The sequence below is a fragment of the Xiphophorus hellerii genome, chromosome 20, assembly GCF_003331165.1.
Source record: "Xiphophorus hellerii strain 12219 chromosome 20, Xiphophorus_hellerii-4.1, whole genome shotgun sequence".
Classification (NCBI taxonomy): domain Eukaryota; kingdom Metazoa; phylum Chordata; class Actinopteri; order Cyprinodontiformes; family Poeciliidae; genus Xiphophorus; species Xiphophorus hellerii.
Genome location: NC_045691.1, coordinates 31,857,536 through 31,929,527, shown reverse-complemented (window position 1 = coordinate 31,929,527; position 71,992 = coordinate 31,857,536). Strand labels below are relative to the sequence as shown.

At 40.9% G+C, this 71,992-nt stretch overlaps 2 protein-coding genes and 1 pseudogene across 4 annotated transcripts; 1 reads left to right on the top strand and 2 right to left on the bottom strand.

Moving 5' to 3' along the window:
- Positions 1-13,186: 13,186 nt before the first annotated feature.
- sox13 (SRY-box transcription factor 13) lies at positions 13,187-45,299 on the top strand. Of its 3 annotated transcripts, none has more exons than XM_032548836.1 (14): positions 13,187-13,430; positions 24,297-24,507; positions 24,638-24,740; positions 27,218-27,304; positions 28,563-28,735; positions 29,559-29,627; positions 29,805-29,919; positions 32,390-32,463; positions 32,976-33,132; positions 34,904-35,022; positions 38,179-38,272; positions 39,200-39,370; positions 40,353-40,569; positions 41,821-45,299. In XM_032548836.1, exons 1-14 carry the CDS (start codon positions 13,357-13,359, stop codon positions 42,098-42,100), a joined length of 1,944 nt encoding a protein of 647 aa, XP_032404727.1. In that variant the 5' UTR covers positions 13,187-13,356; the 3' UTR covers positions 42,101-45,299. The 3 variants fall into 3 exon arrangements, with proteins under 3 accessions (XP_032404727.1, XP_032404725.1, XP_032404726.1); XM_032548834.1 differs by having other exon boundaries at positions 13,190-13,430; positions 32,387-32,463; XM_032548835.1 differs by having other exon boundaries at positions 13,191-13,430; positions 29,808-29,919; positions 32,387-32,463.
- A 769-nt stretch (positions 45,300-46,068) lies between these two features.
- On the bottom strand, positions 46,069-60,549 carry etnk2 (ethanolamine kinase 2). Its single transcript, XM_032548837.1, has 9 exons — positions 60,130-60,549; positions 54,927-55,064; positions 54,717-54,838; positions 54,494-54,634; positions 50,135-50,277; positions 49,823-49,906; positions 49,574-49,734; positions 49,415-49,488; positions 46,069-48,892 (listed from the first exon to the last, which is right to left on the bottom strand). The coding sequence occupies exons 1-9, from the start codon at positions 60,274-60,276 to the stop codon at positions 48,820-48,822; spliced, it is 1,083 nt and encodes a 360-aa protein (XP_032404728.1). The 5' UTR covers positions 60,277-60,549; the 3' UTR covers positions 46,069-48,819.
- Positions 60,550-65,234: 4,685 nt separating this feature from the next.
- On the bottom strand, positions 65,235-71,664 carry LOC116710735 (transmembrane protein 147-like; annotated as a pseudogene).
- Between the last annotated feature and the right edge of the window lie 328 nt (positions 71,665-71,992).

Sequence of the window (71,992 nt, the reverse complement as noted above, 5' to 3'; positions counted from 1 at the left end):
CCAGCAGGGTGTGAAAATATGTATTTATCCTTAAAAAACATGGACTTCAAAGGTTTGTTGCCACATCTTTACATTGCTCCTCTTTGTAGTCTAACTATTTAATGATACTTTCAACCTGTTGCCTTGTGAAAGGAAGAAAAAACGAGAAATGTGCACACTTAGGAGGAAACACACACACACACACAGAGAAAGGTCACGCAGTGGGTTGTGCTGGTTGGATGATGAGGTGCAAGTCTTCTGCTGTAATGGTCCACTTTCAGAGAGGCGCTGAGACAAAAAGCAGCCGTGCACGCTCACAACTCTGTGAGCATTCACACCTTCAAGGTAAGAGCTTTCACTGAACAAGCTGGGGTTTTTTTTTTTCCAACACGTTTGTCTTCCTGTTCCTTCTTAGCTTTTTGTGCGTTTTGTTTCTGCTGCAGGTGTACAGTCGCATCTTGCAAACTGTCTGTCAAGGCAATAATGCGCTATTATTATTTTTTTCTTTAGTTTTCTCCTGAGTACAAGGATGAGACTAAACACGCAGTTTAAATAAACAGGCTCATTGTGTACAGCACACATGCCATTCATTTACATTCTTCCAGCTGTGCTGTGAATGCACAGTCACTCATCCGTGTGAAGCACATAATAAGTGCGCAAATAAGGCAGGAGTACAGCCTGCACTCCCGGGCCACTGCGGGCGATTTATCAACAGCTGTAAATCAGTTGTAAAGAATAAAGAACGGAAGCATTTTTTGAAGGCAGCGCTCCATTTCTCATGCTACTTTTCAGCACTTACTAATCCCTTAAAAAAAAGAAAAAATCTTCTTAAACTTTTCTGAACTTTTCTAATTTGTAACACCGGCATCGTGTGTGTGTGTGTGTGTGGGGGGGTGTGCGTGTGCGTGCGTGCGCACCTTCCAGCGCGCCCTGTCAGACACAAGCTCCTACAGGACCAAGGTGTGTTTCGCTAAATGCACAGACGGCTGAGAGAGAAGCTTTTGTTGGGAAGTACGCGGTGAGTTTCCAGCACCGTGACTGCAAGTTTCTTTTGTCTCATTGTTCCCGTAACGCACATCACATAACGGCCTCGCATTGTTCGCCTGACAGGACATGATTGAGCAGGTTCAGTTTTTTTTTTGGTTTGTTTGTTTTCTTGTTATTTGTTTTTCCTGTGTGGTCTACCTTTCTAGTCTCTCATAATAATAATTATTATTATAATAATTAATAATGAGTAAACTTAGGTGTGTTAACTGTAGCTCCAGCTTGAACCGGTCATTTGACGATCCGCCGGTGAGGCCGGAACAAAAAGCTCTTTTGACATGTTTCAACAGCTTTTACTACTTTCGGTGTTAACCAACAGATTTGCATCACCATCACCGTCCTGCACATGAACAGATGTTTTTTTGTCCCCCACATCGGAAGATAAAGGTATAATCGGCTTGTTGCCACCCTTTTTTTCCAGCCGATTTGTTTATTCCTGCGAACATCAAGAGAATTCACAAACACTCTATTGATGGCTGAACTCGGGACGTACAAAATAAAAACAAACCAGTTTCCTGGGTCATTTACATGAGGTTCCGTTTCGCTCACACAGCGCTGTTCTGTTGTAGTCACACCGTAATTGGACTTTTTTTTTTTTAATATTACTCTATACCTGTTTGTTGTGTGTGTTTGCATACTGTTATTTGCAAGTGTCCAAAGACCGTTTGTTTGCCGTACACTGGCCTACTGAGGGGATTTGCATTTTCTTTGAAAATCTGTGAAATCTAAAGAAACACTATGCCATTATGTGTCTATATACTATATTAGTTTCTTGTTTAATGCTTGGACACTGTATGAAAACAGAACAGCTGTCAGATACATATTTAAATACTATTTATTTTAGATTTTCTTTTCATGATTTGCATTTATTAAAAATTGAAAACAATGTAAAATTCTTTCTTGTAAAAGTCTTTATACTTCTTTTTGTGTCTTTTCTCTCATCCAGAAACTAAAAATTCTGACTTAAGAAATGATGTGGCTACCTCCTCTTGTATGAGACTGAACATTGAGTCTTCATTCTGCTCTGGTAGTTAAATGTAATTCCAGTGCTAAAGCTAGGAGCTGACTTTTTGCCATAAGTTTTGTGTCAGGTCCACTAGCCTTTGCTGTCGTTTCTTTCCTTTAAAACAAAGACATTTTTTTTGTATTTATAATATTTTTGGTCGTCAAAAAAAGCGAAAACAAGCCTGGATAGTTACTTTTACTATCACTGCTTTTACTATTAAGATTTTTAAACACGCTAGCATTTTTAAACGCTAGCTTGAATGCATTGACATCCAGGCTAGCTACTTGACGCATAAGCTAGCCAACATTAGCTTGGTGTACTTTTTGCACTCAAACAGATAGAATATTCTGTTGAAAGTTGCTGCTAAATTTATTTTTAATTTATTATTTATTTTACGTAAAACATTAATGAATAAGCAAAAAAACTAATACTTAGTAAAAACAAAAAAAGTCTTAACCTTATTGTTGCTGTAATATCTTAGCAACAGTAGGCTGGTTGTAACAACCATTAGGCTGGTTGTTGCTGTCATGTTTTCACATGACAGAAAATAGAAAATAGACAGAAAATTTTGTTTTAAATTTCTATGTAAAACTCATTACAGCATTGTATTTTTTATCAAAGGGAATTATAGCAACAATGAGGTTCATGCATATTGATGGAACTGCACACCCAGTTTAATTATCAGTTTGGACGAAACTTCATAAAACCTATGAATGTCTTAAGGTTTGCCACCCTCTCCATTTCCCAAACAGTAAACATTCCTCTTTGTATCTGCCATGTCTTCCACTCTCACTACATTTTTTTGTGTGTGCTGGTTTTATCGTTGACTGAGGAGAACACAATCGAAGGAGAAACCACCCAGATAAATGTCTTTACACGACATTTGGCAGTTTTATCATTTCGGAAAGCATAAACGCCTCCAAGCTGGAAACAATTCAGAGTTTTTATTTCACAGTGTACAATGACAAAACACTGTATTGTAAAGCCAGGTGATCCAAACTATCCAGTCATTATTATTTTATGTCATAGATTGTTATTATGGTTTAAAGCAGTGGTTCCCAAAGATTTTAACAACTTTAAGTTTTTGAATTGTATTAAATAAGAGGGGCTTAGAGATGGAACCTTGAGGCATCCCACATGTGATTTTTGTCAGCTTTGATGAAAAGCTTCCTATTGGCACAAAGAAGTCCTTGTTCTTTTAGTAAGATTCAAACTCAAAGGTGCTAAAAGCTGTTGAATAACATTTAACAGAATAATACACATTAACTATATTTTAACTCTACATACTACTTTGTTTAGTAAACTAGTAGTTCTTGATTTAGATGGCAGGTTTCAGGATCTTGAAATAATGTGGTTAGTTTTATAGAATATATGGATCAACCCAAGTTATTAAGTTTAGTTCATAAATCCTCTTTAGGTTCAGAGGAAGACTAATTTTCTGATTTTGGTACTAGAAACTAGTTGGTTACATTTATAGATTAAACAAACTAGTTCAGTTTATTTGTTTATGATGGAAGAAACCTCAGTTAGATCTAAAAAAACACCCTAATATTTAACCATAGATATTCTGCTGGTTGGGTTATAAAAACAGCTAATAGTTAAAAACATAGTTTGATAAAGCAATGAGCTACTTTCACATTTTTCTTGCTTATAAGAAAGGATCATTTTTGTCGTTAGTAAAGATAAAACGATCTGTTAGATGGAGCCGTCATGTGTCCAGCTAAATAAACTGCAACTATCTACTTAAAAAGCTCTAAACATTCTTATGATTCGGTACTGTGGTCAAAGTATTACTTGTACTATTTTACATGATTTTCCAGATTTTCCTATTGCTCTTCTTTGGTATTTTTTCCTTCTATTGTGACTCCTGTGCTCTCCTGGTAGCAGATGTTATCAGGTTTGCAGGCTTTGTGCGGGAGGCCAACCACCTTGTCATTAGCGTGTCCAGCTAGCCACTTTGAACATGATCTCCCACATGTTGGAGCTGGTTAGGATCTACGGTGCTAACTTATTGGTAGCCACCCTCCTTATTGAAATACACACAGATTCACACACCCCTACACACACCGTCCAGACCTCCTGTGGCTTGTCAATGGTAAGACGTGCAGGCCCTCATCAGAATCACCTGTTGTGCCGCTGCTCAAAGGAGTTTCCATAGTAACGTCTTGGAGCTTTGGGCCCTTGGTCTGTAAAGACCCTTAGCAAATATAGACTGCCTCTTCTACCCCAACCACCAACACGACCCTAACACACTCCCAAACACACACACCAACACACACCCAGCTGCAATGTGTGTGGGTGTGTGTGTGTGTGTGTGTGTGTGTGCTCTCTAAGCAGCAGTAAATAGAGTGCGGATATAAAGTGTGCCGGGCTAACGGAGGGAGCGCATTGTGAGAGTCGGGCCTCCTTTGTCTGAGGTAGCCTGAAGGAGCAGGGGGTAGAAAGGAGGGGGTGAGTGCGTGTGTGTGTGTGTGTGAGAGGGATGGCGGGGAGAGATGCTTTGTAAAGGAAGAGGAGAAAAAAGTGGCCTTCATCCACATCCTTTCTTCCCTTTCTCTTGTTCTATCTCTTTATTGGGACTGTTTTGTCCCCCCGCCTTCCTCCCCTCTGATAAATGCCACAGTAGCCTTTCGCTAGCTGCCACAATAGACGACCTGTTTCAGAGAGCGCAAAGAGGGAGAGAGGCAGAGAAAGAGGGATGAGAGAGAGAGAGACATACAGAAATAGAGAGAGGACGGCATGAAAAGAAAAAAAAAGACTGCTTTTTAACCTGCTCTTCTGAAAGGCAGCAGGATAAAAGGAGGGCTGTGACTAAAGCCAGAGTCCGCTTTCCTCTTCTTTCTCCTTCCTCAGTGTCTCTTTGTGAAGGATGCGCTTGTGTCATCTGCCTATTTATACGTCTTATTTAGAGAGCTTTCAGGGAAGACGGTGAACGGGACTCAGACCTGCTGCGGCCGAGGTTTCAAACACGGGAGGCTTGTCATTTGTTTGACGTACAAAGCTGATCATTGTCCGTGCATCGGAAACGCGTATCCTCCCGCAGACAGCGGATCTAAACCATGCAGCAGCCCGCTTTGTTTCTGACTCTGAACTTCTGCACAACTCTGAATTAACCTTCAAAGCCCCATTTTTTTTGTTGTTTTTGGCCATTTTTCATAATACCCTTGCTTGCCAACTGTTAGTAATCTTGCAGTTTAGTCTACTTTTAGTGTTCTAGTTCACGTCTGAGTGCTGGCAGCTCCTTGATTAAGCAACTCTTATTATGATAGTTACTTATAGCCGATATTATTGCAACATCCTTTGCAGCAGCAAAAAAAAAAAATCAAGCCAACAAAAAAAACCCACCTATAATAACAATTACCCGCCTAACTAATGCCATTAGGAAACATTGTTAAAAAGACTACAAAGTTTTTACCTTGTTTATGAAACTTTTTTTTAAATATCAATTTCTTTGAATATAATTTTTTAGAAGTCTTTGTTGCTGTTAGCTGTGCTGCAATGCTAACAAGAAAAGGATACTCTTTTGAACATTGGATGTGAATGTATCCATAGAGACGTAAAATGCACGTGTCACTTCTACCGAATAGCTATAAAAATGCTGCAACAATGACCCAATAATAACATGTCTTAGTTTCATGCTCCGCAATGCAGACTCTTTGTCTGCGCTGATGAAGATGAGCGAAAGTTGAAGGGGAGTTACTTCAGCTGTTTTCTTTCTGACCACTTGGGGGCACTAACTGATTGTGTAGAGATGATTAAACTTTTATCAGATTTGATTCATTAATTTGTCAAGATAAGATATGACTCAGGGTTACAGTTTTGTTATGCCACTGTAGTCCCGCTTTGATTGTTTCTGTGTTGTAAAAAGGGACTTTTCTGGGGTTTTAATTTGTGCTTTAGTTTTAATGTAGTTTAAAAACAGAAACAAGCCATCATCCTCCTTGCACTTCCTGTTGTCTTCTTTGGCGTTTCCTCCAGGAGCAACATCCAGCTGTAGATCATGTGACTCGTGCAAAGCTAAAAAAGTGTTTCCATTTTTTTCCAAACTCGGCAGGTTTCCGTTCAGCTAATTTATTCCTGTACTTTCAATTTGTGCAATTTTTATTTATTTATTTATTTTTTTTTCTCCGAAGAGTTTTTGCGGCGCTAGTGGCTCGTATTTTTTCCACAGTAGGCAGACAAGAAGGAGGGTGAGGAGAGGGGGGAAGACATGCGGCAAAGGTCGTCAGGACTGGGAGTCGAACCCGCGACGTCGGAGTCGAGGACTAAGGCCTCCAAACGTGGGGCGTGCTAACCCCCTGCGCCACCACAGCACGCCCCAATTTGTGCAATTTTATAGTCAGTGGGAACACAGTTACTAGTTTGTCTTTTTAACCCTCTAAGATCTTTAGGAAGAAAATATTCTTGACCTGTTGCTTTTGGGAGGTTTCGCCATGCCAGGTGAAGCTGAACCACAGAAAAACCCAAATCTACCCTCTTTGTTCAACACCAACTTCTGTTTGACTGAGAGATAACACAAGTTTTGGATGGGGTTATGCTTGTACTGTTAAAGAAACATAATGCAGTTGCTTATCAGATCCATAAGAACTCAGCCGTACTGTACAAAGCAGACAGGCGCTCAGAAAAATGGGGGAAAAGAAAGTTATGCACTCTTAGGAAATCAAGGTGAGTTGCCATACTTTGACTCAGACCATGCCAAAACCCACAATCCCCTGTGAAGAATAAAGTCCAAAAGTTTTGTTTTCTTTTTTTTTCAAACAGATAAGTAGCCTTTTATAATGGAACAAAAAGCGAACTATTTTCCTGTTTGATAAATGCTCAAATCTGAAAAAATAACACAGAAAGCACAAAGCAAAGCCTGACTCAGAAGTAATATTGTTGAATACAGTCACTGGGTCAATGTGGGTGTTCTTCTGTTCTGGTATCCAAATTCTATGGAAATGTTGCATTAACAATAATCGTCTCTAAACACCCACTGCGACTGACGACCAAATAATAGTAATACATTTCACCCACTTTTGTTTTCTTTGTTGGTTAGCAGATGGATCACTGAATCATATGAAGTGTCAGACCAGAAATGCAGGAGACCTACTGTGAAATATTATTCACGCCGCTTGAACCTTTTCAGATTTGATCACGTTACAGACATGAACTGCAATGTGCTTTACTGGGATTTTGTTTATAAAATCAAAGCAGTGCACAGTCGTCAAACACAAGAAAAATCATAATGGTTCTCCTGATTTTATTTTTATCCAATAAAAAGGTAGGACGTGAATATGTATTCGGCCCCCTTTACTTCACTCCAAAGTTCTCCTATTTGGTAGAGTATATGGGATTTACAAGGAGTTGGTTCACTTAAACACAACATCACAAAAATAATGGCCAAAGTAATTTTTTGCCCAAAGGGATTTTGTCCCCCCAAAATCACCCCCTTTTATTGCCAAAATATAAATATAATGTAGGCAAAAAATTTATATATATATGCCATTACTTCACGAAGGTGACAACAACAAATTGTTCTTGTTGTGACACCATCATCACTGAAAGAAGTATTGTGAAAAACAAATAAAAGTTCTTGTGTTTTTAAATATTGGACCAAGGTTTTGAAGCTATTGGTGTATTTCAGTGTGCTGTACTGGTGCAGTTATCAAATACATTTGTAAGTCAGTACATTGTTTAAAAAAGAAACATTTTAAGTCATTTCAGCCGTTTTTCTGTATCGGATCGGCATCAACCGATACAAAGCCTGAGATATCTGTATCATTATTGGAAGGGAAAAAAGTGGATTGGAGCATCCCTAGTTTCTGCAGGGATCCAGATTTTTTCAAAATAACAAAATGAAGATATGTTTATGTCTTTTGCCTCAGACGTTTTGCTAAGTAAAGTTTTTCTCTACTGGAACTGATTCCACGCCTGTTGCATCTGTGTTTAGGACATGGACTGGGTCGGAGAGATGTGCTGAGATGAGCTGAGTGCGTGTGTGTGTGTGTGTGTGCTATGGCCGGGCCACTTGAACTCCAAGAGGAAAAGGGGAGTAAAATGCAGTCTTTGTGATGTCTCTATCAGTCAATCGCAGCACTAGAGTTCCCAACACTGCTGTTTGTGATGAACTGAGGAGCGTCAACAGAACAGCAGCATCTTATCAGGACTCGTTGCTCTGTGTGTGTCCGCTCCCTGGGGTGTGCGCACATTCGGCGCAATTAGAGAAAAATCACCCCCCCAAAAAATGGAGAAAGTCACATGTGCCACTGTTGATGAGCTTATTCTTTGGATTGCGCGCTATGGTTCAGTACCCTTGACATCAAAAGGCCAAGAGAACAGAGGAAGAGAGGGGGAAGAAAGACGAAGAGAGTGAGGCAATTGTGTCTCCGGTCCTGAGAGCTCATTCTCTAATGAGACTCAGTCAGCACCGCAAGGAGGCTTTGTTGAAGAGCTGAGTGTGTGCGTGCGTGGATGTGTGTGTGTGTGTGTGTTGGGGTGAGTGGTTGTGGGTGCTACAGATTAAATTTTTAGAAAGGAAAACAATGATCCCAGACATGAAACATGCATTCTCCACAAGGATTTAAAAAGTTTTCTAGGGCTTTCAAATTGTATTAAAATCTGCTTCTGAAATGTTCTTAAAATTAGTTGGATAATGGCACATAATGTTGTCTAAACCAATTAAGGGAGCAATTGAAATTCAAATAAATAACATGTTCTAAAGTTCAGTTTAGTGCAGAACCATTGGGAAGAGGATTACATTGCATTCCATCTAGAAAAATGAGAACCAAACCTTGGTGCATAACCAAAACTGTAACACCAGTTGAAAGTGTTTGCTCTATTAAAATAGAATTGGGTCAGTATTGATGTGGACATGTGGGAATTTTCATCCCTTTATGTTCCCAGTTGGGCTGCACAGTGGTGCAGTTGGTAGCACTGTTGCCTTGCAGCAAGAAGGTCCTGGGTTTGATTCCCGGCCTGGGGTCTTTATGCACGGAGTTTGCATGTTCTCCCTGTGCATGATGGGTTCTCTCCAGGTACTCCAGCTTCCTCCCACAGTCCAAAAACATAACTGTCAGGTTAATTGGTCTCTCTAAATTCTCCCTAGGTGTGAGTGTGTGTGTGTGGTTGTTTGTCCTGTCTGTCTCTGTGTTGCCCAGCGATGGTCTGGCGACCTGTCCAGAAATGTCTCGCTGGAGATAGGCACCAGCACCACTCCTGACCCCACTAGGGACAAGGGTGTTAAGAAAATGGATTGCTGTTCCCAGTTCTGCCCTATATCAGTTGGTTTTCTGAAATAAACAGAAATGTAATTTTCATGAAGACACTTCTTCTTCTGATTGAGCCAGAATAATTCCATGTGACCTGCCGGTGAAAGATCCCACTTTGTTCTACAGTAAATGTATCCATCAGTTCAGTCAAGGTGCACTAGAGTCAGTCTCTTATTTTCATTAAGTGAAAGACTCCCCGGACAGGCCCCCAGTCCCATCAGAGGGCACAGAAACAACCAAAGCGACTTCATTACCAAAAACATTTTATGAGAAACTAAAAATCCCGATTTGCATAAAAGAGGTACAAGCATAGTGTACGTCTTATCTAAAGTACAAAAAGTTCTTTCTAGAGTGGATGGAGCTTTCGTAGGGATTGTCCAGGAGAAAAGTTCTCTTTTTTGTCATTTCTGCAAACACGTTGATTAAAAAAAATCTATTACAAGAACCGAAAACTTGACTGCAGAAGCTAACATGCACGGCTTTCCTTCTTTTCACCCGTGGAGGTTCAATCAACTCTGAGGAAAATGAATGACGGTCCTGGACTGACTATGTTAGAAAACGCTAACCAATAACACGCCGAGTAGCCTAGCAGTTTCATCTTCCCAACACGCACTTTCTTTTAGACATGCAAAAGAAAATTCCAGTAATCGGCAGATTTTTCACAAATAATTTAGAGTCACGTTTCACAGGAGTCGGTATCCACGGTTTTCCTCTGTCCTCTGTGACAGGAGGGCTCTGCTGGCAGCACAGAGTCAGAACAGGCTCGAGGTAAACAAAGACCTAAAATTGGTTGCTAAACAGAGCCAAAACCAATATGTTAAAAAAACAGCCAGAACTGATGGGACTATATCGTACATCCCTATTGGAGCCTCGCTTTAACAACTGAAGATTTAGGGAATTACGATCATTGAGTGTTTTACATTCAGATGCCCAAAGAAACACTCTTTGGGAGAGGTTGCCACTGACACATCTAGTAGTAACTTGTACTTTGTACTTTTCAGTGATGTTATAATTGTTATTATATAAGCATATACCATTTGCTGCCGTGGTTTCTCTGTTTTGTTTCCTCTCTTTCTGCAAGTCTAGAGGCAGACTTCTTCTCTAACTCCTCTTCTGTCCCTTTAAACCTTTCCTCACCTTTACTGCTTTTCCATCTCCATTTGAAATGAACCCACATTAATTACTTGTGTATATACAGTACAGACCAAAAGTTTGGACACACCTTCTAATTCAATGAGTTTCCTTTATTTTCATGACTATTGACATTGTAGATTCACACTGAAGGCATCAAACTATGAATAACACATGTGGAAATATGCACTAAACAAAAAAGTGTAAAACAACTGAAAATACCCCTTATATTCTAGTTTCTTCAAAGTAGCAACCTTTTGCTGTGATTACTGCTTTGCACACACTCTGCATTTTCTTGATGAGCTTCAAGAGGTAGTCACCTGAAATGGTTTTCACTTCATAGGTGAGCCCTGTCAGGTTAATAAGTGGGATTTCTTGCCTTATAAATGGGGTTGGGACCATCAGTTGTGTTGTGCAGAAGTCAGGTGGATACACAGCTGATAGTCCTACTGAATAGACTGTTAGAATTTGTATTATGGCAAGAAAAAAGCAGCTAAGTAAAGAAAAACGAGTGGCCATCAGTACTTTAAGAAATGAAGGTCAGTCAGTCCGAAAAATTGGGAAAACTTTGAAAGTGTCCCCAAGTGCAGTCACAAAAACCATCAAGCGCTACAAAGAAACTGGCTCACATGAGGACCGCCCCACGAAAGGAAGACCAAGAGTCACCTCTGCTGCGAAGGATAAGTTCATCCGAGTCACCAGCCTCAGAAATTGCAGGTTAACAGCAGCTCAGATGAGAGACCAGGTCAATGCCACATAGAGTTCTAGCAGCAGACACATCTCTAGAACAACTGTTAAGAGGAGACTGTGTGAATCAGGCCTTCATGGTAGAATAGTTGCTAGGAAACCACTGCTAAGGACAGGCAACAAGCAGAAGAGACTTGTTTGGGCTAAAGAACACAAAGAATGGGCATTAGACCAGTGGAAATCTGTGCTTTGGTCTGATGAGTCCAAATTTGAGATCTTTGGTTCCAACCACCGTGTCTTTGTGCGAAGCAGAAAAGGTGAACGGATGGACTCTACATGCCTGGTTCCCACCGTGAAGCTTGGAGGAGGAGGTGTGATGGTGTGGGGATTCTTTGCTGGTGACACTGTTGGGGATTTATTCAAAATTGAAGGCATACTGAACCAGCATGGCTACCACAGCATCTTGCAGAGGCATGCTATTTCATCCGGTTTGCGTTTAGTTGGACCATCATTTATTTTTCAACAGGACAATGACCCCAAACACACCTCCAGGCTGTGTAAGGGCTATTTGACCAAGAAGGAGAGATGGCCAGATGACCTGGCCTCCACAGTCACCGGACCTGAACCCAATCGAGATGGTTTGGGGTGAGCTGGACCGCAGAGTGAAGGCAAAAGGGCCAACAAGCGCTAAGCATCTCTGGGAACTCCTTCAAGACTGTTGGAAGACCATTTCAGGTGACGACCTCTTGAAGCTCATCAAGAGAATGCCAAGATTGTGCGAAGCAGTAATCAAAGCAAAAGGTGGCTACTTTGAAGAACCTAGAATATAAAACATATTTTCAGTTGTTTCACACATTTTTGTTAAGTATATAATTCCACATGTGTTGATTCATAGTTTTGATGCCTTCAGTGTGAATCTACAATTTTCATAGTCATGAAAATAAAGAAAACTCTTTGAATGAAAAGGTGTGTCCAAACTTTTGGCCTGTACTGTATATATACACTTCAAAAACACTTTTAATACCGTTAATGTTCTTAAATCCAGAGGCTTTAGCTGGAGGTTGGATGTTGGGTTATGATTGGTGGATCTCTAAATGTCTTTTCACTGAATTATTTCCTATTTGTTTCCATTTAGTTCAATAATTTTAGCCATTTTGTGGTTTAGTTGTTGAAATCTGAGCGCTGTGTGAGGCGGGCTTTGAGTGGTTTGTGTGTATATATATATATATATATATATATATATATATATATATATATATATTAAAGAAAAAATTGCAATCATTACTCCTGAGATTTCTGTTTTGAAATAAATTATTCATACTCACTTTGATGACAGAATATTTAAATAATTGCCTCATTAAAATGCTGAATTGTTACTACAGTAACAATTGTAGTTTTCACTGTAGTAAAGTTTGACAAGCCTAAAAAGCAACTGGAGCCAAAATATTCAAGTGATTTTTTTTTTTAACCTCAAACCAAAATAAAATCAGATAAATAAATACAATTGTGAATCAAAATGGAAAATGCAAAATGAACTTGTGTGGGTACAAAAGAGGGGTTCAGCTTGGTGAAAGGGGGAGTAAACCCAACCTGGAACTCCTCCTCTTTTTTGACATTTCTTGGAAAGTTTAAAAAAAAATTTTTTTTACCATGAATATCAAATTCTTAATGGGAATTTAAAGTCTTTTCTTTCCACTAATGTTGCAAAAACGAAAAATCGCCCCCCACAAAAAACAAACAAACAAACAAACAAAAGCCCAGCCAACTCTCTTATAGTCATTTCCCAACTTTAAAATACTGACAAGCAGCTACAGTGACGCCTTATTCTCTCCCCCTCTCTGCTATGTAAATGTTTTCTTTTTCAACGCTGAATCCACAATACCTTTCACATATTATTCTGGCTTCGCTCTCCCGGTTTGCGGTCATGTTTCCAGGAAATCATAACGGAGGGGATAAGGCCGACTTTGTTAGAAAGCGTCCTCCTCCGATGAATGCGTTTTATCGCATGAAAATCACACCTGTTGCTTGGCCGCCCGATCGCTATCGCGCACGGTCGTGTTGCAGGAAGGCTTACCTGCAGCAGCAGCAGCATGCTAATTATGCAAATGCGCAGCCGGTGCGGTGGGATCTGAAGAGCCTCTTTGTACTTTTTCCCTCTTGAGGGGAGAGTCTGGGGGGCGGAGGGGTGGCTGCCTGGGTCAGAGGTAACAGAGAGTAGAAAAGACAGGAGCGCAGCAGAGCAGAGCAGAGCCACTCACTATGACTTGTGTCAGCAGCTCTGTTCCAGGCAGGGAGCGATTTTGGATCCCCGCACATCCACCCGGCCCTGCCAGGTCAGTACAAAGTGCACGGAGAAGGTGGAGGAATGATAATAGGTGGCGGGTGTTATTTTAATTTTTTTTTAACAATTTTGTTTAAATTAAAATTTTCCTTCAACTTTACACAACCTCGTTTCCGACACATGCCTCTCGATTTTAAGATTTGAATCAAAAACGAGCATCGCGAAGTGAGCTCAGTCGTGTGTGGTGTGTGGGTGTGTGTGTGTGTGTGTTGCGTTAAAAGCTTTCTAGATGAGATGCGGTTGACTTTAAATGATGTTACACTCTGCTGGAAGCTCTTTCCACGATAAGGCAGAGCCAGGCCCTGTGGGCAGAACCGCGCCGGCTCCAGCAGCCGCCGCCGCCGCACCACCACCACCAGCGGCTGGATTGCTTTATCATCCCTAAGCAAATAACTGCTAACTGCGAAACATTAACCCCAAACATTTGTTTATACATTGCTTCACACTTGTCTTGACACGACTGCGCGGCAGGTCGGAACTCACCGTGGGCAACCCTGTCACGAAAAGCTGCTGACAATTGAACAATGCGTGAGAAATGGCGTGATAATCAGGGATATGTTGTTATGGTGCTGTGGAAATCTGGCACGGAGAAAGTTTTTTTTGTTCCTCTAAGTGTTTAATGTTTTAATTTTGGAGTTGCTCCGATTGGATGGAGTTTTATGAGATTCTTGCATGAATCTTGTTTTATTACCATTGCAGCTGTCGGGCACTGTGATGACAATGCAATTGTCTGTATTTATATATTGTCAAGTGAACCTTTAGATGTCTAACACTTCTTTCATCTGTTGAGTAAGCCTCCTGGCACTCACGCACTCTGGCTTTTGTGTACTCTGAACAATTTTGCCCCAGGCACTCGTTGAAAGGAAACTGGGATGATATAAGCCCGAAAAGCTGCTCTTGTCAGGAGGGGAAAGAAGAAGAAGAAGAAGAAGAAAAACAATGACGGAGAGAGAGAGAAGGAGGAAACAAAAGGAAAGGAAAAGAAAGAGAGAACAACAGAAGGGATTTGCATTGCCAACCCCCCGGGGACTAAATGTTAGGTTTTGCGAGTTACAACTTGTTGGGTAACTGAAGTTTTTGTGTGAAGTGATTCTTGTCGTGGGAAGTGTAACGTTTCAGTGTTGTCGGCGCTCAGAAGGGAGAGGAGTTGATTTTTATCTGAGAGCAGAGGTTTCCTCTGTCTGCTGTCATTCATGCGGTAGGAGAACTCGGCGCTGAATCCTAAAAGACTCGTGGTACAACGCGCCGAAACTCCGCTTGGCGACCGAGCCATGGACTTGTTGTGAAAGGTCAGTTCACCTTTAAGGTTTCTCCTTCAAGTTATCAAAAGTGAACCGTCATCTGTAGAGATCAACAACAACAACAACAAAAAAAGAAACAAAGAACAACTTAAAACAGAACATTGTTCTGCCTGCATGTGTCACATGCTTATATTTAGAGGCAACCAAAGAAGTCAGTTCCTAACATGCAGGTCTCTAACCTTTCACCTATAAGCTGACTAAAACTGCTTATTTGTAAAAAAAAAAAAAAAAGTTTTTGAGATGAATCTTTCGGGTTTTGGGCTTTTAAAACTTTCTCGAATTGTTGGTTTGACCACTTGCGAGCAGCAAGCGAGGCTTTTCATAAGCCGTACGGCAAACAAATTTAACACAGTAGTTTGTATGATTGAAAGGGAGACAAGAAGTCTTAAAGTTAAACAACCTGTTATGGCAAAAGTTTTTGTGCTTTTCACTGATTTTAAAAATTAAAGGTTATTTTAGCCAATCGTGACCCATACACATGAATTAACCATTTGGAAAACACTAACAGAGCTTTGTCTTGGTCATCTTGGCAGAAAACGTCAGGTCACTCTGTGCAGCACCAGTTTAAGGCAGTGTATGTTTCGGGGTGGTGTTAGTTTACAAAGGCTATTTCATACCGTCTGGTCCACTCTGCTGTCCACTTCAGTCCCAACACCTGTGTGACTTAAGATTCATCTCTGGGATCCGCGGAAATCTGCTGGCGCGTATTTTTGCACTGTTTGTGTCAACAGTGAGAGGAGCTCTGCCGTTAACAGGGCCGATCCAAACACACCATAAAACGTGTTAATGGACGAGCAGAGAGGCGTCTTACTGTGCGAACGCTCCAATACAGCCGACATGGAAGTAGAATTAAACAACGCAACTCTACGTTTCTGAAGCGGTTAAGTTTGCTGTGGCTAGGTTGTTGGCTAAAACATTTCACAAGTACAGCATTAGAAAAGATAGAAAAAGAAGCATTACATTTGTTTGTTGTAACCTCCTGAACACTCAGAGGGCTGGCGTTGTTTTCTTGGAAAAAAGGTTGTAAGCAAAGTGTCCATTACTAGCTAGCTGCTGACTGGTAACATTTTCATTGTGAAACTTGTTTTTTTTTTTTTTTTTTTGCTTTATAAAAAAAATCCTCTTTCATTGAAGCCTAGAAACACAGGATGTTGCAGCTGATTTTTTCCCTCAAGATTAATCATGGTTGTCAAACCTTTTTATAAAGTAAAAATGTTCATTTCAATCATTTGGATTTGTAGAAAACATTTAGGTAGTACAGTAGACTCTGTTCAATTTAGGGACATTTCCAGCTGCTGCAGTTCTTTCACACAGCACTGAGTCAAACCAGCCAAACCCCTTGAGCAATCGGTTCACCCACCTCACCTATGGTGGCGCTGCACCAAGAACCACAGAAGGACACAACACAGAAACATCTGAAGAAGACACTGAGCGCAACTTCTTCCTTCACAAAATGCAAACAAAAATGGAGTGGTGTCAGATCTTAGCGGCTGGAGGATTTTTCTTTTGCCTTTGGTAAAAGACCTGGAGCCATTCCTGCCGTTGGTGCTCGACATGCACGTTTGTTTTGGTTGTATTTACCCAGAATGCCCTGTGCTATAGTTCACTTCCTGTTCTTGGAATGGTCTCCAGTTCAGTCGGTGTTCACGAATGCAGCATTAACTTCAACCCAACAGAGACCTGGGCTTTTAGGCGGATCAGAGTTTGCTTTTTTTTTTTTTTTTTTTTTGGTCCTCATCAGTTTGATTGCGCATTCACACCTACCAAAACAAACCAGACACTCTTGGCAAACAAACTGGAGTTTGATTAAAGAGGACTAAGCTGAGCTGGTTTGAATTCTCCTTTATGAACAACTAATGGTTGACCAAACTGGTGTCCCATAAGTGAAAATGCAGTGTTTTCACTTTATGAAAGTATTTTACACAAAGACCTTTACCTAAGTTGAATAACATGAATCATTAGAATTATAACAGCTAGTAGTTTTCACACTGTCCTCCCTTGTTTATTAACACTGGCATTTTTGTCCTCGAACAGTTAAGTTGGCTTTTGTGAAAGTGTTGCAAAACATAGCAGCCGTCTTTCAGCCAGCCAGCTGGCAGTGTGCAGCAACATGTCAAGGAGGATTAGGGCTGAAATATGTACGACTCTGACACTTTCTCTGCCAACTCAGTAAAAGTAGTTTAAACTTTATAAAGAGCATGAAATAATGGTTTTAAAGGTTGTTCTTTTTTTTTTATCAAACTAGCCAATTTTTTAAACTAAATTGTTCATGTGTCTTCCTTTTCTTAGTCTTGTTTTGCAGGAGTAATCATGACTAGTGATGGGTATGCATGACTGAAAGGTCTGGCTTACTACTCCGTTTTTTTTAAACTCAAACATTTGATACTGCAGGTAAATGATTTCCCCTCCGCAGCAAAGATCACCTGCTCTGGCTGGTTTATTTCCTGCTTCATGCACATGTACCGTAGGCACTAATAAAAGTTTCTGCTCACTCACTTTGTTCTACTTTGTAAAGCTCAACATCTGCCTGGAGGTCGGCTTCATTGTGATTTCTCAGCAGCATGCGGCAACGCCGTATAAAAGCCCAAACAGCCTCGTAGGTGGTCGCAAAAAAAACAAAAAACCAGGCCTCAATCAGATAGCCTCGCAAGAAGGCAACGCTTTTCAAATAATGCAACACTCACACAGACACACACACAAGGTCGGGTTCTGCATGGATGCAATCTGCTGTGGATAGACTCGCGAGTGTGTTGTTCAACCAGAGGAGAGGGATGGAAGCGGAAACCTTGACTGGTTTGCATTGTTCTCGCTAAGACGCCGACGGCATTGTCCAAGAGAGTACAAACAAAAACCTTTTGCGCTGGTGAAAAATACACTCCACACCTTTGACGCGCATTCCTCGCTGTCAACAGCGCTGTGGGTCGTTGAGATTCTGTGCATACCTCTGCAGCCGGTGACACACATTCACTCTGAGCGTGTGAACACCACCTGTGGCAGCCCTGCAGCCCGGCTCCCTCTGGAACGCCGAGAGGAGACCCAGGAATAACTCTGAGCGTGGGACTGGACTCAGCGTGTCGCCGCCGTCCCCCCCCCTCCACTCCCCTTTCCCTCCCGCCGTCGCACAATCAACCCCTTGCCGACGGTGGCCGCTGCCGTGTTGGCCAAACAGTTTCCCACCTCTCCCTCTTCACCCTTCCCCTCTCACCCCCCGATTTTATTTCTTCATAAATATCCACAAACAAACACCACACCTGAAAATAGCTGTCAAACAAGATGAGGCTCATGCCGATTTTTTTTGAAAGCTGTTGATTTATTCCAGTTATGAGTGGAACGTGAATCGGTGCATTTGAAATGCTTCCCTGACTACTGCTGGCTTTAAATGTGAATCTGAATTGCGTGTGTGTGTGCGCGCAGGGGGGTGTGGGTGTGTGTGTGTGTGTGTTTTGTTCCGCTTCACAAGAGTTTAGCCTCCAATTCTGCTGGCTTGTGATCTAAAACAAACACACACAAATAATTCAGATCACTTTAAGAGCTAAAAGTAGTCAAGTAGCCAATCCCACATGTTTACAGCTGTTTTATGTGCTCTGGAGTTTTAGCTGCAGTCAGCTGAGTAAATTACATTGTATATTAAGATTTGAATACAAACAGTTGTACAAATACCCAAGTTCACTCAAATTAATGCAGTCTTGCATATAAATTAGAAGTTGGAACGACTTTACCTTCAGTCAGAACTCTGTGCCATCTGCTTTGTTTCAATGCCAGTTGCTATTAGCCAACAAGCTAACAATACATTTTTAACAATACAAGTTTTATAGTGGTTATCAAACATCAAGCAGAAGTAAAGAGTTTAAGAGCAGCAACCAGGAACTTCAGGGCTGCTCGGTAAGATCCGACTGTTGGAATTCCCACTTAAAGAGGCGTTTTTATATTTATGGCTCAAAACTCAGAGCGCCAGTCTTCAAACTGTACTGTCAACGTACTTCTACACTTAGACCAGAAAGGTAGATTTGTGTCGCATTACACAGAAAAACAACTACGGTGCATCAGTTGTCTTAGAGCAAAGATTTTTGGAAATGCTCATTTAAACTGTGGAGTTGTTTAAATGGCGTTTTGAGCAGGGAGTTTCTAACTGCTGGTTTGGTCCCTGTTTGTTTTTGGTGACGGGCTCGGCCATATTTAAACAGGTTTGGCGGCAGCACAAGTGAAACGACACAGCCTCCTGAACCAACACACATTATCAACAAAAGAAGAATAAAACCGAACAGGGTTGGATGTTGAAAGTGTCTGATGAAGGCATACAGTCTTGTTTACGTAATATATTTATGTGACGTCACATTGGACAATTTGTTACCATGGTTATGTGTACAGCTCCAGACAGATGTTTGCAGAAATTCATTACGAGTGTGACGAGTATGAGTTGGACTTTTTTTCAGGGCTGAGCGATTATACAAAAAAAAAAAAAACATCTTGAGAGATTTTTTTGTAAACTAAAACATTGCGCACATTTCAATTTATTATGGAATTCTTCATTCAACACACATCTAAGATGCAAACAGGCTCAAATATTTCACTGTGGAGAAAAATGAGGTTCACATTAGAGAGCCGTTTTTCACATTGAATGTTGAAGAAGTCAAATCTGTGTTGTTGTTTTTTTTTTCTTTCAATCTAAAAACAAACTGTATTAAGCATGGTGGGAGTAGTGTCATGCTGAGGGTAAGTTTGAGTGAAGATGGAAGAAACATGAGCACAATTAGATGTGCTATCAGGGCAATGATCTCATGTGGACAGGATATTTTAAGAAAAACACACACACAAAAAATAAAATGATTTTTCTAGAACAGCTCCAATCCCAACTGTATGGAAAATTTAGTGAACTTAAGTCATAAATCTGCTAGATTCCTAATGGGCAGCATGTGAGTTATAAGCTGAGAAAGCAAAACATATACAGTATATTTTACTGTTTTGTTTTTAAATGCTGTCATATGAAGATTGTTCCTTCATAAATGGAAGGTTTTAATTCAAAGGTTCTCCGTATGAATGATGAGAAACTGAACATTTTCATTCTGGAATGGAAAAGTTTTGAAGGAGATTTTTTTTTTAAATTAATTGTAACATTTATACCATTAGTATAATATTTCTTAAAAATTTTAAAAGGCAGTTTTTTTGCTTGCTGCTTTTCTACAATTGGGACAAGCAAAAGCAACAAAACATTTTCCAGAGCTGTGCATTCAAAGTTTCAGAGATCACTTAAAATGATCAGATTCTTCTGATTTTTCTCTTTCTAGTTATATGTTTGAGTAACATGAACATTGTTATTTTATTTTAATGTTGTGTTTATTAGCAGAAAATGAGAAATGGTCAAAATAACGAAAAAGATCCAGCACTTTCAGACCTCAAATAATTCAAAGAAAGCAAGTTCATATTCATTTAGACACAACGATACTAATGGTTGAAGTTGTGAAGAGTTCAGAAATCAATATTTGGTGGAATAACCAGGAGGGTTCAGTGTAGTGGGCTTTTTTTTTTTTTTTCCAGAGCTGCAGAGATTCATGCAACTTTTTCTCTACTTACAAAACAATAATGGAAGATAAATTGATCCTTCAGTATTTTTCGTAAATATTGTTAAAATCTTCTCGTCTTGCTCTTGTGAACTCGGCATGGCGAGTAGTCTTGTTTGGTGAGTTGGCTGTACCTTTAAACCTCAACTTTTGATGCAGTATAATAGTTAAATGAGGTCACCATTACTACCTGTTTGTATACGTCTCCTAACAGCCACACCCACACACTGAAGCATATTGGTGAGGTCTGGAGCCGTGGACCCTGGCAGACAGGTGCCTTTGTTCAGAAACTGGGTGTGCAGTCTGGGAGAGCTGGCCGTAGTGGAGCGGGGGCGAGGGGGGTTTCTGAGTCATTATTATGCTTTCCACAACGGTGGCGCTCTGCGGTTTTTCTCTTTTTCTTTTTTCGCCGCGTTCCCGAGTTGGTCGGCACATTCCGCTGGCATTGTTATCCGGCCCGTTTCCTGCGGCCGGCGGCTTTTGTCAGCCTCTCCCCCATTGTCCTGGCTTCCTTTGTTCCCCGGCTCCAACAATAGCTTTTTTTTTCTGCCTCTTTATATATATGTGCACTTTTTGCCCTTGTGTGTTCTGTTTGTTTTGTTCTGCTGCCTGCTGTGATTTTCTTTTCCTCCGGTTGTAGAGCTTGGAAATAACACACACACACAATCCCGAGTTGGTGTTTGTTCAGGTTTGTGTGGATTCAGACCTCTCTCAATCAACCTGTCCTGTCTCCCTCTGTTTTCCCGTCACAGACTCACGTAGTCGAGCCTTACAATGATTTTAACTTGACCGTAACCAGGTCACTGTAACCTGGATTAGGCTTGTGGAGGTTTTGTCCAGTTCCCTCCTCCCACCCCCTCATCTCCATTCTAGTTTTGGTAGTTTTGTACCCAAAGTGCCACAAAGATATGTATAAGAAGTGGATGTGTCTGACACGGGCCTTCTACAACTGTTTGTTTGTTTGGACCTGGAACGTTTCACAGCCGCTCTGATGCTTTGTTCACTCAGAAATCGCAGCGATTTAAAAATTATTTTCTGTCATCTTTGTAGAGTCGATTGCAGGGATGCCCAAACCGCTTGTCACAATAGCCAAAATCGTCAACTTAAAAGTCCTGGCAGTCAAAAAATATGATGAAAAAAACCCAACTAAAATCACTAATATATATATATATATATATATATATATATATATACAGTACAGACCAAAAGTTTGGACACACCTTTCTAATTCAATGGGTTTTCTTTATTTTCATGACTATTTATAAGGCAATAAATCCCACTTATTAACCTGACAGGGCTCACCTATGAAGTGAAAACCATTTCAGGTGACTACCTCTTGAAGCTCATCAAGAAAATGCAGAGTGTGTGCAAAGCAGTAATCACAGCAAAAGGTTGCTACTTTGAAGAAACTAGAATATAAGGGGTATTTTCAGTTGTTTTACACTTTGTTGTTTAGTGCATATTTCCACATGTTATTCATAGTTTTGATGCCTTCAGTGTGAATCTACAATGTCAATAGTCATGAAAATAAAGGAAACTCATTGAATTAAAAGGTGTGTCCAAACTTTTGGTCTGTACTGTGTATATACAGTATATATATATATATATTTTTTTACCTGTTCAGCAATAAACTAATGATGTTCCATTTTAGTTAAACAAATGAAGTTGTTTTACTTTTATTGGAACAGAAAATGTCATAGACTTGGAGAATCAGCATTCAGTTTCTTTGCTCCTTTAATCTGGAACAAACTTCCAGAAAACGGCAAAACAGCCAAAACACTGACTTCCTTCAAACCAAGGCTAAGATCTCACCTGTTAAGAGTTGCCTAAATAATATTAATAGGAACATTTATCGATATATTTGCTTGATGATGGCATTTGATGCTTGTTTCATAACTGGTTGTGTTATGTTTTTGTCATTTGAGGCACTAAGTTTGTGCTGCCTTTTTGCTGAAATGTACAAATAAACTTGACTCCTACTGTAGATCCAAAGCTTTTTTGTTTTTTAGGAACTTTATTTGTTACAGTAAACAACAACACATAACTGTGTACATATCACAAAAATATGCTGGGTGGTGAGGGGGCATAAAATAAAACAGAATGCCAAGAGAATGACAGCCACAATAGTTTTGCATAAAGAAAATAATATTATGAATTGTGACATATGTGCGATCCAAAACTTCAAAAAAAAAAAAAAAGGGTTTTAAAGGATCTGAACCACTTCCCCAATCTTGAAGGGTAGATTTGTCCTCATTCCCCAAAAATTCACAAAAGAAACCTTTGTATTAAAAAAAAAAATGTCTATATGAAAATGCAAAAGAAACAAAGAACAAAATAAATCCGCCATTCATCTATGGAAAAAAAATAAGATGAAATTTTATGTTCCCCCCCGCCATTGTTAGAACAATGGTTCAGTCCAACGTGTAGGAGGAGAAACAGCAGCGCAGCGGAAAACCCCGCTGAACTGAGGAGCTAGCTGTGGTTATGCTGCACAAGCAAAAAAAAAAAACCCTTCAGTAAGTAAATACTTAAAGAAAAAGATATGTAGCTCAACAGGATGAAACACACTAACAATAAAAATCAGACTGCAGTTAGTTACTTCATTACTTTGGCTGCGTTATGATAAATTACCACATTATGCTTTGGAAATCAAAACTAGCAAAACTGGCTACATTGCTTTGACAGACTAAAGCAAGTATTTTAATTATTTAGCTCTCTACTGCCGAAGAAGAGTAGTCAACGTAGTCTTTGAAACCACCAAATAACGTGATATATTTTTGTTTCAGTGCTTGAGCATTAAGTTATGATTCTTCCCAGATATTCATTATTTCTGCTTGTAGGTTCTCAGCCATCCAGGACAAGGCAAAACCAAAACAGGTTTAAAAATAAAGCAGCTTAAGTTATAATTTAAATAACACGTAATCTGTATTCAGAGATGCTACAATAAATCAATGTTTGAGGAATTTTACTATGTGGGGTTATTTAGTAAAACTTATTTCTATTTAGAGCCTTACATTTTTGTAAAGGTGCAGCAGAGACTAGATTAGTGACACTGAACCATACTCATCTAAACAATATTTGAATCCTAGTTGGTCTCAACGTTTACTGAGAAAAACACACTTGACCTGCATTGCTACTTACTAGTCATTTTTGGTCTTGCAGCTTGAACATTTTAAATGTTTCACTGAAATGTAACATTTTACGTTACATTTCAGTGGGATTTTGCCCCAAAATACCTCTAAGCTATTTTCTTGCTAAATTGAATTTTATCTGTTGTGTAGCTGGATGGATTGTCACATGTAAAATGTAATGAATGGGTTTGTTTATGGGTGCAAAACGTACCCGTGAAAATTAACTAAAAATTACAATGCATGTGAAAGAAAATGATAGAAAAGCCAATGTACTTGGTGCCATGACCTCTGACCTGGAGACATGAGATCTTCAGCTGGAGATTTTCCTGAGAATCTGTGTTCAGTTTCAACAACCTGACCACATCTCCGGTGTTTTTCATGTATTTGGAGTCTTCCTTTTGAAAATCTTAGATACATCAACAGTTTAGCCCTAAACTCATAAAGCTCCTTTCACTGCTACGGTCATTCTATGGGCCGGCCAGTGAAAAGTCAAAGCTGGTAACTAACTAAAAGCGGACCTGGCTGCAGTCCGTGTCAACCTGAACCACCCTGTGAAAGAACTGCAGGCTCAAGTCGGAACATTTTGCAAGCCAAGGCTAGCACCACACAGGGTGGGACTGAAAAACCATCTAATCTCTTTGTGTTTGTGGCCAAGCCTCTAATTAGGACTGTGCCCACATTTTCAGTTTGCCAGCGCATGAAATGAGACGATTCTGAAACTTTCCCTTGTCTCCATGTAATTTCCATTTTGAGTCACGCTTAGTATCAACTACCTGTACAAAAACTAGCAAATTAGCATGGCAGAGACTCGCAGCGCGCCACACCCAGAGGACAATTAGCATTATGTGTTTGTTTGTTCTTCCAACAGAATGGTTGAGCCCAGCCCTTCAGCTCTGCACCTCCTCTCTGGTGGGGATGTACGCATGGCGGACATCGGCGTCAAAGTGGAACAGGAGGAATGCGGCGGAGACGGCGGAGCCAAAACCAACTCTGAGCACCCCAGGACTCTGCACGACTGGTCAGCAAATCAGCCTCTAGAGACGCGCCAGCTGACCCCCCCACTGTCACGCTCCCCTTCAGTAAGGAGTCTTATTGGGAGAAATGGGACTGCATTTAAAAATAATAAAGATTCTTCCCCCCCACTGGGGAACGATGCTGAAGCAGTCAGATTTGCTCGGTGTGATGATGAGTTGCTCCATGTTCTTATAGGAGGGCTCTCCAGGAAAGGAGCCGCCTCACAAGCAAAGCCCCAGGGGAGTGAAGGAAGCCAGGATTCACGAGCGATCAGAGGGGCCAACCAAAATTAAGGAAGGTCTGTAGTCATGTTTGAGAGTCACTTGTTGGTGGAAATACTTCAAAGATGTTCTAGTGTTCCAGACAGTGTTATTTCTTTTATCCAGGGGTGGAAATAAAACATTTTCCTCCTCCAGCCACTGTTTTTTTTTTCCTATTACAAACCCGACAAGTACAAGCAAATGATAGAAAATGTGTGATTTATTCTTAACTCTATGAAAACCAATTTACTGACAATAAGTTTACCATACAGATGTACATATACAGAATAATTTAACATAAAGCATGGACACCTTAACAGGGTTGTAGTGCAATAAGTTCATTTGAAGTAATTACTAACAGCAAACTTTAACTACACAACCCTAACATTCTTGCAATCATATGTTGAACATTTCCAAATTTTGATAGTATTTATTAAAGATGTGTCTGGTCATTTTTTAAATATTTTAAAATTGTATCATTAGCTGTTTTCTAACTGTTTTATTTGTTTTCCCTTACTTATTATGTTTTCTATTGAAATTAACAATTATTACTAAAATATAATTTTAGTTATATATAGTCATTATCATGTCATTAATAATGAACGTGCTCATTATTAATCCCGTCATCATTCTTGTGTTACTCCAGAGTTTTTCTGACACCTGGAGCTTAGTGTTAGCTTCCCCCTCACACACACCTGCCTTCCTACATGCATGAAACTTTTTCTTTATGAACATTTTCACTCCTTACCGGGCAGCAGCAGCTAATCTGAACTCTTCCTCAATCTGTCCCTGGTCACGTCTCTCTCATCATCCTCCTCCAACGATAATAAAGCCCCTGAATCGCTAATTCCCTCTCCTTGTCCGCTACTGAATCTGTTCCAGCGGTCAGAGTTTGTGTGGTAAACTTATCGGTTAGTTTGACACATTTTTCTGAATGGGCTTATGCACTTTTTAGCTTTTGTCGTGGTTTTTCTAACCCGCTCGTCTCGTATCCGCTCATTTTCTCGGACTCCGGTTAGCTGAAATGGCAGCATTTATAAACTTAGAGGGGAGGGGAGGGCTAAAGAGGACTGAGGGATTTCATTGGATAAGCCCAATGTCCGTCAATAAAATCAACCAATGGGCTGTCGCGGTCGATACAAATTAGATTTAATATAATTTTTTTGTTACATTATGACAGCGTAGGGCCGCCAGACATGGACATTATGTACATCAGACAGTCAGTCCTCACCTGGACAGAAGTTCAAACTCTTTTTTTTTTTCTTCACAATTTTAAAGTGTAACATTACTTTTTAAATATTAAGACATAATAACTAAAAGCCACCCTTTGGTATTATTTAAGTCTTTCGCATGACTGGTTAGTAGGGCTGGGCATTTATTGTATCGTTTATCACTTATCATCATAAATTTCTAACCACGATAAGACTATTTATTATTGTAGCCATGATAAATTCTGATTAATGATGCTTTAAACCCCCCCACAACTGTCCACATTGTCAGGAGTGTTATTTTATCCACTGTTTGTTCAATGAGAGTATCAGTAAAAATCAATACATATGAAAATATGATTAAATACAGTTACTGTGTGCACATCTGACTGGTGTCCATATCGCCCACCCCTTCTGGTCAGAAAACTCTTTGATGTTCAGGTCTCTAAGGTTTACTGCCTCCACATTGATATATTTTAAGAGTAACTGAATATAATCCTATTGAGATGGAGTAAGAACTTAAATAAACAAACTGTTTTACCTTTTGATTACCTTACTGAATTTGTTTTCTTAGGACCAACCCCAAATTGGATAATCAATGCTTTTAGACAAATATTCTGACAGTTTTTGAATCAGAAACCGCTGACAAAAAACAAAAAACTTCTTCTTCAGAAGGTTTTTTTGTTTCTGTCAGTGGTTCTTGTTGCAGCGCCCCCACAGGTGAGGACAATGTGTGTGCTGTGTAGGAAATGGACACACAACATCCCCCGGAGGCCAACATTTCAGTATCAAAGACTTTTTGTTTGTGATTTTAGAATCAAGCTCTCTAAGCAATCATATGTTCAAGCTACATTCATAACATTTTAAGAGAAATACATTTTGTATTGTTGCACAGTCATGCTGTTGCTGGGCTCTAGATTGATTTAAAGTGGACTGAAGCTGCTTTTTTTGTTCATTCTCTACCCTCAAGCAAAGTTTTTCACAATTCTGAACTCTTTGGTTGATTTTTTTTTTTTCTTTTTCTTTTTTCTCAAATTCTCTCCACTCTGTGACCTTGGTTTATTCTCTGTCCAAATATTGATCCACTCAAACACTCCAAATTTCTCCCTGATGCACAAACAATCCCGCGGCCTTCGACATCCCGACCGTCTTCTCCAATCAGTGCCATTAGGCTGGGCGGGCGGGGAGCCGCAGAAAGCAGTTAGCGCTACTGTTAGATGTGTTTTGATTTGACGGAGTAGATTCTGGGTGTCGTGTAGTGCCGCGCCGAGCAGTTCAGCTGAGTGCCTGTTTGGTTCTGTTAACAGTAATGCCGACTATCGAGAAGCTGCTGAACGCCGACTGGAAGGAGAAACTTCTGGATAAAAGCTCAGTGGGCGCAGGACAACTAAAAGGTCAGCTCTGCTAAAAAACAAAAAGAAAAACAACTTTACTCCATTTACTGCTTGTATTGTTTGTATTTCATTGCACTGTTAAGTGTTGGTGGTTTTTAGATTAAGTGGAACAACTGTGCTTTAATATTCCATTAATAGTCTTACTGTGTTTGGTTAAAACTGATTGTGGTTGTTGTTGCAATGGGCGCAATGATAATAATGCATTATGTGAAACTATGATGGCCAGTAATTAATTTTGTAATTTTATTGCTAAATTATTTTTGAATAATTTAGCAAATTTCATTTTTTTAAAAATTCATTTATTTTGTTGTGTACGATTCGTAAAGGAAAGGGATCGTAATGTTTGGAAAAAAAAAAAAAAAAAAAATTTTTTTGTCAACAACCCAAGAATAACACTGACCCAAAGTTATGGCAGCAACTGCAGCATTTAAATGGAATGAAGACGATTTGTAGGCTTGATCTTCCCAGCTACTATTAGCGTCTCCGTCCTGCTTGCCACTTTTTGATAAGTTTCACTGTCATTGTTAGCAAAAGACAATTTATGATTATGGATTTGAAATTTTAAGTTGTATTTAGGAAATTAGCACAGTTAGCACAGATGTTTTTAAACAACCTCGCCACATCTCCGCCTAACTGTGAAATGATCTGGTGTTTGAGTTTCCACCCAGCAGGTCCAGATCAAGATCAGACAATTTTATCACCACCTCATTACTTAATACACATCTGAAATACAGCTATGGCGATTACTGGAATATGGTACATAAATATTATGTACTACTAAAGTCTGTCACATCAGGGAATGTCATTTTTATTTTTAAAAACATTAATAATTAATTAATCACTCACTGAAAATGAGTTGCAAACATTGGATGGTTTCCTGCAAAAACAGGAATCCACATTTTGTCAAATTTGAACCATTGCTCACAAAAACAAAGTTTCTCTTTTATAACAGAAAACTTAAAAATGATCAAAAGAATTTTCCAATAAATATTTCTTTTTAGATTCAGTTATTCACAGGTGTCAAACTCGCGTCCAAATCCGGCATTTGTATTGTGCCAAACTATGTTGTGTTCAGTGTCATTTAACTTTGATACATTCTCATCAGACTGTTATTTATTCACATTTTAATAGTCTCTTAATGGGAAGTTTTATCAACAGATTCTGCCACCATCGGCACTTTTTAGGACATGTGTGATGTGTGTGTGCGTGCGGGACGAAATGAAAACCAGGTTGACACGCCTGCTCTGATGACTTCCAGGCACCCCGGAGTCTCTGGCGGAGAAGGAGCTGCAGCTGCTGATGATGATCAACCAGCTGAGCGGCCTCAGGGAGCAGCTGCTGGGGGCCCACTCAGAGCAGAGGAACATGGCCGCCCTGCTGCTGGAGAAGCAGCAGCAGCAGATGGAGCTGGCCCGGCAGCAGCAGGAGCAGGTAAGGCTTCCTGCAGGAATATCATCAGTCGGATGATATGAGACGTTCCTGTGGTCTGGCATTCCAGAACATCACCAGCTGCGTTTCCAGCAACCACAGAACCAATTGAAATTGCAAAAAAAACAAATTCGCTTGATGAAAAACGTGCATCCCAACGCAAAAACATGCATTTTAGGTGATTCTTTTTTTTTTCTTCAGCTGAATTTAAAAAAAAAATAAAATAAAATTTTTGCATCACAAGGGTCACATGATCAACAACCGGTTGTTACTACTGGCAGAAATGCAGAGGAAGAAGACAGGAAGCAGCAGTAGGAGGAAGATGGTTTGTTTTGTTTATTTGCAGACAGTGTGCAGCTGGCTCCCCCAGAGCTCTCGCAGCATCACAGTTCCTAAAAAGTTGTGTGACATTTCAGTGTGTCAAATCCATAACTCTTCTGTAAAATCACTCACTACAATTTCCCCAAAACGCCGCATACGTAGTGGCTCCACAGTAGCCGCTAGGCTTCGGGGCTTGTGGCTCCGCAGCCTGCATAAAACACTGACATCCGTCAGCACCATGATTTTAAATCGCTTATCATGTCAACAAACTTATTCATGTGTGATTTTAATTTCATTTCTAATTTAATGGAAACACCGCAAATGCGAAATAGTTTCTTTTTTTCGGCATTAGCAGAACGTAGACAAAGATTTGCACACATCTGTAATGGAAACGCAGCTGTTGAGCAAATGTGACAGATTGTAGCAGTGCTCTGACTTTTTCCCTTGCACTGCGTGCGTCTCTGGTTGCTCACACAGCAGCTAATGAATGTGCCTCGTCTCTCAGATCGCCAAGCAGCAGCAGCAGCTGATCCAGCAGCAGCATAAGATCAACCTGCTTCAGCAGCAGATCCAGGTCAGCTCCTCTCCAGAGCTTTCGTGTGTCTCCATATATCACGGCGGGCGCATCTAGCACCAGATGACCGTTACAAATGAGAAGTTCTCGCCGCAGGTCAGCACATTAGAGTGCTGGAGAAAATAACCCCAGAACATTTTGTGTAAGGTTCCTTTTTGTTTTTTTTCATTGTCCCAGCAGGTGAACATGCCCTACGTGATGATCCCGGCTTTCCACCCCAACACCCAGACCCTCCCCGTCTCCTCAGATCCCCCGATGACATTGCCTCTGCAGCCCATCCCCTGCAAGCCGAGTGAGTAGAAGTAAAACAAGAAAGAGAAAAAAAACAAACAAACACTGAAACCGAGAAATGGCAGCATGGAGAGAAAGACAACAGATTGGAGGAACGTTAGAACAGCCACTAAGTTCATAACTGTGTAAGTAGGAGGTGTTGTCAGGTGTGTGAAGAAAGGCTGCTGACTTTAATTTTGGTGGTGCCTCTTTTTATTTTATTTTTTTTTATTTTGTATATTTGCATCAGCTGCACCCTGAACATCAATGGCGTATTGTTCATTTGGGATTTTCCCTAAAACGTCAGGTGAATTTAAACTAGCCTGTCAGAACATGGTCCAATCTAAAATCACTTTTGAATTATGGACTAAGATGAAATAATGATTTGGAAGTGAACTAACTGAAGACTTTCCAGCTGCACCTGGAACATCCTGGCCTTTCTACACCTCATGTAATCTGAAAGTACGTTTCTGCTTTCCGCCATGTCGACTCATCACCGCCGCTTTGCTCCACAACTCATTTGGCTGACATATAAAAGCTCTTAATGGACTCTTTTTGTTTTAACGTCTGTAATGATGCATTTATTCCGGAAAACCTGAATCGCTGATTCATATTTATTTATTCAGAATTTTTTATTTTGTTTTACCTAAACTAGAAGAATGATATGATGTCCACATAGGACAGATAAGCAACATGCACCACCTCTTATCTAAGTTTGTCAGACGTATTAAAAACATTAAGGGAACATTATTTTAATCATCTTTCAGGGATTGCTATAAAAATTATTTCTTTTGATTTTTTTTTTTTTTTTAAGTACTTTGGGATTTTTTTCTTTGAATTTTCTAGGCAGTTCCATAGAAGTTTTATTATGATTATTCCACTCTGGAAAAACTCATTTCCAAATAAGCCCAACATTCATATCATCACACTGATTTACACATGTTAGTGTTGATGTTGGATAGCATAAAAAATTGTTATTTGGAGCATTTCAATGAATCGGTTGATCAATCAATCAAGTTTGTTTGAGAAGCACAAACTGGGCAGTTCAAAATGTTTTACATCATAAAAACATAAGTCATGAAAACATTGCACAGTCATCAATTGAGGAACCAGTCACGCTCAGTGTTTTTCTGTTACTGTAGCAACATCAGCGCTGGTATCTCCATGGAGATATTAACTATGCAGGTTATGATAAGCATGCAAACTGCTGGTGTGTCCATACAGTCATTGTTGGTCCCTCTGCTTGTCATTTCCATCCCGCATTACACTATAAATGAGCACCGCTCTTTATCCACACGCTTTAGATTCAGTCCAGCTTAACTCGGTTACCTCACTGCAATGTCTCACAGCTGATGGAGTTGAGCTGTGTCGCTATGGTAACTGAACAGGAGCGAGTTGGACTGTAATGAATGGATTTAAATGACCTGGGATGGACGTACAGTAGTTGCTCATGAATTTCGTTTTGTTCTGTTAGTTTCTCTCCTTCATAGAATTTAAGTTTAATCAAATGAACCAAATACAGTCCAGTCCAGCATAGCTGGAGTCCAAATCGAGCCGATCAGAACAGACTGGAACAGATCATATTTATGCTCAATCCGATTATCACTCGGTGAATTTTCTAATTCTAAGCTGCGCCTCAAATTTCTTGTTTCTTCCAGCCAATCCTGAACCATGTTTTGCTTTATCTGGCATCAGTGATGCCACTGGTATCGTGGGATGCTGTTTCTTTAAGGGGTGCATTTGGTCTGTGATGACGTTCAGGTAGATGCTGTTCATTTGTTTTTCCCCTCGTCAGACCGGACCACCCATTGCCATGGCGGCGTGGTCCAGTTCATGCAAAAGTATTCCCAGGTTGAATTTCTTACTTTGTTACATTACAGCCACAAACTTCATTAGACGTTATCACAATGTTCCGTTAGTGAGAGTAGCTCACTATAATTGTGAAGGGTCAGGAAAATGTTCTGACCACCCCCATGTATCAGTTGCTGTGTTTTCATTACAAAATGTGCGGAAAACTTTGTCCATATTCCGCAAATGTTGACAAAAACAATTATTTTGCAATTGCGGTGTTTCCATTAAATGACAAATGTAATTAAAATCACTTGTTCATGCAATGTCATTAAAAAAAAAAAAACTCTCCACGTCGTCATCCTCCTTCTACTTCCTGTCGCTTTAATCCTTTCTGGAGATGCTGACAGGAAGTGGTGACAACGCAATGACGACTCGCACGATGCAATAAAAGTGTGTTCACTGCAGTTTTGTAATTATGCTAATTTAGATACTGCAGAAAAGCCACCTCATTACAGCTCAACAGCTTTTATTGATTTTTCTTTTCTTTTTTTTCCCCTGAAATTGCCGCGTTTCCATGAAGCAAATTTACTTTGGCTGTTCCAGTTTGTACAATCACACGGTCAATGGAAGCGCACGCTGAACATTTCTTGGTTCAGATCCGCCTGCAGCCTGTAAACCTGTGCTCTGCCTCTTTCCAGCGGTCGACTATCCCATGCAGCTGCTCCCAAACAGCCACCACACGCCCATCAAGAGGAGCAGCAGCTCCTTCCGCCAGGTACCGCATCACACTCTTGTTTACATTACCTCCCATTTATCCGCCTGCTATTTGATTGCGCCCATTAAGATGGTAGATGGGAACCTATTTGCTCTGCAGTGGGTGTAGGTGCTGAATGTGTGTTTGTGGTTTAAAGCAATGTTAAGGAAAGTGATTCTCTCGGGATTGAGCAAACAATGGGTTTTTCTAGTATTTAGGAGGCTGAAAAGCTTTAGGAATACGCCACACCCTCTGTTCAAAGGTTCAGTGTGTGCGGTGTAGGTGCAGCGCAAGCCGTTTGCACGGAAGGTTCTCAAGGAGAGATGGACCAACACAGCTTGAGTAAACAAAAGGAATGAGAGGATGAGAATAAAGCAAAAAAGACAACAAAAAAAATGCTAAGGTGTGACAGATGTGCTCCAACATGTCAGGTGTGCTGTTCATACCCGGGATCCGCGCACACCCTCATCCTTTGTCGCTCCGCCTGGCGTCGGCAGAGACCCCGCCCCCCTGATGGTTTGCTCTCTCCGCAGGAGGTGAGCCAGCCGCTGAACCTGACCTCCAAGCCCAAGGGGATGGAGCTGGGGAAGACGTCCAGCCCTCTGAGCCTGGAGCTGGGATCAGTGGGATCCATGCAGGGCGCCTACAGACCCAGAGAGGTGTCCCGCAGCCCGCCGCGGCCCGCCCTCAGTGAGTAACCCGCAGGCTGGGGTCGTCCCAAGGTCACCCGCCAGGTTTCTGTGATGTAAAATAATATATGAAATCATAGAAGAAGAAAAACAAAGTTTTTCCAGTTTTAATGTGATGTGCATCCACTATGACAGAATAAGGAACAAGCTGCAGTAATGGCTGCTCTTGAAATCTCTACTGGTTGAACTGGAGTGCTTGGACTCACCACCAGCTGAAGAATGAAGTCATTATTCAGGGTTTCCCCCAGAACGTCCGTCGTGTCTTTGGGATAAAAGGTTTAAAGTTGACTGGACATTTGAAAATATGACTCGCTAACTATGGGTTATTGGAAGACATAATTTTTATTTATTTATTTTTATCCTTTATCCATAATTTGTCTCTTTGTTCACTGAAGTTGTTGGCATGCAGATCGGTAGAGACAGGAAGTGTTTACAGAGATCCAGTGAATAAAAATGCGTTCATATTCTGACCATGCTGTGCTGCCATTGTGCTTCTCACCAAGGAGACTCTTTAACTCGTCTTTGCTCTCAGTGTTATTGGTGTTTTAAATAACAAACAACGGTTAGGCTGCAGGGGGCAGTATATGAACACATGTACTGTGTTATAAGCCTGGCGCCCTGCCAGGCTTGTAGTACACTAGGGAATGCACTGATTATTACAGTGGACCCCCTGCCTAGTGACGGATCAGTACTGACAGATTCACCTAGTCATGGATTTTTCTGTGGAACGTAACGCCAAATTATTTTCAGAGAAACCCCATTATCAATTTTTTTGTTTTTTGTTTTTTAATTTGTAGAGTGCATCTAAAAGATTTGAAAGAAAATGTAGCTTAGGAATAGCAGGTTACACTGCTACTTTAAACGCTATTGCACAGCAGCCAATCCAGGAGGAGCATTTGTTTTCCTGGCCACTGATTGGCTGGACCCTCTTCAGAATGGAAAGAAGGAAAACGGTAAATGTTAGCTTCTGCTGTAGCACTAACATGGTTTCCACTGAGCATATTGATGCATATTAATGTGTGAAGTATTAAAATAGGCTTTTATAGGAACTGCTGCTTTTCTTTCTTCAAAGTAAGAGTCTAAACAAAGATGGTTTGAATATTGTACGGTCTTCTTTGAACCTTACTGAAGACGTTTAACATGCCTGGCTTTGCGACACAAACAGATTACAGGAATCTTGATGTACATAAGTATATAAATACTTCCGTATTTATATGTATGTGTTTATACACAAGATGGTGTGAACTGGGCTAATAGAAAAGTGGCATTCCAGCAACATAAACCTTTGATCTCCAGTCCAGAAGGTTTCACAGCAATCCATGGGAACACTTCTGGAAAAGTATTGGAAATTTTTGAGACTAAAGTTGCTAAGATGATAAAATGCCTCTCAGAGTATAGGCATTAGCATTAGCCTCAACAAGCAGCCTGTCAATCAAAATGGCATAAAACCAGGAAAGGAGTTTTCTTCTTCAAGTCAGACGTTTACTGCCCGTACCTTCTATACAGAACCCTACTTCAGAAATTTCCCACTGTCCCTTTAAAGACCGTCTGCTTTGTTCTCATTGTCATCTCTGTTGGTGAATTTTGAAATTAAGTAAATAAAAAGAAAGTTTGCTCCTTTGAATTATTGAATTGTTACAGTAATACACGTGTGTAGTTTATTGTAGTTGTAGTGGCTACAATCTTCTTTTTTTTTTTTTTACCCTGTTTTTATTTCCACCTAGTCTCTCGTTTTCAAGTGTTTCGTCCGTCTGCTCTGCCTTTGTCATCAGATTTCCTAGGAGACGGCGACGTGGTCACCCAGGCCATCCATGATGCCCAGCAGCTCTTGAGGAGTCACAGCAACGGAGGGAGAGACAGGGACAGAGAGAGAGACGGTTCTGGAAAAATGGTGAGTTGTTTTGTCTGCATGCTTGTTGAACAGACTGGCTCTATGGTAGACGCATCTTGGTTTTATCTGGTTATGCTGAATCTGAATATTCACCAAAGTTAGTAGGTTGTATAAAAGTAACTTGGCGATATTGTACCAACCTGACTGGAAGCTCTAACAATTAAAAACAACCTACATTAGGGTGCGATTACTTTGATCTCCTCAGTCTTCCTCTCAGACACAAACAGCGGAGAGTTCATCCTGACCTGACCTGATGCTGACCTCCTGTCGGTCTCATCTTGGTTATGGAATAATCTGTGACCATAAAAGCTACATCAGTACTACATCATATAGTCGGAGCGTAGCGTCACCTTCATGGTTAAATGGATCAGTAGCAACACGAAGTCAGATGGGAGCAAAAGGTCACAAGGGGATGAAACTTTTCCTGTAATCTCCTGGTTATTTTATTGCTTCAATATTTGTTTACTCAATCAGTAGAGATACATAAAAAACATTTATTAGAGTGCAGCCAGAACTACATCACTGTAAGATGTGTAACTGAAAGGAATTTAGTTTGTCAAAACAAAACAGCTATATGGTGTTTTCTAGTCATTGTGGCCAAAATTACAGAGATGACCTACAGCATATTATAATCCATGAAAATATAACTCATTCTCATGGGCAAAAACAAATATTTAGAGTAATGAGCTGTGGTGTTACGTAACCTTTAACAGCGTTTTGCTGGCTGTAACGCCTGATTGTTGTTTTTATCAATACTGTAGCAATAGTATAGCTTCGTTCAGTGTGGCATTGGTCCGATTCAGTCCAACTTCCGTTTGTAGAAAGTCTGGTTCGTTTGGGGAGGTGTGAATGCACAACCGAACTCTGATGAGGAGCAAAAAACGTAAGCTCTGGTCCGCCTGAAAAACCTCGGTCCTGGTTCTGTTGAGGTGAACTCAGCTGTGTTACGAACACCAAGCGAATTGGAGTCTGCTCCAACAGCAGGAAGTGCACTATTGCACAGGGTATTCTGGGTAAATACAACCAAAACAAACTTGTGTCTAACGCTAGCAGGAGAGATGGTTTGTGGTCTGTTGCCTAAGACAATAGAGAAATCATATAACTGCTCAAATCTGATCCATTTAAAATCTGTTCTAGCTGTGACTTTTTTTTAAAATGATGTTGATCGATGTCATCTATATCCACAAAGTCAGGTTAACCTAAAAGCTGACACAAATTTCTAGCTAGCTCACCTCTTGTCTTTTCAGTGGAGCTTAGTTTTATCTGTTTTTTAATAGCATGCGGTCATATGAACATGGAGAAAATCCAAAATGAGGCTAAAGAAACACACAACATGCTGTTGACTGTGTGCTAACCTGCTAGCTTATTAAATATACCTAGCTAACTGCATGAAAGGCAGTTATTAACATAAATGTGGCAGTTTTTTTATTGGTAGTTGTGCTTTTATTGTCTTCACACCTTACTTAACATTTTTCTGTTTGGTAAATCCTAAAAGGTATTATCTGGCTGGCCTTGGTTGAACCACAGTCATTCCAAAACATTTGCTAATACGCTTCAATAACACTTTAGCTTGGATTTTTGTGCATGTAGAGAAATTCTGTGCCATGATCGTCACATCTTTGGTGTTGTATCTTTGTTCAGTTGACCGGTCCACTGGTGCCGCCACAGTTGGCGCAGAAAAATCAGCTAGATGTGCCACTGTTAGAGATTTCATGCAAGTGCTGCAGAAATGTCACAGCATTGACTGTATGATACTATTACTAAATCTCATTACACCCTTGCAGAAGCTCTGTCTGCACTGATGAAGAGTCAACTCGCCTTGCGTTGCTGAATGCTTGAAGTGGCTCCAACAGCAGGCCAATGGGCCTATGTTCTGAATAATTGAACCAATGATGATCTGACCATTTGAGGATACTCGTAGTCGTACATAGTATTAGGATTTGCATTTCACCCCTCTTATCTCCAGTACACTCACTCTGTACAGAGAGGATCACCGTATCTGACAGGAACACTTCATAGCTGCAGGACTTTGGGTTAAACAAAACAAGCACTCCATGTCTTCGTGTTCAGACACGTATAAAAGTCGTTTTAAATCAGTTAATATAGGTGGCAAATAGGAACACTGTGGCTGCGCTGTTGACATATGGAAACAAATAGGGTATTAAATGAGACTGCGGACTTCAAATAGCCTCTAGCTGATTAAACTCCATAAGGGAATGGGAAAGCAGTCCCAAGTCAGTCTCCATCTGACATGTAGGATGCAATTTAGAGGTCAGCGTGGTTTTGGATTACAGGGAGTCATTCTTCTCCACAGCACTAAACTGATGGACAAATATCCCAGCTGTGGTTCAGCCACACACGCTGAGGCACATTGTTACAGTTCAGCACACAGCGTTAGAGTAATCGTCCGTGCTTGTTTTTCACACTCGTCTGCGTTTTAAGTTCAAGGAAATGGTTTCAAAATTGAATTGTGTCTCTTCTGTTGTCGTTGAGGAACAGTCTAGTATTTTAGGAATCGGGCTTCGTGACGACGGCCTCCCATCTCAGCCTTCATTCTTTGAGGTGACTGAATCTCCAGCTCTCAGCCTTGTCCTGAGCAACAGCTGTTGCCGCCTCACAATACCACAAAGGCCTCAGTGTGGCATTGACAGAGCCACCTGCCCTCCCTCTTTGTCCTCACTAATACTGTACTTAGCTCTCCTCCTCCTCCTCCTCTTCGTCCTCTCCTTTATTATCCTGCTCCATCTCTCCTGCGCTGCTGCGTTAGCACCAAAACTGTTGACTGACCTATTTTGGTATTCCACTCCTCTTCACTCTGTTCGCAATTTGCAGCAGCAGAGTAGGTGACAGATAAAACAGCAGTTTTGCAAAACAAAAAAAAATTTTTTTTTTACATTTTAATCTCGGCCTCTAACAATCAACACCAGCCGTCCTGTGTGGACTTTCAGTTTTCCATCTTTGCACATGCAGCGCTACACTCTGAGCAGCCTCTGATTGGCCGGCGCCGTGTCTCTTACCTTAAATAGAACTTTGTGCCACTCTTCCGACACTGGGTGATTGTTTTACCACGGTCCAAATTCAAATGCTGATATACCAGTGAGGTTACACCATGGATGACTTCATTGGCTTCTTTTTGTTTTTTATTTTTGTCTGCAGGATTATAAAGGTTCTCCTCGTGCGGAAAAAATAAGTCGCTGTGAGCGCAGTGAAGAGAGGCACGGCGAGGAGCACCTCAGCAGTGACTCTGAGGGTAGGTGTTCCCACGATGCTGCTGCTGTTCCTTACTCAGAATAAAGGCTTTTCACCAGAACGTTACGTTGGCACTGGAATATTTCAACTACCAACACTGTGTTTTAATTAAAACGTGTCAAAGTAGGACAGCAGACTTTCAAGGTTTCCTCCCCTCTTAGTAAACGTTTTAGTGTCACTTTGACAGGAGACTAATTAATAATAATAATACATTTAATTTGTACAGCGCTTTTCTAAACACTGACTTTACAGGAATAAAGAAAAATGACAGGCAAAACTTTAAGTACATCAAACTAAGTCCTAATAATTAGAATAGTCATACATTAAAATCTGTTCCATCAGGGTATTCCTAGATGTGATTTGAATGTGGAAACTATTTAAAAATATATTTTTTACAATCTACTTAGTCTATGGTAGGTGAATGTGTGACTCTAAAAATCAACACGTACTGGAAGAAGATTGCTCAAGATTCTTATTGACTTGATCCGGAGTCATTTTGTCTTCTAATGAGTGGAAGTCAATTGGCAGCAATGGGGACACAAACGGTAATGAATGGCAGTAGAGTGCTACACACTGACTTTGCATAAACTTGATCAACATTTTTTTTCCATCCATAATAAACTCGTAAGTTTGGGTGACGTGGCATCCAAACTTTCCATTTTAATCTCGGGCTCTCCTCTAACATTAACACCAGCCGTCCTCTGTGGACTTTTAGTTTTCCATCTTCACACATGTAGCACCGCATTTTGAACAACCTCTGATACGGCTCTTCCAAATGTAAAAAGATATAAAACTTGATTACAATCCTGTGAATTGACCCACAGCTGAAATCAGAAGTACAGTGGTTTGAAAAGTAAACACACTTGATAAGTAACTAATGGGGGGGGGGAAGACATTTCAAGCCTTACCTGTCTGTGTCTTGCTGTAGGGGCCCTGCCCGTCTCTGTTCCTGGCAGCTACTCTGAGACCCGGCCCACTTCCTCTACCGGCCACATAAAGAGACCCATGAACGCCTTCATGGTGTGGGCCAAGGACGAGCGCAGGAGGATCCTCCAGGCTTTCCCAGACATGCACAACTCCTCCATCAGCAAGATCCTAGGTGGGTCCTCCCAGTGGCTGGTGGCGGTGGGTTTCTGCATCTGACTCTGTTCTGTTGACGTAAACAATACCCAGAAAGTCAGGTTAAAAAAATCAACATCCAGCAAGTCGGGTAATATAAAATAAAATCTGATGCTAAGATCAGTAATAAAGCCTCACCAAGGCACCACAGATCTCTAGCTAGCTCACCTCTTGTCTTAGTTTATGGTCTCATCTGTTCTTCTTTAGTAGAAAGTTGCTGTCTAAATATGAAAAAAACATCCAAAATGAGGCTAAAAAACCTAGCTTTGACTTTTCTGTTAACACAGTAGCCTGCTTGCTAACTTGCTAGCTTCTTAACTATAGCTAGCTAACTGCATTAGCATAATTGTTGTTGCAGTTTTTTTTCATATGTTGTTGTACTTTTATTGTCTTTACCTTTAGTACATCCTACTGAATAACTGTTCTTGGTTTGACATGTTGAAAAAGATATTAGCTGAATGGCTGCGGTTGAAATTTGGTTCGTGGCGCTTCAGCGTCACTCCAAAACGGTTGCTAGTGTTTCCATTCCAGGCTTTTCATGCATGTAGAGAAATTCTGTGCTTGGCAATAACAACTGAAAGAATTCTCGTTCTTCAACTTGAACTGATAATGTTTTGCCTTTTAGCCATTAAACATTGGAAGGATATTCTCATAATGGTTTTCTTCAAGCCTCAAAAGATGCTATGTAGTGTTTGAAGCTGCTGTTGGATAATATACACACAACCAGCTACAAAGTATTCATACGCTTTGAATATTTCCAGATAAATGGAAATGTTTTTTTTATTATTATTATTTAAAAAGTGTGTATCTTTGCCTCCTTTACACTAACCTAAATAAAAGGTCAAGTTGTATGAAAAAGAGGAAAAAAATTTTTACTGAAAAGAAAAAGTTGATAAAGTTGCAGTTTGACCAAAACTGGACATTTTCAAACGTCCTTGATGCTAAAGTCCGATTGCCTCCAGGCTCCAGGTGGAAGTCCATGTCCAACCAGGAGAAGCAGCCGTACTATGAGGAGCAGGCGAGGCTGAGCAGGCAGCACCTGGAGCGTTACCCCGACTACAAGTACAAGCCCCGACCCAAACGGACCTGCATTGTGGAGGGCCGAAGGCTGAGGGTGGGCGAGTACAAAGCCATGATGAAGAGCCGCAGGCAGGAGCAGAGGGCCACCTACACACACAGGTAGAGAACCAACCGACACGCTTCACACTCGCTTTGAGAAAGAGTCCATGAGGAGAGCAACAATGTCCCTCTTTACTGATGGTAACCCACGGTAACCATCCACAAACTGTACGGCCTTCAGCTTTTCCAGCCGTCTTTGGACTGTTGAAGTGTTTGGAGCCTGTCCTCCATGATGAATGCAACTCTTACAGTTCTTCAGATGAAGCGAACAGTTGTTGAAGCTTTATGTTATTCATGCTCTTTTTTCCCCACAGCAAACAACAAGCAGAAAGTTTCATAAAACAAATATTACAGATTTAATAACTCGGCCGGAGCTGGCATGGATGAAATAATTCAAACATATACGATCTCAAACATTTTTTTATTTCTCATTTAGTTATGTTAAAACTTCCGTGTACTTTAATGGTGGGATTTGACAGGGCCGTTTTAACACATGAAAGTGCTGTGATGTAAACCGGCTAACTTTCTGATCGGGTTTTACAAAATAATATCTAGAGTTGTAAATCCTATGTGACCCTTAGGAACTGTTATGAGTTCTTACTGTGTGTTTGTTTATAACACACTCTGTCCCAGCCTCTAACTCGGTTAGCATCCCAACAGCATGATGCTGCCACCACTAGGCCCATTGCAATAAACAATAAATCAATTAAATACAGTAAAATAAGCTCCATGATTTCTAATTTTATGACTTATCATTTTCCTCTTTCTACCAAAAACTGGATGATAAAATTCTTCCATCTGGTTCTTTGGTCTGAACTAGAACTTTTAGCGAAGAACAATTTTGTTTTAGAGACTTTATAATTGATTAATTTGTTATTTTTATTTTGTATATTGAAACTGTCTTCCAGTTCCAGTTTTCAATGTTCGTTAGTATTTAAAGTTTATTGGTCTTTGTGTCTCAATGTGTTGTTGCATTGTTATTATGCCATTACTATTAGGTTATTTGAAAATGGTCTCAAAACAATATTATCGTTTATCGCAATAACGTCTGGGACGATTTATCGTCCAGCAAACAGAGATGGTGCGTTCAGGGTGACGTAAAGTTGTAGTTTTCCCCAGTTGAAACATTTTACATGTAAATTCAAGTTTGGTTTCTTTCAGCAGAGCTTTCCACTCCAGCTGTTTCATTCGGGTTTAGCACATAGATTAGTACTTTTACTAGTGAATAAAATGAATAAGACTCATTGTTCATGTATCATGTTGCGTCGTGTCTGATGCCACGCCCTGACGGTGACTCATCCTGTCTTCCAGCCAATCAGAGCCGCAGCAGATCCAGTACTCCCAGAGCGACCAGTACTCGGCCGGCGGCTCCATCTCCGTCCCAGGCTTACCGTTTCACCCGGCGCTGCTGGAGCGCTACCTGCCGCAGGGCCCGCCCCCCGCCCGCAGGTCCGAGGACCGGGCCACGCCCACCCCACTGCCCAGGGACAGGGAGAGAGAGAGAGAGAGAGAGCGACTGCCCTACAGCGAAGGAGAAGAAAGCGACGTGGGAGAGAGGAGTGAGGGGGAACTGGTGCTGCTCACAGACTGATTAGGTCGGGCCCGGTGGGCCTCTGGGGGCCCGGTGTGCCTGGTGGGCCGGCAGAACAAGGAGACGGAGAGGAAGACGAACAGAACTTCAGCTTCAGATGTCGCTCCTGGTTTCGAGGCAATCAGAATCCAAATCCTGGACGACTGAGACGCCACACACACTCGCGCGCACGCACACACACACACTCTGCTTGTACATTAATACAAACTCCCCAGTTCCCTCACACAAGTCCTTATCAGTTCCCTTCCCAGATGAGTCATCACCTGCTTAGTGTTTTTTTTCTTTTCTTTTCTTTTAACTGTTGTTAGAATGTAGAAAGTTATCATTTAATCCCTTCTGCTTCTTGTTTTTCTTCCATGTTGCCTTTCATCAAACAATACGCCTCCCAGGGATTAGAATCGCTGCAGGAAACTCCAAAGGAACTGCTCAACTTAGATTAGCTGCTTTTCACCTGTCAGGCAGCCCAGGAGGCTGGACTGGGTCCGCACCGCCCCCTGTTGGTGGAAGCTAGTCGTTACAAAAGGCAGACATAAAGGTAGCACTGGACCGTTCACATCCAACCCGAAACCTCTGACCAAAGAAAAGCCTGATGACAGCAGGGTGCTTCACATCATCATGTCTGTTTTTAGAGAGGGCTGCTTTGTTCTTTTGTGGGTTTTTTTTTTTGTTTTCTTTGGCCTCCAGATGTCGATGCAGTCGTTGGCACATCTGGAAAAGCCTTCAAATAATTTATTAACCTGTCATCCCAAAACTCCAGCATTTAATTTGAGTACGTTTGTTTGTTGGTGTCCGCTCCCCTGATGATTCCTGTCAAACAGAACTAGAGAATTTTCTAACCCAGATTGTAAGGCATCATAAAGTCCACCAGGAGACTGAAGGGACACATCTGGTGGACAAATTAAAGGTTGGATTTTAATTTTAATTTTTTTACCTGAAATATTTTAAATTTGCAAAAATAATTTGATCATCTGACTCATCAGTTCGGCATTAATTTGTCCTTTTAACAGATTTTCTATTAGGAGGACATTTTATTTATGTTCCAGCACCTCCTAGTATTTATAATAATCATAATAATAATAATAAAGAGAAACATTTTGTTATTCATTGGCTCCTCGCCACCGTACAAAATGCATAAAATCAATTAAAAGATGCAATAATAAAATCACTTGAACAGGAAGTGCAGAAGGCATCAGATATAAAAGCAGTTTTAAAGAAATGGGTTTTAAGTTATGATTTGAAATGAGGGAATGAATCCATCATGAGCTGATAGTCACATCCTCCTCTTCCTCCTCCTCCTCTTCCTCCACATTTCCTCTGTTCTCCTAAAGTGAACTGTGTTTGCTTCAGTTCCCTCTCCGGCTCGGAGGGTTGACCCCCGACCTGTTGCATATATTTGTTTTTTTGCTTTTTAAGTGTTTCTTGATTGTTGTGTTTAATCTGTGCATTTAAATACATGTTGTTGTTTTTTTTTCTTGGTGAAACGATGCTGAAGTTCCTTCGTTCATCATCGTTCATATTCTCGTTCAGATCGTCCAGCAGCAAGAAAAACCATCCCGTGAATTGAACTGCCTGTCTGAAGTCACTCGACGAACTGTAACTTGGAACTGCAGAGGTGTAATATTCATGATTTGCTTTGTGATAGAAAATATATGAGTTACGACAACAGTGGCGCACTAAACAAAATGGATTAAGTTGGTTTCCTCGGAGAAAAATGAGTGATTGGGAACGCAACCTTTCTGTTGCGTACGAAAGGGAGCTGAACGTAAATAAACCTGCATCCATCTGACGGCGGGAAACACAAATTGTAATACGACAGCACTTTCCACTTTAGAGACACTGGTCATGATGGGTACACTGGCACCATAGTTAGTCCTCCTTCCTTTGTCTTGCTGTGTGATATTAAGTTTTGTTTTTACAAATAGGTATTGGTCAGTTATTGGTGTGATGGTATACAAGGATTTTTAAAAAAAACTTCTAGCTTCAGAATTGCATCAGTTTTACGTCCTATGAGCTTTTAATGGGAAAACCGAGGAGTTTTGTTCATAAATCACTAGCTAGCTGCAGTAAGACTGCTGCCAACAAGAGAATCCATTTAGAAAAGACACAATGAATGTTGCTGACAATAAGGGACGACAAACCATTACTCTCCTTTTGTTGTAAGGCAAACCATAACCAGCGACGACCGGTGTGTTTGTTTAAACAGCTAGCTAACCCAACAGAAAGCCCAGCTACACAAGCTAATATCAGCAGTAACAAACAAAACCTCAAGAAGTTAGTTAAATTATGTTCCTTCCTTGAGATTTATAATGTTTGATTCCCAGTAATATGATCATAAGCTACAGTTAGACCCTGAATTATTCATACCTTTTAAAGTAATGGTAATGGATGTTTCTTCTTACTGAAAACAGTGCTAATGTTTTAGCATTCTCCACATTTTACGCGCCTTTTGGCATCACCTAATCTTTAGCTCCCTCCACAAAGTTGTGGGGCTTTTTGACTTTATGTGCTAACTTTGGTAGCATTAAACTTTAGCATAGGTCAAGTTGACAAACCGTAGCTTCCTGAAATGATTCCTAGCTTTTATTAAATTGAAATTATTCAATTATTCCAGTTTTCTCAATTCTGGTTCCAGCAAAGAAATGTACGTTTGAGAAGAAGTTTTAAGAAGTTTGTTTCTTTTATTTTTTAAAGGTCTAGGTGAAGAAAACGGTTAACTAGCAGCTAACAGTTTAGCTTATTGAGTTTCACTGGTTGCATTAAAATCAACAAAGAAGAAAACCTGGTACTTAATGTTTTATTTTGTAAAAGAAAAAAAGTTCTTATGAATTTAAAGATATAACTTCATAACTGTGGTGTCTTTGTTCTCATCATATCCTGGCTCTGTGGTATTTAGATTATTTCAATAAAGAAGTTGTTAGCTCCACCATTAGCCAACGGCGAGGTCAGTTAAACAAGAATGGCGAAAAAGTGTCTCAGGCCTAAGCTGGACATGAAGGTTCATCAGAAACATGCTGGTTCTTTTGTGTACAGAGATCAGAAATGAGTTATTTTATTACATACTAGAACCACCTGTCATTACCCTGCTGATGTAAATATAGAAAAACTTTATTTTGTTTATAAGAGCTTGTGTAATTTAAAGGTGTACATTTCCATATGTTTTCAGAGTTTTTGAAAGACAATAAACTGGTTGTTTTAATCATGTTTGATGTTTTTAATAAGTTATACATCTTGCCAATTGCCTGGTTCTTCCAAATGCTCTACAAACCTGAATGGTTGCCATGGAGATCAAAAGATTTCTCAAACATGGATGAAAGAATTAAGGCAATACTCCCAGATATGTTTTAGATGCGGGAATATTATGACATGATGTAAAGCTCAAAGTCAATTCTACATGATACTGTAACTTTAACATTTTTAACGTTAAAATCGACGCAGTTTAAATTAAAATCCTGACCCTCGGAGCATTTTTGCAGGGAACAGTTTGATCTTCCAGATGGACCAACAGAAACCTTCTGGTTTATCTGGAACTGTCCAGTTCATTCTGCCTCAGTTGATCTTTGTAGAATCTAAGGATCTGCAATATATCTGCATCCTCGTGTCGGCCATGTTTATGAAAGGTCCGATGCCTGATGTTCATTTTCATCTTGTTGCCATTTGTTTCAGGATGCAGAGGGGAAGAGGATTTGGCAACAAAAGGAAAGCGAAATACATAAAATCAATAAATATTGGTTATTGGCCATAACAGAAATATTAAGACACAGACTTTCATATCAGTGCATCCTTGACGTCAGTTAAGTAACGATGGGTTTGGATCAGTTCAGTGGTGGTTTTCTGCTTTAACTCGTTCTGTTTCCACCCGAGTGTTACAGTAACGGGCAGGACGTCCCTCCACCCTGTTCCTCATGGGCAGAAAGGACCACAGGCCATCCACACACACACACACAAATGAGGCGTAACACACATGAGAATCCTTTTAAAATCAATTTAGTCTTTAATTGAAATATTTACCGGCAGTCGTTAAATAATTCTTTTCACTCCTACAGGCTGTGAACGATCACTGTACAGTAAACTTTTCACAGGATTTATTACAGTATTTACATCCTCCGTTCTCCACACATTTACAAATTCCAGTCTGCAAGCCAAACTCTGGCTCCTTTCACACACAACCCCGCGCTTCTGGTCGATGCTTTACAAAAAGAAAATCAAAAATAAACTCAACAGTGTCTTTTTAAATACATTCACTCGGAAATAATCCAACCTTGAATAAACTGCAGTTCAAAGCTAGACCGCCACTGGTGAAATTAAAGCACACGATAAAAAGGCGGGAAATGTAATGTTAGCTTCACTCAATAAATAAACTGCTTTCACAGCTTTGTGGGAAATTAATGTGCAGGAATGTTTTAATGCTACTTCTGCTCTGCTGAGCACAAAGCAACCAGTTCATCTGGTAATACTGATAACAGAGAAACCTCAGTGGTCCAAACATAGAGCATCGGCTCTGAGCAGAATCAGTCTGCAGCGTTTTCTCTGAGTAAGTCTGTCAGCAGATGAGGTCGGCTCGAGGTCAGAGGTCAATTCGGAGCGTTTCTACAGTGCAAATGCGCTTTCTCTCCGGGCCGAGCTGCGATTGTGCTTACTTCACTAATTTAGTCTGAAAATCTACGCGAGCTGCCCTGTGGCCTGGTGATCACAGCAGCTTCTCTGCTCCCAAACATGATGCCACATTTCAGCGGATCGTCACGGCGACATAAAAACGATCCTCTGTCAGGACCGCCAGGGTTTGGCTTCAGAGACGGACGGCTCCTCCACTTTCTCCCCGAAGTCCCTGCAGCTCAAAGCGCATCAGCATCAGAGAGTCTGCTCAATTAAGAAACCCTGCCGCTACACCACACCAGCAATGCAGGACAAAGGTCACGCTCCCCGGCGCCCCCGGTGGGGGCTGTACTGAACTACAGACAGACGTCATACAGTCACGTTGGTGTGAAGAAGTGGCTCAAAATGACTTGAGACAGAATGGAGGAGATACAGGCTGAGCTGCAGCGGTCAGGTTTTTATGTAGTCGATGTTTTTATGATTCTGTTTGCGATCCGAAATAGAATCTTCTGGTAGTTTTAAGTAAGAGAAAGTAAATTATGACAAGATAATCCTCATTTAGGCACCTATTGTTTTTTTTGTTTTTTTAGATGAACTAGCATGGAGTGTTTTGAGGATGACAGTTATATAGAGACGGACCAATCCCACAGCCAAATTTTACTGAAGATCCGTCCCATCTTCAGGCTCTGAACACGTCAACCAACAGGAGAGACTTTATTACACGTTCTATGACTTTTTTTTTTTTTACCAATTTTTATAGGGATGCACTGAGGAATTGGCTCAGATTTCCTAAATTTTTGGTGATGGGCCTCTGCAAAGGAGTGGACATCAGCCTGTCCCACTTTGCTCTGCATGACCTGGTGACGTGAGTGACGGACCGGATACAACATGTATGGTTGTATCTGAAGCTGGACTTTTATGGTAGCAATAGTCACAGTTGGCAACCTTTGATGCTCCAATTAGCAACTTTTCAGACCAAAGAAAATAAATAAATAAATAAAAATTGATGTCAGCCAAAATCGGTCTTGAAAGAGAAAGAAACAAAGAAATTGTCGATTGGTCAAAAAGTGCAATCTGTGCACAGACAAGTTTCTATAGACATTGTTAAGTTGCATTTCTAAAAACGGGTTCAATGAGTCATGTCATCCATGTGACCCGGTGGGCTGGATGTGGACGTTTAACCACACTCAGCCACTGTTGGCAACTTTTGGAGCTACATTCAGCAACTTTTCAGAGAAAAGAAAGTGACATAGGCCAAAACTGGAATGTCAGGCTTAAGAAAAAAAAGGAAAAATATTGGTGATCAGCTAAAAACCTGCAACCTGCACCTTGAAATATGTATACAGTTATTAACTTGCATTTCTGAAATCGGGTTCAAAGATTAATTTTGTCCAAACTAACAAAGTGACCTTGAACTACTCAGTATCCAATGTGTTACAGTAAAATTCAATATGGCTCCAGATGTAGGAAGCAGGTGGGAGTGTGAGGCTGAGGGAAGCAGAGGGCTGAAACATGAGGAGAGAGAGAGAGCAGACACAGAGGGCTTGGGGGTCAAAGGTCGGGATTTTCCAACATGTCTGGAAAGCTGAAATGGAAAGTTAACAGAGAGAGTCGCTGCAGCCATAAAAGCCAAGAAGCTGGAAAACCGGACAGACGCTCTGCTCCGCCCCGAAAACAAAAACACCAAGAGACAGAGAATAACTGAAAATAAATACACAAACTAAACGTCCAGCTCCTCTTCCTCACTGTGTGGTTCAGACAGACAGATTGACACGTGGGCTGAGCCGAGGCTCAGCAGCAGCCACCTGAAGGCCATGGAGTCACAGAATCCCAGCAGACATGAGCAGCTGGCACCAAACCTGAGGAGGAGCAGGAGGACGAATGATCCGGACAGGGGGAGCGCTGCGAGCCTCAGTGTGGGTCAGAGGTCAACATGAAGAAATCAATCAATCACATGGAGCTTCAGTCATTCTGCAGTCAGACTGGTGAAGGATGCTGAGGTAAGTTTGCAGGAGAGTAATTGCGCTTGATTAAGACGAAGGCTGTCTGGCGGTGTGAGAGGCTCCGCCCACTAGCAGCAGGTTGACATAACCGACCCGACCCTCGGCCTCTTCCTCCTCCTCCTCTCACTCTGGGATCTGCAGCGCCATCACTGTGGGTTTGATGTGGAAGTACTGGTTGAAACGAAGAACGGCGTACCTGCCAAAGACAACAGGAAGTGACTGACAGCAGCAGGAACGCTGGACAATAAATCAATAAACAGTCCCAGAAATGATTGCAATAAACAATAGTATTATTATTTTGAGATCATGTTTTACTGGTCTAATAATAAAAGCATAATAATGCAATCACACCCACTGGGGGGAGACAAAAAAAACTTTCATTTCTAAAGAATATTTGTCAGTGGAACCAGAAGAAATGTAAATATCCAAAATAAAACAGAAATATTTACAATGGATTAGAAAGTCTCTAACTGAAACTATATTTTAAAAAACATTCAGCTTAGACAGGAAAACAGGCTAAAGTTTAAGGTAGTGCTTGATACTTCTTATCAAATGTTTGCAGCATTTCTCAAAATGCCGGCTTTTCAACAATATTAAAGGGGAGCATCTCTAATGACTGCTGTCCAAATGGAAATTATCACACTTATTTTAATTTATCATATGAGATATCGCTCACACACTTTCACACACAAGAACAGGAACAGGAACAGGAACCTACCCGAGGAAGTCAAAATCGATGGAGGAGTATTTGGCTTGGATGAGAGCCCAGAATCCCCAGAAGAAGTGGGAAGCCTTCAGGGAGAAACGTTACACATCAGCTGTGGTTCCACAGCCGGGCTGTGTTGATCTGAACATGAACCAGGCCGTTTCTCCTCACCAGAGCAAACTTGTTGACCTGAACGTAGAGCGTCTCCAGCTCCCGCTGGCTGACCTGGTCGGTGTTCTTGGTGAACAGCTTGTAGACCTGCAGGTACTCCTTCAGCCAGTCCATCTGCATCTGAAGACTCGGGTAGAGGCCGTAGTCCAGCTCAGCCATGCCTGACCACCACAGGAACAGGATATGCCAGAGATATAACTGACCAAAAAAATCACCTCTTGCATTCAAACCGTAAAGTTGATCACCAACCTGCAAATTCGTTGAAGTGGTTGCCGATGTCGAAGGCCTGGTAGTTGTAACTGGAGTATTCGTAGTCTATAAAGTGAACGTGACCTAAAACACAACCAGTCATTAATTTATGGTCTTCAGTTATGTGCTGCGCTGTTGTTCCAAGACATAATCCCTCAGATGCTTTGAGAACCTGCAGAGAGGTCACACTCAACACAAAGTACGGCTCTATGCTGACGATATTCGTTTTTAATTGAAACTCAGCCGTTTTCCTGTTAGAGCTAGCCCAGATGTTGACCTTCTGTGCGCTGACTCTCGGCGGATGCCACCTACCCTCCTTGCTGTTGTGGATGATGTTCTTGCAGAGCAGGTCGTTGTGGCAGAGCACCACAGGGGAGCCCAGCGTGGACAGATGCTCCTTCATCCACACCATCTCCTGCTCCAGCACCGCCTTGCTGGGAACCTCCTGCTGGATTCTGGGGAGGGAGAGAGAGGAAATAGGGAAAAGATACAGTTTTTCCACCTCCTCTCTGTGCTGTGACGACAACCACGAGTGTCAGAAAACTCAACGCCAAGGTAAACAGGAAGCGGCAGGTACGGTTACGCTTGCTGTTATTAACCAAAATAAAGTGCGACTTGCTGTTTTGAAATCCGTGAGCTGGAAACATGTGGTGAAAAACAAGTGGGAACAGCAACAGAGCAAAGCTCACAGCACCAGGCGGTGGGAGGAGAACTCCTGCTGCTTCTCACATCTCATAATTCACTGGTTTTTATTCACGTTTGTCTTTTTCGTTTCTCTGCATGTTGCCCATGGCAACTTAAAGGGCCAAATTTACTTAGCTGTACGTCGTGTTAGAATATTATTCCCTCATCAAAAACATAACTGGAGTGTTGATTTCATGCGGGTTTGAGAAATCCTTGAATCTCCATGGAAACCATCCAGCTATGCAAAACGCCTGCCTGGACCAAGCTCCGCCTTCAAGATGCAGCTCCTCCTCCGAACTGCAATTTCAGAGTTTACGAGCTTCTGACTCACAGAGCTGCCCTCCCCCACTCAGCTCCTTCAGACTAGCCAGCAGCAATTAGCAAACAGCTGGTAGATCTGCGCATCAGCGGAGCTCATTATAGAAGCTACTCCTCGGTGACACACTGGTAAAAATGCTGTTACAGCGTCAACAGAGGAGCCATGCTGGGATGAGTTCCTGAAGGCGGAGCTTCACAAAGAGCAAGAGGTTTTAAAGAGACGGAGGCCCAATTTCAAGGACTTGAAATACAAAGTCAAATTTCTTTTAAATCATATTTGATATATATATATATATATATATATATATATATATATATATATATATATAGCATCTTTTTTAACAATTGAAGGTAACATGTTTACTTGATTGTGCTATAAAATGGTACTGTGTTCCTGGAAAACGCATAACACCGCTCCTTTAACTTTCATCTAGTCGTTGTGATCAGGCTCCAGACCGCCTCTTTTCAACCGACCCGTATGAGCTGCAGGCCGTTTCTGGCCCACAGGTTTAAGCCTCTGTGAGAGCCTCAGCTGACCAGGTCCAGGATGCTGAGCAGAGACCCCTACGCTGAGTCTAATGGGCTTATGGAGCCTAATCCCGACCGGGTCAGTCTGACGGGACGAGGCGAGGCTGGATTTCACACCCTCTGCTTCTCCTCACTGACTGGATTTCAGCTCATCCCACATTTTAAGGTGGATCTACAGTAATCTTACCACAGGATAGTGAGGACGGCATCTGTGGGAAACTCAGTGGGAAGAAAGGAGGAAGTAAAGTGAGCTGCTCCGTGCATGGAGCTCAGCAAACATCTGCCTCCGTGAGACTGATGCAGTCAGCAGTTACATAAGACACAGCCTGGCTTCGTACCAATAGACCTCTGTGTGCCACATTCGTTCAGCTAATTGGTGGAGAGTACAGGCTGAAGTTATCACACCCCTGGGACTCCACTGAAATCTACCTGTGTGTAACTTAGGCTACGCTCACACGGCAGGCAAATTAATCTGAAAAGATTTTTTGTCTATACACGACTTTTTCAAGGCAGTCTGAACTGTCTGATTTTGATCTTTTATTGCAAGGGTGAGTAAGCAGGTCAGTTATGCTAGCTTGACTTTGACAATCTTAACATGTAGATGTGCTGCGGAATGCTGCTTGTTTCACTTAAAAAAATGAAGTGTTTAAGATACCAACTATGACAGATCACCAATAGAGCAGGTGTTTACATTAACTAACCAACTGTGTTCAGATGATCGCGTATTAATAATCGCAAAATAAATATCAACCCTAAAAAAATACTGCAATGGACTGAAAGTTCTGTTCTTTGTGTGGGAAATATTGGTGTGTTTTTTTGTTGTTGAATCTTAAGACACTGACACTAATCTCTGCTCTATCAGCTAGTGGAGCTGATGTCAGCCAGTTGCTATGGCAATGGATCCGTATGTAGTGTTGAGACGACAGAGAGAAAAAAGAAAACAAGTGGTTTGGAGTTGTTCTTCAACTGTTTTTCTGCATTATTTTCCCTTTGCTGTGGCGCACTGCACTAAATTAATGACGCCTACATCTCCAGGTTTCATTTAGTTGTTCTACTGCGGCACTGCTGCTATGGGTGGCAGATAAAAGATTCGTCTTTTTGCCCTCTGGCATTGTGCGCATGAGGGAAATTTAGGACGTAAAAGATGGCTGAAATTTAGCATTATAAAATGATGAAGGCGTTTGTGTCACTGGAGAACATCCCATTTACAAACCCACCACTCCTGGTCCGACCACTGTTGAAAGGAATAAGAACAATAATTCCCACAACAACAAATAGTTTAGAGGGGAAGAAGCTGAAAACCAGGCATCAGTTTCCTTTCTATTCATAGTGAAGCAGGACTCTGTGTTGGTCTGTTCCGGCAGAACACGCCGAACGTTGCGGTCGTAATGTGAAAGTGTGGAAAAGTTCAAAGGAGGTGAATGAATACTTTTAAAAGGCTCTGGGCGTCAGAATCAATAGAGTGACTAATCTGTGAGCCAGCTGCTGACGACTGCTTGCCAACATGGCTGAATAGATGACTTATAATCAGACATTTAGATAAGCTATCAGTGAACGTGTGTAAATGTTATTCAACTTGTTCGGGGTAAGAGTAGAAACTGAACTGAAACTCAGGATGGATGATGAGGTGATGCAATGTTGTGACACAGACTCAGTGTGGATCCAGGATGCAAAAAGCTTCTTTTTTCCCCTCCTGTTTGAGTTCATGTTCATGTTAACTGACATGTTAAATATTCACTAAGTAACTCTGGGATAACTTGTTGGCTGACTTCAACTTTAATTGCTGATATAAAAGTTTGTGTTTGGCTAAAACCATAGAAGAAATGAACAGTTACAGGGGAGAGCTAGAGATGCTATTGTTGTGTTTCTTGGGTTCAATATTTTAGATATATTTACACTTCATTTTAGCATCTCTGGCAGATAACCCCTCAGAAACTGTAAGCGGCTCTGCTGGAACCTCAACCTATTAACAGATAATTCTCCTCTATGGACTAAATATTCTGGTAAATTTTAAATTCCACAAGGATTTCTGTCTTTTTGTTTGCAAAAAACATTTAGACTCAGCCATCCATGTTGAGTTTGCATACAAATTACACAGATAAGAAAATAAAGGGGACTTACTGTGCAAAATTCACAATAAGTTAATGTTTATGTTGGTGTCAGGAAAACGAGCTTTTACAAAAACCTCCTGGCTGATGAGTCACATTCAATGGGCCCCGAGTCATTAGGAAGCCGAGCTCAGTCCGTTACCTAGCAACCCAAGCTGAGCTCCTGAACGTTTGGTCAGCTGGTTTTACCGCTGCATTCGCTGTGCAATGGCTGCTGGAAAAGACTAGTGTGTAGTCGTTGACTTACCATCCAGAAACTACTTGCTGCATTCTTGTTGGTTGTGGAGGAGGATCCATGTCTGCTTTTCAAAGATACAGTTCTGTAATTGAGTATCTGATTGCCTCCATTTTCACGTGAGTGTAAATGTGGAGTTGGGGGGCGTGGCCAGCAGCAGCTTATTTGGATTTAAAGTAACAAGACAATTTAAATTCACTAAAATCTCATTATCCAAGAATGATTTGGTCCATAAAATGTAATGAACATGTTTTGTGTAGACCATAGACCCATCCTAAAGGGTTCAAGGAAGCATAATAGATCACCTTTAAAAAAAGGGAAATATTTAATTAGAGGAAGACTGTTTATTCTGTATCCATTAGATAGATGGTCCATTCTTAGAAGGTAATTATTGCTTAGACAGGAAACAATGACTCCAATCCCATCTCTAATTTTAATATAGAAATTCATTCACTAGTGCTGAAGTCAGCTGGTCAGTGCAAAAATAAATCCAATATACACATGTGATCACTCTCCATAACAACAAACTCAACATTTGTATCAGAACCAGTGATTTTTATGCTCCTGTTAATATGGCTACATCAAAGCCCAGTAATGTATTTACTAGGCCATTATTTAAAGATGCAAACCAGACAACCTGCCTCTCTCTCTCTTTCTCTCCAGTGCTGAGGTGACAAGAGCGTGGCAGGAAACCACAGCTGCTCCCACTTATTTTCCAGGCAAACCAGGCAGCTCTTCAGGCAACATTTGCATGGTCATCACAGTGAAAGTTGAACAAAGTGGAAAGAGAGAGCTTACCTGATGTTGGAGGCCTGATCGGTGAACTCTGTGGCCACCAGGGAGAAGTACTGCCGCATCTTGATCCACAGGTTGGGCTTGGGGATGCAGCCGTTGTGAGCATGGATGGCGTGGATCCGAGCCATCTCCCTGGCTATCAGCCTGAGAGCAGAACAGAACCAATGAATCGGCTAGACAATGAGTTCAGACCCAGAAAACAACTGGTTGATGATGCGGTCCTAACCGGATCAGGGTTGGGTCCCGGACGTCCTGAGGCCCCAGAGCGTCCCCCTGCATGAACTCGTAGCAGATTCCGTTCTGGAAGGTGCAGTAGAGGCGCGGGGCGCAGCCGTTAGCGTGCAGCACCTGGAGCGCGGCAAAGCAGAGAACGGGTTAGGCAGGAGAACCAAACCCCACGCGCCTGGAGGTCAACCCATCAACACGCCCACGCTACCTGGAAGCTCTTCAGCTCGTTGTCTCTGTCCACGATCAGCTCCGTCTTGTTGCCATACACTCGGACGAGGACCACGTCGTCGGGGCTGTCGTCCACGTAGCAACCAACCAGTTTGTTGGTGGTCCCATCGGTGAAGGACTTGAAGAGAGAGACAGGAAGTTAGCGTTCCTGCTATGAAGCACGTTTCCTGAAACATTCCCACCTCCAACCTGCTACACCTCATGAAAACTGACTTGAGCCAGCTTCTTCCTTCTATTTACAAGAGAATAGTGTCAGTACTAAAGGTGCACAGACTTCAGTCTTTATTCCGGTTGTTGGAATTCTGGTCTTGGTCGTTACCAATATTTTTTCATCTGTATGTATCAAGCGATCACCAGTCAACCAAAATTAAGGAAGTTGAGGTCCATTTATCGATTTTACTGATTGATCGAATCTTTGGTTTTTGAAGACATTAACTTTGACAATCTTCTACGTATTTGGACTTTGAATTCAGGTCAAATCACAGAACAGATCGTTGAAATAAAAGCCAGTTCTTCGGTTATTTGTAATTTCTTTTTAAGAAAACAATGTGAGAAAAAAGAAGAAACATAAAATTCGGTCTGTGGTTTTACTTTTCAGCCATATTGCCCAGCTCCAATACAGTTGTTGGCATGTCTGATTCTAAATTAACTGACACAATGTCAAAACTCTATGTCAATTGACGACCTCATCTTGAGAAAGGTAAAAGGTGGAACTTGGAAGTGTATAATTCCAAACACAAAATCAAGAAACTGAGTTGCAGAGTCTGGAAGGAAAGGGGAAAATGTCTTGGAACCAGAGTCACACACAATATGGAGGCTGAGGAACCAAACACTGAAACATCTTCAGTTCTTCTTCTGAAGATGGAGAAAAAGAACTAAAGCTGATCATTTCTGCCACAGTGAACCAGAGGACCATCACAAGCAAGGCAGGTGAAACCTGGAAAAACACCTAACAAGTTCTCTGCAAAGGAGCTCAGACTGATGCCAGAGCTTTGGCTCTTTGGAGGTTTGGTGTTTTTGCAAAAGATGAAGATCAGGAAGAGTTAGTGCAACCGGACCCTCGATCAGTAGAAGCCTTGGACAGAGGGAAGGTCAGCCCTGACGAGCCTCTACGAAATCACCCTAACATCTCACACATGGGCAGTCATTACCACGGAAACGTCTGTCACAGCAACCATGGCAGCTAGCGTGTTCTGTTCACCAAACAAGGGCAGAGAAACACCTGTGTAAATATGATGAGCTGCAGCAGAATGCAGAGGAGGAACAGCAGGTCTGCACACATTCTCCTTTATTTACCGATGAAGTGAGAGATGTTTAGCTCATACACAAGGGAGGATCAGCATGGTGTGTCAATAAATGATTTAGAATCACACCACCGCCTTCTGGATCATACCCACAACAAACTGTCAACTGTCTACGCCACTCTGGCACCCCAGGGTTTCCTCTGGCAAGGCAAAATAAGACGCCACACCTTCAGAATGACGTTTTGGGGTTTTTTCTGTGCGTCTCTGCGCAGTGCAGTGGATTTTACTCATCATGCAAGACCGGTCCAAGGCTGTATGAGGCCTGGAGCAGAACTTGACTTAGGGGCCCCTCTTGCTGCTAAAGACACAAGCAACTGACAGCTTCTGTGTTAGATTCAATCTGGGAGAAGGGAGTAGTTTAATTGGCCAACCTAAAAAGCAATAAGTTATAATCGCAGTTTACTAATTTGTATTTGTGGGCAAACAGAGCTCAAACTCAAAGATTAAACTCACAGCATCGGATTGTAGCTATGGTAACAAAACAATTTAACTATGAATATTGTTCTTTCAACTCTTACAAAGTAAACTTGCCAGCTCCTTAAAATCTTACATATAAATGTTAAACAATTTGAAATCTTTTAATTTATGTATACTGAAACCACTCAATTAAATTCATTCAGCATAATTGATATTCATTTTTATTGTGTTTTTTGATTTATTGTTTTTAAGACTAGTTGTGGGTATAAATAGCGTTTCACTGGTGATGTTTTCCAGTAACATATAATTACCCAGTAATACTTTTTAAATTTCCTGTCTACTTAACATCTTTTAATACAAAAACACGATGGACCACCGGTGGACCGCCTCGGCGCCCCGACCATCGGGCTTAGCAAGTTTTCTGGGGGAAACCCTGGTTGATTAATATAGTTTAGCCTTCATACATAATGTTTCAGATGCACTTTGAAGGCTTATGGTATTTAAAGGGGCAGTGTTACGTAAAATCAACTTTTCTGAGCTTTACATCATGTTGTAATGTTATTCCCACCCTCTCCCGTTACTCTCCCATTCAGCTCCTTCAGACTAGCCAGAGGCAACTAGCAAAAACCTGGTGGAACTGCAGATATGTTGAGCTCATTAGAGAAGTTTCTTCTCAGTGCAACGCAGGTGAAAAAGTTAAAACGGGTTAACAGAGGAGCCATGTTGTGATGACTTCCTGAAGGTGGAGCTTTACAAAGAGCTAGAGACAGAGACCTAATTTCAAGGTGCTTAATTGCAAAGTCACATGTCTTTTTAGTCATGTTTATATATATATATATATATAAAATCGGAAGGTCAGGTTTAAAAAAGCCTTAGAGGAAACGCTGCACCGTCACCAGTCAGTTTTCCAATAATGTGGGGTCTTTCCACAACTGGCTGAGATTCCATCTCCAATGTGCAAACAGATTTCATTTTCATAAGAGGTGATGAAGAAAATGGCTTATTGAAGAAGTGGTTTTAGGAATGTTCAAGGAGTTTGTAGAAACCCAACTTCGTTGCGTCAGTCAGGCTCTTCTGCAATACCAACAGCAAGCAGAAAGCCCTAGAAATGAAAAACTAAATGTCTGATTGAGAATACCAACATACAGGCTGCCTGCGTCCGTCTCTGCCCAGACGCTCACTCACACATATCTGACATTCCAAACGCGACTCGCCACAAAGACGGGCGCACAGGCATCTCTGTTATCACTGAACATTCACCAGCACGCACACACACACACACACACACACACACCCACACACGCACCCACACACACAGGTCCCAGTACAGCTCTGATCCCATCCACCCAGCACACAATGCAGCGTCTAACACCAATGCATGTAGCACAGTGTTTACATCCTCAGCAGCAGGTGTGTGTCTGGTCAGTGTGTGTGGTACCAGATTCAGGCAGGGATTAGCTACTATGATGCAAACATGCTAGCTGTGTTTGAAACGTGCAGCTGGAGACGAAGAACAGTAAAATCTGGACATGAGTCACTTTAAATGTCCATTTTATTTTATTTAACTTTGAGATTAATGAAGTGTTTTTGAATTTGAATTTGTCTTCTAACCAGAACTCAACCAGGATTTTCTGGTTCTATCATCTAAATGCAACAGAAATAAATCATGTTAAAGTACAAAAAGAATTTGGTCACAAATTTCATACAAATTGGAACTCAAACTTCTTGCAGTAAAAAATGAGGTAGGCATGGTTTAAATATGTTCTTTACTAGCCAGCAGGTCTCAGGTTAGAGTTTGCAGCTGAACCACCTGAAATATCTTCACCACCAAATATCCAGAGGTGCAGAAGAAGAAAGATGCTACTGCTTCACCTCAGACAAAGAATGAGCTGTTCAAAAAAAAAAAAAAAAAAAAAAGAACCTAACAAAAACTGGCATCGGCCTGAAAAAACACACCAACCTGTGATCCTGATTTTGAAACAGATGGAAACTTGATGAAACTTCATAATGCAAGGCATTGAGTTACCAAGATGACTAGAAAAGAACCCAGCAAGTTCAGTTTATTTCTTTCCTTTTTTTTTTTTAAACCTCAGCATGAGTGGAATATCACCATATTTGGCGCAAAAACACTCGTTTGACTTCGAGGAGGGCGAGTTTCCCCTGTCCCACTGCCAGACTCCAGTCTCCATCTGATCTCAACAGGTTTTTGTGTTGACTAGTCCTACTGACAGACCACAATTACTGCCGTCTGATGCAGACTTTTCTTTTTTTTTTCTTAATTAAAAAATCAAGACTACAAATCAAGAGAAGCTGAGCAAAAAATAAAAATAAAATCACGTTTGGGCATCCTCAGCTTTAATTTGAAAATCCCACCTTTGGGAAGGACACAAACATTTAAGACATAGGGTCAAAGATCAATAGCTTTGAAATGAGCTGCAGATCACAAAATGCTTCTCCATTATCTAATATTTTCGCTGAACTGTGCCGTTACTGCGGCCTTGCTTGAGTTGATGAAGGTTCTGACTGTACTGCTCCCAGCAGCTGCTATCAGCATTCAGTCACACAGGCGTACAAAACCGACGTTAAAACCTGGAGACTTGACAAAGAACTAAAACTCAAAGTCAGCAGGCTGAATACAGTTGGTCTTCCTCTTTGGACAAATTATGGATCCTTTAACAGTAAACATTTTAACAAAGGACAGAAAAAGTCCAAACGGGAAGATTTGGCTACGTTTTACTTTAGAGCAGGGAAGCAGTCTGGCCTGTTGCCGGTCAGAGATCCTGACTGACACTAACAGATCTAAAGATATGCTTGTTTTAATGATGTCATGGCAGTAGTTGTTGATTGACTGATCTTTGATGACTTTCAACATTACTGCGCTTCCACTACCATTACGTTAGATATACTGTATGTGATGCTTCTTGAAAATTGTTCCTCAAAGATATTGGAATGGGTGAAACTGTCTGTTTGCCAGGCTTGTGGAGACAAGCTGAATACAAATGCAAGCCACACCTTTCAGATTTTTCTTTGTCCAGCTATCTTTAAATTGTATAATTGTTCAACTGAAAGGCGCATCATTGATCCCCATATATTGTGGAGCTTGGATTCAAGTGGGGTTTTTTTGTGTTTGTCTTGTTTTGTTCTTTTAGGCTGTAGTGGTATTTATTGTTCAATTAATAGACATGAAATAAAGAGTAAAGTGAATGAGAAGACATGAGGCAAATGGTCCCAAGACCGGGAATGACAATAATATCTTTTTGCCAACATGACTATCAGAACATATTAGACATATAATCCACTATCATTAATAAATTAGTAGAGAGTCTCGCCAGCAGTCAGCGCACTGTAAAAGAAATGCAACCTGCCGAATAGGTCATGTTTCCCGGCCTTGCCCCTGCCTCAGCCCGGTGATGCTACGGAGCTGTCAATCTTAGCCTAGCCTAGCACAGCGGCTAATGTTACCTTGGTTCTGACGCTGTCAGGCTCCCACGCCGGTCTCAACTCTTGAATGAGCTTCATCGCCCCTTCTTTCACGTTGTGCTCGTCTACGAACACGGGAATTTTCCTGATAACCGGCGACCCGACAGGCACATGTATCTGCGTTTCCATCCTGCGGCAGCTTCTCTGAAACCGTAACCTCCGAGTTCTTCACAGACGTCTCTCCACAGCGAAGCATACAAAGAGCTGCTTGGTTGTAACGTACCGGTTGTAACGTGTTTTCAGACTTTGTTTGACAAAATTATCCCGGTACAAGCTGGAGATTTGACGTTGGACTGAAGGGACAGGGAATGTATGAACAGACTGACGGGGCGCGGATGCTCGTCGTCGCCGGTTTCCTAAGAAGCCAACAGTACCATTTCCTCCTGCTAGGCTCCGCCCACCGGGGGATCATCCGATTGTACCACACGCCGATTGAGACGCGCGAGAGTCAGACACGCCCATTATTACCGAGTGCTACCGAGTTTAACCGAACAAGATTCACCGCTAACCGTTAGTGGAAATCTGTTTTAGTATATTGTCCTGAAGAATTCGTTTATATTTAGACAAAATAGTTGCCATTTTACACCAGGACCTCTAGAGTAACCGAGGAGAAGTTGTTTTAGTATACTCTTCCAATATATATTTATATTTAGACATAGTAATATGTTTATATTTAGACATAATAATAACCATTTTACACCGGAACCTACAGAGTAACCATAGAGATAACATTTCCTGAAGGTTCTCCGATGTGTGGGTCTATTTTACACCGTTTGTGGATAAGGGAGCATTTCCCAAAGGTTCCCTGAATGTTAGATGCAACGTTCACATAAATTTTGGACACAACCAAAATTAAATACATTTTGGAATATCATATTGGCTGACAAACTGATGGGTAAGCTTGTAAAATAGATCATGCAATTAATATTAACAGTAGCAACTAAATGCGTTTCAGTTAACTGGATTCTCCAACATACCATATATGGTAAGGCAAGATGCATGGGGGGGGTTGGAAAAATTAATAATTTACTCTGTAACATTTCAATACAACTATATGGGGATTTACTTCTGCGATACTAAAGCAGCAAAGTTGCTGAATCTGAGTTGCTCAGTTGTTGGTTTTGCCTCTGTTTTGCGTTCTCTTCTTTGTCTCTCTTGTCTTTCATGTGGCTTTTATTTTAAATCCCTGCATGCATTTTCTATCCTCACAGCTGCATGTGTGCAGGTGGAGGTGAAGAAATATCTCTGGATAATCTCAAAGATCTGTGGGCAACTTCATAACTTGATTTGGGCTTTGATGTAAACCGTTACTATGGGCCTCTGGGCAGAGGCGAGGCTCTTAGTGGAGTTGTAGAAACACATGAACCGAAAGATGACCAGCGGAGATAGAGCTTAGTTTTCATACACTGTATGGAATATACGTTTGCTTTATTTTAACTAAATTTCACTTATGAGTATTGTGTGCAGAAGTTTGTGGGGAAAAGTTAATTGAATCCATTTTGGAGAAAGGCTGTAACAAAACAAAATTTGGAAATATTATTTCATCACTTTATTAGTTACAAAATAATAAAATGTTGTGAAGTCTTTCCAGATGTAAGTCCAATCAAATCATTAACGACTGTGGAGAAAATGAAGAAGGTCCAGGGGAACAAAGGGAGTTGTGCATATTAATACTCTATTTAGTGACGCATCACCGTATGCACTGGAAAAAGGATTCATATGGACGCTAGTTTGATGAAGCTTCAATATCTGTCAAAAGGGAATAAGGACTAATATAAAAATTTTAAAAGTGTACTATTTTTGTTTTAATAATATGAGGCAATATGGGTGCTGAATGTAAAAAAAACGGACAAGAATATTTGTGATGTAGAACAAAACTAACAGCGCTTCAAAGCAAAAACTTCATTCTTGCAGTACCATCACTTAACCAAATGGTGGCAGCACAGCAGCATAAATGTGGCAGAAATTTGAAGGGAGCTGACACACACAGAACGCCAGAGCAACAGACGTCAACCTAGCCGCCATATTGTGAGGGTCAATTTATGGGGAAAGAAAGAAAGAGAAAAAGAAAGAAGGAAAGACAGAATACAGAGGAGCACGGCTCTACTCTAGTTTCTCATTGGTTGACAGAGCTCCTCTCCGTTTTTCTAAAGCTGAGCTGTATGTAAGGCTACAGAAGGCTTGTTTCAGGAACCTCGCTCTTTTGGCTGTGATCCATGTTCCAATAAAGTCAGACCTTTGCAAAGGTATAAGATCAGTGGATACCATCAGTTTCTCATGTACCATCCAAAATTAAGAAAATCAGGTACAATTTATGGGCTCACCTCTAAAAATGATTTGTATATGTGCATTTTTTTCCACATATAGACTAAGCCAAGTATAGACAGTTTAAACCCTAATTGTACCTTTACACTATTTATTAAAAGTTGACAATTTTCTAATATTTGTCTGCACTTTCACAGCCAATCTGAACAGCATCTACATGTAGTAGAGTTTTGTTAGTAATAGTAGATTATGAGATTCTGAGGGTTTTGGCCAAGTTATAGCGAGTGAAAATTTGAATACATAGTACGTCTCAAATCAGACATGTTATTATATTGAGTCATAGCTAGCAGGTTTTATCTTTGACTATGTGACGTTGTTGGCAAATACCAGTACTTGTTTTTGGCAGCATGAAGTCATGTTGTGCAAAATGCCTTGAGGCATGATTTTACACGTCAGTCTCAGTGTGTGTTTAAACAAAAGATCCATGAGCTTAGCCTGCAGCGTCCCTGCATGTTGTCGAGTTTCAGAGGGACCCTGATAAAATGCAGAGCAAACAAAGTGATCATCTTAAGTTGTCTAAAATTCAGCAAAGGTTAAGCACAACACAACTTGCTACACTGTAAAAAGATCATCTGGACAATTTTATATATAAACATTCACATTATTCAAGGATAGCTCCATTTTATTAACATTATCTACTTTATTTTTTAATAAGAAATCCTACCTAACCTATTTATGTTGATTCATATTGTGATGACAGCCGATTGAAGACAGCTGTTATTCTCTGTCGTTGTGTGTAATGACCAGCAGAGCAAGCTAAGCTTATATTATGAATAAAAAATATCAACTTAGCAAAAGCTAAGAACTACCTTAAGACATGGTTGAAAAGGTTGATTAGGAACATACAGTAGCTAACAGCAAGTCATGCTTGCTAGCTAGCAGAGATTTTTAGCCCTGAAAATGCGGTTGCTAGTGATGTGTAGCTGAGGCTGCCAGCAAAAACGTTTATCCCACCTTGCTAATGTACATTTAAAAAGTTCATTACTATTTCATGAACAATTTATACCTGCTGGACCATCAACCAGTTCACTCTGGGTTTCATTTTAACAACATGGTGGTGCAAATGAGCAGAAGAACAAATGCGATCTTAATAATTAGTCAGAATGTAACTTGAGTAGAAATTGGTTGGATTGTAGCACGTTTATTTGGATGTTAAAACTAACAGAATTTCTATTAAAAGGGAAAAAATACTGATTTGACCAAATTAAACATATGCAAATTATTGCATAACTGTGCCACCATGCAGAACCTTAATGAAAGCAGAAAGAGCTAAGGCTGTCTAGTTCTGGTTCTGGAGTTCTCACAGCTTGAGGCGGGATCTTATAGGCACTATTCTTTTCTCGTTTGGTGTTTAATCCTTTGTGACTGGTCAGATAGGAGGTGACTGATGAAGAAAGCGGTTATTTTGTAATTCCTTCTTTTACCCTTGCTGCAAACTTTCCTGGAGTTCTCCATCTGGTATTGTTTTTGTGAAAAATGTCCAGTGGAGCCAGCCTGGCCATCGCCTTCCTACGATATTCAAAGATGCTGTTCTGCTCGCCGTTTCTCTCTCCGCAGTGCGCGATGGTTGTTCACAGCGCGTTCGGTTTCATTCGTAGCATATCTCACATGGTATCACTTTCTTCACAAACGTCAAGGCCGAGGGTTCAAATCAGATCCGATCATTTCAAACTTCGACAGGAGGTCTGGACCGACAGCTCAAAGCATAGAACAAGCGGTCGATTTTTTACCAGGCTAGTCCAGAGCAGGTCTTTGGTGTTATTCTTAACACATTCTCTAAGGAAACAAGTTTTTCCAGTGAATGTACTGATGCTGCAAGAGTTCAACTGCTTAGTATAAATGTTTACAACTGACTAATAACTACTAACAGTGGTACAGGACAACGTGTGATGTGCAGTGCAGTCACACCCAGGTAATATCCTGAGATCTACTACCTGTAGCCACATGCCTCGTCTGCAGCTATGTTTTAGCCGGGCTCAGCGCAGCCTCTCTGGTATGTTACTGGCAAATTGAGCGTGAACCTGTCTCCCTGTGTTAGTGGGCTGTGTGTAGGCCTCATTCATGACCCAGGTGGGACAGCTCAAAGGTAAACCTGGCCTTCTTCCACAAGTCCGGAATGAGGAAATGTTTGCACTGTCACACACACGCACGCACACACACACAAATGTTTTTGAAAAAGTGAGCGATAAATCACATTCTATTGAAGAAGAGAGTCCTGAACGAGTTTCCTCTCGAGCCTCATCCCTCATGTCAAAGCCCATGTTGACACACTCCTCATCCATCACGGATCCTGTAGTTTGGATAAACTGGATGGTTTTCTGAAGAGGGAAGTGTGTGGCTTTGTCCATCAGATGTTTGCATTGGCTTAACAGTTTTGAATGTGATCGGCGACAAAGTGGCATTGATAGATGTCTGAACCCTTAACTCATACACGTTACACTGCAAAAACACAAAATCTTACAAAGTATTTTGGATTTGAATATATTTGAAATAAGACAAAACTAGGTTTTCAGTAACTTTTCAGCAAGATATAAGAGTTTGTTTTTTGTCAGTAATTCCTTAATATGGACGGAAAAAGTCCTAGTTCCACTGGCAGATTATTTCACTTATAATTTGGGAAAAATGTCTTGTTGTAAGTGAAATTATCTGCCAAAGGAAACTACTGCTTTTTCATCAATATTATTCAATTCAATTTGATTTAATCAAGGACAGCCCCCTGAACAATGTTACACGTTGTTTTGACAAACGGGAGAGACGGACGATACTGACTAAATAATTTATTGCAACAAGAGTTTGGCTGAAATATTTTTTGAAATAATTGAGAAATATGGGGGAAAAAAACAACAAAAAAAAACAACCAGACTTAATCATAAAATGATAAAGCTACAAACCCTTAAATCATTGCATTGTTACATATTTTATGTGGATTCTTTGAAACTAAGGATGTGGAAATACATTCCACATGATGGTGGGTTTGTAAGAACAAGGCAGGAAATTAGCTAAATTTGAAGAAAATTAGAAATCCCCACTGTTCTGCTCACATGAATAGAATTAAGGTTCCACAAATCGAAGAATTTGTAATCAATGCACCAGGACTCAGTCCAGGTTTGAGGACGGTGGACTATTATTATTCACAAGAGTTATCGACCACATGATTAGCTGAAATGTGTGAATACCTGAAACCACTGCAAAAATCATCTGGCTGCCAATGTTAGCAGTCTTATCCCAACACATACCTTAAGATGCATGAATATGTACAGTGGAAACCTTGACTCAATCAATGTTCTGCTAATAATTTTGAGTTGCGTTCCACAGAGAAATCCACAGATAAGGTCCACTGTAATCAGGTTTGTCTAATGCCTAAAAGACGGGGCTTCATCCATGTTGTAACAAGGGCTATTTATGTGCAATGTGAGCAGAATGTGTAAATAAAAACACATCAAAGTAGGAAGTTTTCCTTGTTTAAGTCAAAATAAGAGTCCCAAACATTCATGACAGAGTTTCAACCTAAAAAAAGAAGAAAAAAGAATAATAATTAAAAAAAATCCTATTTGGGGCCTGCCATGCAAAGCAATGGCAGGAACCTATTACTATTGTCGGAGAGAAGCGTCTCTTTAAGTATTATTCTTTATTTTTCTTCCGTAACCGTTAATGCGGCTCATACCGCTGGGTGCACACCTACAAATGAGGTATCAAAACGTGCAGAAAATTCACGCCATTGGAGCTATTACTTTTGGTGGGATTTGGGGTTAACGTGGCGACATAATTCGCAAAAAACTACGAAAAAAACCCCATTATAAGTCAATGGGAAAAATCCTAGAAATACCCTATTTTTGAGGATTTTCTGTGTCGTCACAAATTCACCTAGAAATGCCATTCAAATTTCATTTTGTAGATACGTCTGTGATCTCTTCGAAAGTGAAGACGGCTCGTCGATACCAGTTACGGTTTGTCCACAATTTGTCTCTAAGCGACCCAAAGTTTCTCATTTTTCCTAAAGTTAGAGTGTCTCTCTGGCTGCTTAGAGTGAGAGATGAAGACAACTTTTTCAGCCCAAATCATTTTTGAAATCGCCATCACGGCCACAAATATCGCACGATTAGTATCAAAATCGGTCCTGACATTGATACGCCTGTCTGCTCCGGTAAAATGTTTTCGAAATTTATCTAGACCGTACGGTTTTCTGTCACGGTGCTTCAGAGCAAAGTCATGCGACAGGATTTTCTGAGGCTCTCAGGCTCTTTCAGTAACACTTCACACCTTGGTGTGAAACTTATTTAACATAGCAACGGAACTCAAGAGGCTATTGGCTGCTGATTTGGACTACAAATACGCATCATTGTAGTTCTATCTATAGTGAAACCCTGAGTTGAAACAGATCAGGACTGAACTGGCCTTTAGAACTAATTGCTGCTATGGGCTGTATATAACTGATTTAACTCAGTAACTGTTACACATGGGATTAGTTTTGAACTTTAAAATGAAGCTTAACAAAAATTTCACAATAAAAGCCTTGAATATTTTTACATCATGTAATTGCTCTTTTTGGCTTTATTTGACTTTTTCATCCAAAGCACTGTTACACATGGTATTAGTTTGGCCCTTTGAAATGAAGCTTAACAAAAATTTCAAAATAAAAGCCTTGAATATTTTTACATCAGAAAATTGCTCTTTTGAGCTTTATATAACTGATTTAACCCAGCAATTGTTACACATGGGATTAGTGTGGCAATTTAAAATTAAGCTTGATGAAAATTTCAAAATAAAAGCCTTGAATATTTTTACATCAGCTACTTGTGTTTTGAGCATTATATAACTATTTTTACCTAAGGACTATTACGCATGGGATTAGTTTGGCCCTTTGAAATGAAGCATCCTGCAAATTTCAAAATAAAAGCCTTGAATATTTTTACATGACGTAATTGCTCTTTTTGGCTTTATTTGACTTTTTCATCCAAAGCACTGTTACACATGGTATTAGTTTGGCCCTTTGAAATGAAGCTTAACAAAAGTTTCAAAATAAAAGCCTTGAATATTTTTACATGACGTAATTGCTCTTTTTCGCTTTATTTGACTTTTTCATCCAAAGCACTCTTACACGTGGTATTAGTTCAGAACTTTAAAATGAAGCATACTAAAAATTTCAAAATAAAAGCCTTGAATATTTTTACATCAGCTACTTGTGTTTTGAGCATTATATAACTATTTTAACCCAAGGACTATTACGCTTGGGATTAGTTTGGCCCTTTGAAATGAAGTTTAACAAAACTTCCAAAATAAAAGCCTTGACAACATTTTAAATCGTACCGAACGGTGCACGTCCGCCTCGCTTAACGTTCTTGCGGTTCTCCGCGTGCCACTGATTACGTCGCGGCGTTCTTTGGCGTCGATGCCGATTTGTGGCGTGACGACGCCGGGCCCATGCCCGACGGGCGCGCCTTGGCAGGCCCCGGCTAAATTTCTTCCGAAATTTTCTAGTTAAGACTTAATCTTTATCAAGCAAGGTTCATTTTGACAGCAACTAGACAGTGGTCACAAGACAAACCTCACGTTTACAAAAACATATTGTGGTGTTTTTATATCACAACATCTTCTGAAATCACTAAAACATCTACTCAGTACTCTGTATGTCTATTTCCTTTGAGACGTTTAGGCTCTTTGACTCCCACCTATTTCATCCTAGTAACATGTGTATCTATAAATTTGAAAATAACCACGCGGAGTTATGTAACAAAGAGAAAATCACTAAAGCCATGCAGTACGGGAATCGTTTTGATTTTAGTCGTTTTTCAGTTTACCTAAGTATATTCTATTCTAAACGCTAAACCTAACAGTTAACGTTTAATGATGATGTATTTGCTTTCCAGCCATCTGAAATGCAGACATTTTCAATATGAGACTTACTCTATTAAAAAGGCCTTGTACACACACAGAGCCAGCAGCACGGCAACAGGCAGCCTGAAGGTCTTAGGGAGGTCATATCGGGTGAACAACAGCTGCCATGGCGACGTAATGGACCTATGCACACAAACACACACTATTATTCAGGTATATAATGTCTAAACAAACAAACCCATTAAAAATGGGTGGAAACAAATCGCTCCATCATTAAAAAAAACAAAGGAATCCGTCATATGAAAAGGCAATCAAGAGTTAAACAGTTTAAATAAATAGAAATAAGGCACAGCGTGTAAGTAGTAAAGCTACTCACCAAACTAATGTTTGAGTCAAAGCTCATCTGGATGTGCTTCCAATCAAACCCGATTCCTCTGGCGCCGACCCACAGGGGAAGGAACCTGAACAAACAACAAACATGCAGTTTTTACACAGCTGGGGAAGTTTCACTGAAAAGTTTTCTTCACAGGAAAAGTCACTGCTAACCTCGACGTCACGAGCTCCGCCGTCGCCCAGCCCATGGCAGCGACCATGATCTTATACTCTCCCTTCCCAGCATCACCAGATGGAGACCCAGCAGGTCAGCCAGGTCCACGGTGGCCTTCATGAACTCCTGAGAAACAAATAAATGCAGTTCTATACCGAGACAAAAACCTCTTTCAGATCAGCCTTTTGCTCCCTGATCTGCACCACTTAACAATTTAGGGATTAAAAGACAAAGCAAAATTACCAAGCGGGGTGTATATCACTTTGAGTTTCTCTTCTGATTTTAGTTCTGCAATAAAAGGTTTTGCTACTCACCCTTGCAAAGTCATAAGCACCGGCTCCTCCTTCCCAGGTTGGGAAAAATGTAGCGAGAAACAGAATCTAAAAAGACAGAAGGATAATGATGGTAGAAGAGTAATGATGAAAAGTAAAGAAGCACTGAGAAACTGGCCGGGAACTCCAAAATCAGACCCTGTTAACTGAGTCAGTGAACACAACATTCAAAATGGCCACCACCTCTTGCTGTTACTGCGAGAATAAACTACACTGCCTGGCCAAAAAAAAAGTCACCACCTGGATTTAACTAAGCAAATAGGTACAAGCCTCCTATTGGATAAGTACTGCATAGGCGATTATCTTTCAGCTGGCAACAAGTTATTTAACCCCAGCTGATGCAATGAGTAACTCCTCATTTCTTAAACAACCATGGCAAAAGACATGGTTGTTTAAGAAGGGTCAAATCATTGGCATGCATCAAGCAGAGAAAACATGTAAGGAGATTGCAGAAACTACTAGAATTGGGTTAAGAACTGTCCAACGCATCATTAAAAACTGGAAGGATGGTGGGGAACCATCGTCTTCCAGGAAGAAATGTGGTCGGAAAAAAATCCTGAATGATCGTGATCGGCGATTACTTAAACGTTTGGTCAAATCAAATCGAAGAAAAACAACAGCAGAACTCAGGAGTATGTTTAATTGTGAACGCAAAAGCATTTCCACACACACAATGCGAAGGGAACTCAAGGGGTTGGGATTGAACAGCTGTGTAGCCGTAAGAAAACCTCTAATCAGTAAGGCTAACCAGAAAAAAAGGCTTCAGTTTGCTAGGGAGCATAAAGATTGGACTCTGGAGGAATGGAAGAGGGTCATGTGGTCTGATGAGTCCAGATTTACCCTGTTCCAGAGTGATGGGGGCATCAGGGTAAGAAGAGAGGCAGGTGAAGTGATGCACCCATCATGCCTAGTGCCTACTGTACAAGCCTGTGGGGGCAGTGCTATGATCTGGGGTTGCTGCAGTTGGTCAGGTCTAGGTTCAGCAACACTGTGTGCCCAAAGAATGAGGTCAGCTGACTACCTGAATATACTGAATGACCAGGTTATTCCATCAATGGATTTTGTCTTCCCAAATGGAACGGGCATATTCCAAGATGACAATGCCAGGGTTCATCGGGCTCACATTGTGAAAGAGTGGTTCAGGGAGCATGAGACATCTTTTTCACACATGGATTGGCCACCACAGAGTCCAGACCTTAACCCCATTGAGAATCTTTGGGATGTGCTGGAGAAGGCTTTGCGCAGTGGTCAGACTCTCCCATCATCAATACAAGATCTTGGTGAAAGATTAATGCAACACTGGATGGAAATAAATCTTGTGACACTGCAGAAGCTTATTGAAACAATGCCACAGCGAATGCGGGCTGGAATCAAAGCTAAAGGCGGTCCAACAAAATATTAGAGTGTGACCATTTTTTGGTGGTGACTTTTTTTTGGGCCAGGCAGTGTATTTTCAGGATTTGTGAGGTAACAGAAATTATAGAGTAAGAACAGAGAGAGGCTGTTTTAAATGTAAGATGGATTTTCTGTGGCACCTCTAGACGTGTCTGCAGGTCTTCATGCAGCAAGTGACTTTCAGCTCATAACAGGAAGGCTGAACAGGACAGTCAACTGGCTGTTTGGTTTTTATTTTTGACCTGTCGAAGGATGTTTGTCATGAAACATGCCGAAACTGCACTTTTGGAAATCACAGTGTTAAGGATCTACTTTTTCTGATGAATACAGAGAAACTGGTGTTTGAGAAATGCCAGCTGCAATAAAAACACTAATTACTAATAAGAGATGTAGGGATGCACCAATTTGGAAACTTGGGCTGATGCCGATATCTGTTATCAATATTTATGATACTATATGTATTTTACTATCCTTTTGTCCCTTTGAAGAAAATGGCCACACTGCTGACTTCATCACTACTTCTTCAGCTGAACTCCCCACAATCCTTTGCTGCATCACTGTCACATGACCAAAAAAACCTGACGTTACTAAGAAGCTTATAAGAGACGGTAAGAGTCTCAGAACATGTTACTGCTGCTGCTGAGGGGGGGCATGAACCAGGAGTCTACTATGAGTACACAAAGTAATATAATTCTTATTTTTGTAACTTTAGTCAAGCAGTTGAAAGCATAGAGAATAATAAATCAAATACTCACAGGCTGCTGCATTTGTACTGTATGAGATGAAGTAAGGGAAATAGGCCAGGGCAAAGCAGTTTCCAAAGTGAAAACGTGTCATTGTGTCGGTGAACATCAGCTTCCTGTACAGAGACAAAAATAAACATAAGAAAATAACAAACACCCATCACAGGTTATCATAGGCCACCTTTAGAGTTAAAACTCTAAGGGTACAGTAAAGGCTCACTGTTACCTTATTATATTCGCAAATGATAAAATAGTTGGGTTTCTCCTGCGTCTCCAGAGCACATGCGGTTCGGCAAAGTGGTCACACTTTTTTTTTCAGGTTTTTGCAAATGCACTCTCATCAGACAAGAGCTAGCTAGAAGGAGAGGCTAGCTCTAGCTGGTGCTAGTAATCTCCTTCTCATTTGCCTGCTCCGGTTGTTTAGTTAGGGCGCCAGCCTATCATTAATCAGCCTTCAGAATGGACATAGCCTCCTGTGAGGAGGATGTAGCCACGCTAGTTGTGCAAAACTTTTAATTTTAGCGCTGAAACCGCGTCATAGCTCTTATCCCCATTGCTTGTGGACACCTTTTCCTTCCACCCAATTTCCCATGAATGCGGAGTTAGCCGTTTAGTGTCTGGTTTCATCTGGTGGCTAACCCTCCTTGTGGAAGAAGTCAAATATGTTC

Excerpts from the sequence above, each read along its gene's own strand:
- etnk2 (XM_032548837.1), bottom strand. The coding sequence starts at position 60,276 with ATGGAAACGCAGATACATGTGCCTGTCGGGTCGCCGGTTATCAGGAAA. Across the intron at positions 54,839-54,926 it reads ACGAGCTGAAGAGCTTCCAG|GTGCTGCACGCTAACGGCTG; the intron begins GTAGCGTGGGCG and ends GCCGCGCTCCAG. Across the intron at positions 54,635-54,716 it reads CGGGACCCAACCCTGATCCG|GCTGATAGCCAGGGAGATGG; the intron begins GTTAGGACCGCA and ends TTCTGCTCTCAG.
- sox13 (XM_032548834.1), top strand. The coding sequence starts at position 13,357 with ATGACTTGTGTCAGCAGCTCTGTTCCAGGCAGGGAGCGATTTTGGATC. Across the intron at positions 33,133-34,903 it reads CCCGCCGCGGCCCGCCCTCA|ATTTCCTAGGAGACGGCGAC; the intron begins GTGAGTAACCCG and ends CTTTGTCATCAG. Across the intron at positions 38,273-39,199 it reads CCTCAGCAGTGACTCTGAGG|GGGCCCTGCCCGTCTCTGTT; the intron begins GTAGGTGTTCCC and ends GTCTTGCTGTAG.